This window comes from Nelumbo nucifera, chromosome 1, assembly GCF_055504915.1.
Source record: "Nelumbo nucifera cultivar China Antique chromosome 1, China Antique-T2T, whole genome shotgun sequence".
Taxonomy (NCBI): domain Eukaryota; kingdom Viridiplantae; phylum Streptophyta; class Magnoliopsida; order Proteales; family Nelumbonaceae; genus Nelumbo; species Nelumbo nucifera.
The window spans coordinates 66,071,840-66,143,928 of NC_142649.1; the positions used below are offsets into that span (position 1 = coordinate 66,071,840).

At 38.1% G+C, this 72,089-nt stretch overlaps 3 protein-coding genes and 2 non-coding genes across 5 annotated transcripts in view; 3 read left to right on the top strand and 2 right to left on the bottom strand.

Annotated features, from left to right (window-relative positions):
* Positions 1–22,430: 22,430 nt before the first annotated feature.
* Positions 22,431–24,928, bottom strand: LOC104594185 (pirin-like protein). Its single transcript, XM_010254369.3, has 6 exons — positions 24,764–24,928; positions 24,611–24,660; positions 24,430–24,468; positions 24,256–24,284; positions 23,257–23,423; positions 22,431–23,150 (listed from the first exon to the last, which is right to left on the bottom strand). Exons 1-6 carry the CDS (start codon positions 24,877–24,879, stop codon positions 22,646–22,648), a joined length of 906 nt encoding a protein of 301 aa, XP_010252671.1. The 5' UTR covers positions 24,880–24,928; the 3' UTR covers positions 22,431–22,645.
* Positions 24,929–46,712: 21,784 nt separating this feature from the next.
* LOC104594184 (uncharacterized) lies at positions 46,713–47,532 on the top strand. The gene has a single exon (XM_010254368.3). It carries the CDS (start codon positions 46,910–46,912, stop codon positions 47,231–47,233), a length of 324 nt encoding a protein of 107 aa, XP_010252670.1. The 5' UTR covers positions 46,713–46,909; the 3' UTR covers positions 47,234–47,532.
* Positions 47,533–67,815: 20,283 nt separating this feature from the next.
* Positions 67,816–67,900, top strand: LOC148803362 (small nucleolar RNA R11/Z151). The gene has a single exon (XR_016081778.1). It is a non-coding gene; the product is annotated as a small nucleolar RNA R11/Z151 (small nucleolar RNA).
* A 259-nt stretch (positions 67,901–68,159) lies between these two features.
* On the top strand, positions 68,160–68,269 carry LOC148803363 (small nucleolar RNA Z152/R70/R12). The gene has a single exon (XR_016081769.1). It is a non-coding gene; the product is annotated as a small nucleolar RNA Z152/R70/R12 (small nucleolar RNA).
* A 1,407-nt stretch (positions 68,270–69,676) lies between these two features.
* LOC104594183 (PTB domain engulfment adapter) overlaps positions 69,677–72,089 on the bottom strand; it is a 4,507-nt gene continuing 2,094 nt past the window's right edge. Inside the window, exons 3-4 of the mRNA XM_010254367.2 lie at positions 70,043–70,201; positions 69,677–69,922 (exon numbers count right to left, since the gene is read on the bottom strand). Of these exons, the coding sequence (XP_010252669.1) occupies positions 69,855–69,922; positions 70,043–70,201 (227 nt within the window). The 3' untranslated portion in view covers positions 69,677–69,854. The remainder of the gene's footprint in view (positions 69,923–70,042; positions 70,202–72,089) is intronic.

Below are 72,089 nucleotides of genomic sequence, written 5' to 3' on the forward strand. Positions count from 1 at the left end.
CTATCATAATATAATTCAAACTTATCATTATAATTTAAATTTTGTAAATATTACCTTTTGCATTATTTATTATGCACATTCAAATATTAAATTGAAGAAAAATAATAATAGGGGTGTTCACATTAAATGTCAAACCGACCAAACCGGCCTGACCTAAGCCAAGTTGGTCGGTTTTTCAAAACCACTAATCGGTTCGGTTTGTATGAGAAAATAAACCGATAACTCGGTTCAGTTTCGATTTTCATACATGAAAACCAAAACCAAATCGATCCTATATGTTTAAGTAATTATTAATTAGTCCCTACCCTATATGTTAAATGTTGACATATTTTATTTGTGTTTTGTTTGAACTTTGAAAAAAATTGGTTATATATGATAAAAACTAGAAACGTAGAACCAATACAAATATGATACAATGGTAAAATATTTAATTCATTTTTGTATAAATTTAAATATATATTGACAAAAAAATCAGTTTTGCATAAAAAATTAATCGATTTAAATATATATTTTGATTTTGCACAAAAACTAAAAGGAAATAAACTTAAATATAAATAGATATTTTAGTTTAAAATATATATAAAAACTGACTAAACTGATAAACCAACCCAAACCGACCCTTCATGTTTGGGTTGTGATGATGCGCAATCCGGCCGGTCTTAGCTGTCAACGACCTTGCCTCTGAATCGAGTAGCGGGGGACCTGAAACGGGGGAGATGAAGAAGCTCCGGGGAGAACCCGGTGTAGAGGCTCCGAAGCTTAAATTAGAATCTTTCAAAGGCAAGATAAACTAGATAGCGCAAAGTTTGCATACCTCCTCTTTGGGGGTGGAGAGCCTTTTATAACCACCTTGCGCACTCACTCCTAGACTCCTGTCAGATCGGGAATGAGTATTTCCGTGCTTCTGCCAGTTCGGGCATCATCGCCTCTGCTGGGACAGAACCGTCACTGCTCCTTTTGTCGGAGCCGTCTTTGTAACTGGAGGCAGTGGTGGCAGGTGACGGTGGCAGGTGGCCGTTGGAAATGCGACCGTCAAGCGTCAGATCCCAAGTCAGTCAGGTGCGTCGCCCCTGGATACGGACTCCTTCGGTGTCAGGTACGGCGTGGTTAGTCCAGTTCAATGCTCCGGCAGCGAAGTGCCTAGAGCGGTGCGTAAGTCTCGAGTTCGGATAAGGGGAGGCCCCGAACTGTCATAAGGCGGGCCAGTTCGGGTTCCTGCTTTGTGTGACTCGGGGTCAAAAGGGGAGAGTTCGGGCTCCTTGCAGGGAGTCCGATCGCTAAGTAGGGAGTTCGGGCCTCTTGCTGGGGAGTTCGAACTCTAAGTAGGGAGCTCGGGCACTAAGTAGGGAGCTCGGGCGTCTTGCTAGGGAGTTCGAGCTTTAAGTAGGGAGCTCAAGCCTTTTGCTAGGGAGTTCGAGCTCTAAGTAGGGAGTTCGGGCACTAAGTAGGGAGCTCGAGCCTCTTGCTAGGGAGCTTGAGCTCTAAGTAGGGAGCTCGGGCCTTTTGCTAGGGAGTTCGAGCTCTAAGTAGGGAGCTCGGGCACTAAGTAGGGAGCTTGGGCCTCTAAGTAGGGAGCTCGGGCACTAAGTAGGGAGCTCGGGCCTGCTGGTCCCTTCCCTTCGGCGTTTGTACCCTCGGTATGCTGTCTTGAGTGCCGAGCTGCTTGCCTTTTTTGCCACGTGCCGTGATTTGCGAGGTCAGGCCAAATCTTCCTTCATCAGGTTGGTTTTGCTTCAAGGTCGATCGGTTTCGGTTTAGTCAATAAGTAAACCGACTAGGTAGGTCGGTTGAAGAAAATGACCCAACCCAACCCATGAACACCCCTAAATAATAAAATCTCTGAAGTGACACCATGGTTTTTGTAACCATGAATGCATGAATTCAAATCTTCACAACCTCAAAAGTATTTTTAAGATTTATTTTAAGGCCGATTCTTCAGGTAGAGTAAACCCCTAGGCCTTGGAATCGACTTAAATGGGATCGATGTTTGAGTTCAAATGTTGACATCCTCAAAAATATTTTGTAATAAGGCAAGTTCAGTTCCATATCGGTTTCCATCCAGATTGTTCATATAACATAAACTCCTAAACCTTGAATCGGTTAGGGTGGGATTACTTTCAAGAATTAGAAAACCAGACCCTATCCAAAATAGATTGGGTAGGATTGATTCAAGCTGATTCAAAAATCCATTCGATCTAAGGTACAACCTACCTATTTTCTTACACCTAAGTGACTAAATGGTGCTGCATGGTTGTCTCTTCTTGCAGTAGAGGGATGGTAAACATCATTCAGATTAGGCGTGATAATTTTTAAATGATTTTGGGCTTTGTTCAAATATCTGGGTCAATTATATTCACCCCAATTTTCATCTGACGATAGAAAACAGGAATGGTGGACATTTGACATTTTGACTTGAGACGTTGCGTATACTACAAATAATTTCATGCACACCTGCCACTGGAACTAATACCAGCTAGAATCCTAGTCCAATTTGGTTTTTGACATTTTAAGTTTTACACTTAAAATAGTCCAAAGGACTTCAGTTGTGGATCACCACGGAACTTGATAACCCAGAGATGAGAGGGGATTATGTCATATGTATATATAGACAGAGAGAATGAGATAAAAAGCCAGTTGTTAATGAATTTGAATCCTGTAAACCAATCACTACAACTTACCAATTCTCTTCACTAATCATTACCTTTGTCTCAAAATTTCTTGATATGCACTCCTTTTCCAATTCCAAATATATATACTTGGACCAGCCAATTATGTAATCACAGCACGGCATCACCCGCTTTGCATATAGTTGGATCCTGATCCAAACACAAACACAAATCAACCATTACCAGTTACTTAATTTGCTCTGGAATTGGGCATGAGGACTCTGCCCTGTCATTGACCGTATTGTGGTAGTGATCCAAATTCAATCCGATTTTCAATGGAGTTACGGATTATGATCCAGTCCATTTTTACCCCTTCCTATTCATAATCCTCCCTCCACGGTTTCCTTTTCAATTGAAACCTTATTATTGTGTAACAAAAATAACTCTAACTGAAGACATTTTTTCTTGGATATAGATAAAACAATAATCTAACCTAATAATAACTCTAACTCTAATTTAGGACTTTGTTTTATTAATTAATTAGAATAATGAAATATTATCAATTTATGGGGTGATTTTCAACGTGAATTGTTTTTCTTGTAACAAAACCAGGTGATTTGAAAAAAAAAAATTCTCAAAACAAAACGCAGAAAATGAAAAAAAATATGTATGTGTGTTTTATTTCAAAACATGAAAAAAATGTGTTATTAATTTCTGGACTAAAAAGCATATGTTCATCTGCTTATTTAATACCATGAACCGTAAATCATTCAAGGAGAGTTCTACATCACGAATATTTTTGTTTTGAAAATTTCAAAAAAATAACAAAAAACAGAAACATAACCCCCTACATTATTGTAAAATTTCAAAATCATGTCTTTCAGCTAAATATTTTTATTGTAAATCTCAATGTTTTAAAAACTGACCTGCAGGCCAAACCTCCGAGTTGTGGGTCACCAGTTCGACCATATGGGTCAAACGGGCCAGAGAATGCCACATCAGCATATATATATATATATATATATATATATATATGTGTGTGTGTGTGTGTGTGTTTGTGCATGTATATATATATATATATATATATATATATATATATATATATATATATATATATATATATATATATATATATATATATGGGTGAACACTATTCAGTTAAAACTGAAAATCGAACAAAAAATTCCTGTTTTGGTGTTTTAGTTAATTCGTTTTTGGTTTCAATTTTTAAAATTAGAAATTCAGTTAACCAAATTAATCGAACTTTCTATTATTATATATAACATATAATATATTTATATATTAATATATAATAAAATTAAAGTTGATTTCATAATATATAGTATATAATATATATTATCATATATATATATAATAGTATATATTATTAAAATTAGGTTTTAACCAAAATAACTGAAAACCAAACAAAAAATTTTGGTTTCGATTATTTCAGTTTTTCTATTATTCGGTTTTGGTTTTTATGTTTTAGTCCGGTTTCTAAAATTTTGGTTTATTTGGTTAAATCGAACTGAATAAACCAAATGTTCACCCCTATTGTTTTACTTTTAATTTATGTTTTAATTCAGTTTTTTATTTTTTTTATTTATAAAAATATTCAAAATTGTGATTTGAGGCCAAAAGGGGGTTTTCTCTAAAATGGCAAGGCAAGACACCTATGGCCCCTAGGGACGCATAGATCTTGAAGAGTTACCTAAAATAAAATAAAAAGACCACCCTAATTAGACATCGGAGTGCAAAGTTATGCCCTCCGAAAGTTTGCATGCGTTGAGTGTGTAACCCATGACCCAGTGACTAGGTCAAACGGATTGACAGTTGAACTTGTCGGGTTGGATGGATTTTTACCAAATCAACGATTTTTGGCCAGTTGATGGGTTTTAACATAACTGGACCCAAAATCCTGGCGGGGTGACGGTTTGGACGATTCAACCAACTAGGTTAACGATGAGTTGAAAACATTAGTAATCCTAGTTGATTAACCAACATTCTATTTAAGGTTTTCTATTAACCGACATTCTATTTAAAGTTTGGTTACATGTTTTCCATTGAAGTAGACTGCTCAGAGGAGAGCTATAAAGTGGGTTGTGCCATGACCTAGCCCATATCCTTGGATCATGTCAGGCTTGGGATTTGAGGCCCATAGGCTAGTGCAATAGGATACGAAAAAGTGGATCATGCTAGCACAGGCCCATGGCTTGGCTCTAAAATATAGCCATTGGGATCCCCAACGATTATTTATTTATTTTTGAGGTTTTACATAAATACCCCTAATAGCTATAAACAACTAGTTAGGAGGGCATTTGTGTATTTTGACTTTAAGGGAGAGGAAAATTGACAATAATGTTCATAATAGCTATATAACAACTAGTTTGGGAGGCATCTTGGTAGAGTGATAATTAACTTTATGAAAGACTAAAATACCCTTGCAACAACTATAAAATGGATAGTTTTTAATAGTATTTGGTCAATTGAATTAATTCCAACTCCTATAAATATCCATACCCTCCATAATTCTCATCACATCATTTCTCATACTCTCTTATACACACTCCCATACTCTCTTTCATACTCTCTTAATCTCTTCCTCCTTCCTGATGTAGCACAATCCGGTCACTCCTATCTGGTGCTCGCATGGCTCCTGAGAGGTACCTGAAATGAGAGGAAAGAGGAAGAACTCCCGGGGGTTTCCCGGCAGGAACACTCCGATGCTTAAGTTAGTATTGTGTGCAAGAAGCTGAAGGAGAACGAAAACTAAGAGTGCAGGTTGCGCTAGTGATTCAAGATACCTTGTTCCTTGAGAATAAGCTCCTTATATCTGAATTCCGTTGCTTCAGGCCCTCTGACTTTTGACAGGGCAGGTATAACCGCCACTGTCAGTCTGCCACAGCCGTTACAGGCAGGGCTGAGGTGGCACGTGCGGGGCCGTCGTGCAGGGTACGTGTCTGTAAGGTGTGGGACGCTTTTCTAAAGGTGGCAGGCGCGGCGAGGGGACACGCCTGTTGTTCGTAGGTTTGTCGGGTACGGTGGTCGGGCAGAAAGTCCTCCTGTGGTATACCGAGCTGTTCTCTTGCAAATTACCCTGAGCTGGGCTGTCCTTTGAGTGACGGGCTGCCTGTAGCCAGTTATCCCAAGCTAGCCGACCCGAGGTCTTTGTGCCTCGGGGCGTCCGAAGAAGAATCAGTGCGTTCTTGCTTGGGAGTGGCCCGAGGTCCATTGGGAGGAGCTCGGGTCTCAAAAGGGGTCAGGGTGCCCCGAACTCGGGACCCCCCGAAGTGCCTTAACCTCGGGGAGGAGGTACGGGCAAGGCGGTTTTCGGTGAGTAGTTTACTTGCTGAATTGTCGTGCTGAACTCGGTGGGACTTCCCCTCCGAGTCGTGCTCACGTCCGTTGCGCTGTCATGCTAAGTCACTGTTTGAGCAAGGTCACGCCCACATGTACCTAAGCTACGAGGTCGGGCCAAATCATCCCCCATCAATTGCCCCCCACTCCCTGCGCTGGCGGCAGTGACCCAGCGCGGGGAGGTCATGACGCGCCGGGTGGATTTGGCGTTGGTGTTTATGATGCGTTGTCGCGCATTCTATCTAGCTGTACCGGTCTAGTGCCCGGCTCGACCGAAAAGAGATTTGAGTTGCGTCCAGATTACGCGCGGACTTCACGCGACTTGGACTTCGCGGACGTCAAAAACTCGCTAAATCATTTTCGCCTCGAAGAACCCGCGGTCGCGGCTATAAATAGGGGGTCCCTTGGCCATTTTCTTCACCACAAAGCTTTCGTCGTTAGCGTTTGAGCTCACGTAGGGGTCTCTTAGCTCGGGTCCTCCAGGTCGTTCCGTTCTTCCAGTCCGGTTGCGTTTCTTTGGTGAGTCCTCCCGAGCTTCCTTTTCCCTTCTAGCTCATTTCTTTCTTTTAGTTCGGTATGTTGTCTAGTGTAGACAGTCTCATCGACAAGACCGAGGTAGGTACCTTGGCTCGGGATGTCCCCTCCGCTGCCCAGCTGTCCGAAGTACGGGTGGCTTCGGGTCATCTAGCGTCCACCTCCCACCGAGGTCGGGAACCAGATCAGTTCGGGCCTTCCATAATGACCTCGGAGAGGCTTCAGGACCTCATATAGAGGTTCCGCCTCCCTAGCGAGTACTCATATAGTCTTCCCACTGACAACTTACCATGGGAGCACGGTCCCAATGAGATCGTGATCTTTAGGGAGCAACTGATAGTCGGGCTTAGACTTCCACTTCACCCTTTGATCGTTGAGGTGTTGGTACACTTTAACATCACCCTGGACCAACTCCACCCGAACTCCATACGGAATGTAGTGGGGTTCATTTCTCTTTGTTTTGACCGTTCCCTCTCCATAGATTTAAATGTTCTTAGTACGATTTTGGCTATAAAGAAGAGCGCTTCGGGCACTCTCCCCGGGCATAGGCGGTCCTACTACCTGTCCCCCCGCCCGGGTTTTAAACTCATGCACAAGCTCTCGAGCAAAGTCTCAGCTTGGAAGCGGGACTACTTCGTAGTCCGGAGTAGTACGGGGTGGCCCTTCCCCACCGATTGGAAGATAGCCGTTCAAGACCCTGGTGTCATCCTGGACGGGAAGACCAAGAAGGAGCTCCAGTCATTGGCTCAGGTCGGGTTGCATTACAAAGACTTCACTTTTGAGGAGAAGCTCGTCCGAGCAAGCTTGAGTCTGGGTAGGTTTTCCCCATTTCGGCCTTTCGCTCATATATTTGCTTCGGGTTACTGATGTTGTGTTTCACCGCAGGTCCCATGGAGGCGGAAAAAATAGACAACCAGAAGCTCTTCCACCAGATGAAGAGGAAGAAACGCGTGGCAAAGAAGGCGCGCGTTGGGTCCCCACAAGCTTCAGCCGAGCCTCGACTTCCGCAGACTTCTGCCTTGGGGCCCGAGGTGGCAGCCGCTCCCCTCATCGACTTGGAAGAGGGGGGTGTGCCTAAGGGGCCCAAGGTGATGGCGGAACCTGCCACTAAACCCGCCGAGCCTGCTGCCGAGACCGCCAGACTTGCCAGAGAAAGCGTTGCCGAGGCCAACGCTGCCGCTGCCGGGGCTCATCCTGCCGAAGCTGCTGCCGAGATCTCCGAGAGCTCTACTAATGATGTGGAGATGACGGCTTCCAGCTCAGAGGGTCAGGGGAGCCAAACCGTCCAGAACCCCCAGTGTTGCCTGAGGAAGAGTAAGCTAGCTACATACTCAGGGGAGGTCGGCGAGTAGGCCGAACTCACTCCTGGTCAGCTCGGCGCCCGAGCCGTCACCCATACTATGGTGGTGAGTCCCCCTTCTTTTTTCTCTTCTCTCTTTTTTCTTTTTTTTTTGGTGGTCTCCCTCTTAAATGGTTCTCCTTTTTGTAGGTGAACTCCACCATCCGCGCCTTGACCCTCCAATCGGATCGACATTTGAGGCGAGCTCTAGAGGGTGAGGAATTGTCTCGCGCAGCCCATACTGAGTTGAGGGCAGCTCGTTGTTGAAGGGATGAGAGATCCATCCTATGGACTTCCAAAGATTGCGGAATAAGGGGCGAATTTCAAAAATTTTATCTCTCCCTTCAACTGGGAATCGTATTCCCCATTTAGAAAATCATATTTTCAAGGATCAATCTTGAACCATAAACTGAACCAGATCTAAACCAAAAGGAGTGGGAGAGGATTATACCTGATACGGAGAAATACTATCTCCCAATGGAGGTGTTCACGCCCAAGGAAGGATCCAAAATCTGCTCCCACTGAAGATGGCGCAGTGCAGGGTGGAGCAGAATCAGCAACGTTCTTCAAAAGAACTTGATCCTTCGTAAGGATCAACTGGACGACTTGAGTACAGCTCCAACCAATCTTTTCCCTAAAAGATTGAAATCAAGATCCAATCTTGATTGCTCCCAAGAACTGGAGATGGAACTGAAGGAATGGCAAAAGCAGGAAGGTGGCGGTAGGAGAGAATTCGCAGTATGCAGGAAATCTCTCAATCTCTCTTTCTTTAAGAGAAGAATGCTGTTGATGATGTTGTGTAGAAGGCTGCCGCCCCCTTCCCATTTTATAATCTCAAAAGGGATCAGCTCCTAATCAGATTAGGAGCTGCTAATCCAAATCATATTTGGGTTAGAAGTCCCTTAGTGATAAGGGATAACCCTTATCTTATCTGTAGATAAGATCAGCTGTCTCCTAATCTAATTAGGAGGTTTCCAGATCTAAATCCCATTTAGATCTTGGACTCTCTGAGTGGATAGGGTCTAAGCCCAATCCTTTCAGCTGACCCTCTTTAGAATTCGCCCCCTTTAAATGACTGATCAAATCAGCCCAGTTCGAAATGGGCTTAAGGCCCATTTAAGGTTATGTACTCAAAAGGCTTCCAAATTGCTGCCCAGTTGGGCTTCCTTGTATGGCGTGGGACCCAAGCATTGATCTACACATCAGCCACATGGGTTCGGCCCAGCCTTTGTTACAAGGCCTGGCCGAATACACTGTTAATGACAGTGCACCCCCTGAAACCCATTAAATGGGCTCTATGGGCCCAACACTTACACTAAGTGGTCCCTGGGCCAAGCCACCTTGTAACACCCAGGGACTGTGGGCAGATGCAAGATTAGCCCATCAGGTATTATCCTCAATGGTCTTACACTTAACCTCTCAGCCCATAATGATCATACACTGCCCGACAAGAGAGGACCTCTCCCTTGGCTGCAAGGAACAGTGTTGCACTCTCCACTTACATGGATCCCGGGAATTAAAACCTTCTTGCAAACAATTTAGAAACCATACATATATACTTTTATATCTTATATAAAATATATTTTGCAAAACAAATCTCAACTGTTGAAATTGGCTGCCGGCAGTCTTGGTTTCCATCAGTGAGAGTGCATCCCCGATCATTACCTTTGTCCGACAAAGGGGCTGATCCTGTCACTATGATCACCCACTCAGATGAATTCTCGGACTGTCCCAACATACCCAGGTTTTGACCCCCGCTAAGGATCTCACTGATTGGTACATCAAAGACAGTCCAATCCGACACCTAGTGTAGTATCATAATCGAGTCTAGGGGTCGGGTGTAACTTTCCAGTTTTGCCCATCAATCTCCAAGGTCCAGGGCAATACTGGAAATCTGGTCCAGTTCAAAGATTCAATTAATCCTACACTGTATGTGCCTAGGGTCTCACCCTGGCAGCTGAGACAGGCAACCCCAACCGACTTGGTGGCACCACAGTGTCAGCCTTGTCAGGATAGGTCTCCCCAGACCGACCCACTGGCTGTGAACATTCTAAACTAACACGAGTCTCATTAAGTGTCCAGTTTAAGGGTATTACACAGAAACATACCAAGGGAACATGAATCAAATATGTATCTTTATTCATTTACAATAAACTCATAAAGTACATCATTCTGATTGAAGCTAAGGGCACACAAAACTGTCTAACAGTTGTCAGGTTCACCGCTTGGAGAGCGACACCTCGACTCAAAAGAGTTTCATCAAGGTGTTAATGTCAGAGAAGGGAGAGCTGGCTCGAGATAAAGACAAGTTGAGGGCCAAAGTGAACGGTCTCAAGGTCGGTTAGGAGGCCTTAGGGCTCGAGGTGAGTAGCCTCAAGGCTAAGCGGGATGCCCTGAGGCTTGAGGTACAAGGCCTCAAGGAGGCGAAGGGGAGACTGGAGCATGAAGTGGGGTACCTCCAGAAGGACATAAGGGAGAAGACTGCAATCTTCGAAGGTGCTCTCGAGGAGGCCAAGACCCAGGCCGTTGGCTCGTGGCCCTTAGGCTGGAGGAGTTGGCTCGTGGCCCACTCTTGGGGTCTGCTCATGCCATAGAGGTGGCTGGGTCCTGTTGTGCCGAGGTCATGTTAGCTCGGTATTCTGGCCCATAGGCTTAGGGAGTGGCTCGTGGCCTACTTGATTTTTATAGATAATATTGCCTCAGGTTGACAATATTCCATGCTCGAGGTACTTGTTTCCCTTCGAGGGTCTCGAGCTCATTTTTTCCTTCCCCGAGCACTCATTTCACTCGGTAAGGACCTTCCCAGTTGGACTGAAGCTTGCCAGCGCCGGGCTCAGGTACCATAACTTTACGAAGGGCCAGGTCGCCAACGCGGAGGTTCCGCTTCTTGACCCTGGTGTTATAGTACCGAGCTACTCTCTGCTGGTAGGCTGCGGTCCTAATGTACGTGAGGTCCCTTACTTCGTCGAGTAGATCGAGGTTGGTATGTAGCTCATCTTCGTTTGTCTGATCACTGTATGTTTCTAGCCGCAACGTAGGTACTTCGATCTCTGCGGGGCTCACTGCTTCGGTGCCGTAGGTGAGGTTGAAGGGTGTTTCTCCCGTGGCGATCTTCTCCGTGGTCCGGTAGGCCCATAAGACACTGGGTAGTTCATCTGCCCACAATCCTTTAGCTCGGTCCAGCTGTGCCTTTAGTCCGGGGAGGATGGCTCTGTTCATGACTTCTGCCTGGCCGTTTGCTTGAGGGTGCGCGACTGAAGTGAAATTCTGTTGGATTCCCATGTCTCGACACCAGTCTTGAAACTTGATGTCCTCGAACTGCTTGCCGTTGTTGGAGATCAATACCTGAGGTAATCCGAAGCGGCACACGATGTTCTTCCAAAAGAAGTTTTGGACATTTCGGGCTGTGATCGTCACGAGGGGTTCGGCTTCTACCCACTTGGTAAAATAGTCCACTACCACTACTAAGAACTTCCTTCCACCCATTGCTGGCGGGAATAGCCTGAGTAGATCGATACCCCACTGCGCAAAGGGCCACGGGCTGGTGAGATACTTGAGGTCGGCAGCGGGTTGGTGGTGAATATTGGCATGTCTCTGGCATTTGTCACATTTTCTGACGAGCTCAATAGCGTCTGCCTTCCTTGTTGGCCAATAATACCCTTGCCGGACTGCCTTTTGGGCGAGGGCCCTACCCCCCAAGTGCCCACCGCACAAACCCTCATGGGTGTCACGGAGTACGAGCTTGGCTTCGGTAGGTCGCAAGCAACGCAAGTAGGGGAGCGTGTAAGATCTTCGGTATAGTTGTTCGTCTATCATGACATATTTGGTTGCCTGGCGCTATACCCTTCTACCTGCATTGCGGTCTGCAGGGAGGGTCCCGTGTAGCAAGAAGCTCGCGAGTGGGTCAATCCAGCTCGACTTTGCTTGAACGACGGGAGCGACCTCCTCTGCCCACCTGAGAATGCTAGAACGAGACAGGTCCTCTTTGTTTACAGTTCTCATGGTGATGTCGCTAGTGCTGGCTAACCTAGACAGGGCATCGGCCTCTGCGTTCTCTGACCTAGGGATTTGTCTGATAAAGTGTGACTGGAAGTTGAGCAGGGCCTTTCTGACGTTGGCTAAGTAGGCGATCATGGTTGGCTCGCGAGCTTCGTACTCGTCGGTGACCTGGTTGACCACAAGTTGGGAGTTGTTGTAGATAACGATGTGCTTGGCTTTTACTTCTCTGGCTAGAGCTAGTTCAGCTATCAATGCCTCGTACTCCGCTTCATTGTTAGATGCCGCGAACTCGAAGCGTAGCGCATACTCCAGTTTCGTGCCACTTGGGCCGTGCAGAACTATTCCGGCTCCGGTGCCCTGCTGGTTTGAGGAGCCATCTACGTGACGGATCCAGGGCTCCTCATCCCAGCTCGGGCTTGGCCGAACTAGGAGAGATGCCACACTGGTTACTACCTCACGGGGCTCGGACTCGACCGACCTGGGAGCTTCGGGCTCACCCGAGTTGGGAGCCTCGTGCTCAACCGACCAGGGGGCTTCAGAGCCGAATGTGCACTCGGCGATGAAATTTGCCAAGGCTTGGGCCTTAATGGCAGTTCGCGGCTTGTATTGGAGATTGTACTCGCTGAGCTCAATGGCCCATTTCGTCAACCAACCAGAGACCTCGGGCTTAAGTAAGACTTGCCTCAGAGGTTTGTCAGTGAGAACGATAACAGTGTGAGCCTGGGAGTACGGGTGGAGCTTTCGAGCTACAATTACCAGTGCGTACGCTAGCTTTTCTATCTCTGGGTATCTCGTCTCTGCTCCCTGCAATACTTTACTAACGTAATAGATGGGTCGTTGGACCTGATCTACTTCCTTTATTAGTATCGAATTGACCACTTCGTCGCTGGCCAAGAGGTATAGTTCTAAAACATCGCCCTCCTCGGGCCTGGTTAAGATCGGCACACTAGCGAGGTATTTCTTGAGCTCGTCAAACGCGAGCTGACAGTCTTGGGTCCACTCGAACCCTTTGCTCTTGATTGCCTTAAAGAACAGCAGACAGCGGTCCACCGATTTGGACATGAAGCGGCTCAGGGCGGCTATGCGGCCATTCAACCTCTGAACCTCCTTCAACTTACGAGGTGGTCTCATGTCCAAGATGTCCTTAACCTTATCCGGGTTGGCTTCAATGCCGCGCCGGTTAACGATGTATCCTAGGAACTTACCCGAGGTCACAACGAACACACACTTGTTTGGGTTCAATCTCATATTAAACTTACGCAAAATTTCAAAAACAGAATGCAAGTCTTTTATTAATTCATGTGAGAATTGAGTTTTGACGACCATGTCGTCTACATAGCATTCTACTTTTCTACCGATTAACGGCGCAAACAATTTATTTACGAGCTTTTGAAAGGTTGCCCCTGCGTTTTTCAAACCGAAGGGCATAACCTTTTAACAGTAAAGGCCGAATTCCGTGATGAAGGCAGTCTTTTCTTCGTTCGTCGGGTCCATCTTGATTTGGTTATAGCCCAAATAGGCGTCCAAGAAACTTAGCAACTCATGCCCTGAGGTCGCATCCACCAAACGATCGATTTTGGGGAGCGGGAAGCATTCTTTCGGGCAAGCCTGGTTCAGGTCGGTGTAGTCGACGCACATGCGCCACTTGCTGTTGGCCTTCTTTACCAGGACGGGCTTGGCTACCCAGCTCGGGTAGTGGACTTCTCTTATGAATTCCACTGCGAGGAGCTTCTCGACTTCCTCGTCAACCGCTTTCCACCGTCCGGGGCTAGGTTGCGTTTCTTCTGTCTAATGGGCCTAACTACAGGATTAGTATTCAGCTTGTGAGTTATAAGTTCGGGGTCTATACCGGGCATCTCTGCCGTGGACCATGCAAAAATATCTAAATTTTGAAGTAAAAAGCTTACCGGTTCAGATTGTAGGGGCTCCTGGACGGAAGCACCGATCTGAAGCATCCGAGCTGGGTCTGCTATTGAGGTCGGGACCACGACTGTTTCTTCCGTGGGCGCGGCTCGCTCTTCGCCTTGCTCCGTGGGTCGTTCCAGTTCGAGGTCATTGGCCACCTTGGTTTTCCCCTTTCAGGGCGTCAACGTAGCACTTGCGGGACTCGAGCTGGTCGCCCCGCGCTACTCCCACACCGAAGTCTGTTGGGAAAGTCATGGCCAAGTGGTAAGTAGAGACCACCGCCCGCAGGACATGGGTGATCGGTCGACCTATTATGGTATTGTAGGGGGAGGGGGTCGCTACCACCAGGAAGTTGTGTTCGAATCTAACCACACAAGGCCATGTGTCGATCTCTACAGGTACTCTCCTTCTCTCTTTCTTTTTTCGGGTGCGCCCTCGCCCTTCTAGTTGATCTCCTCTTCGGTGGCTATGAACGTATCCGCAAGCTTCAGAAACTCGGTTATAGTCACGGGTTGGTTGACGACCATGTGCCACTTGAACTCTTTGTGCGTCACGCCCTTCTTAGCTGCTGCAAGGTGTACGGCGGGGTCCAGGCGCGGTATCTGCATACAAGCGTCGTTGAACCACTTGATATAGCTCCGGATGGACTCTCCCTCTCTTTGTGCTATGTTGAGGAGGCTTTCTTCAGTTCGCGGGCATCGTTTGCTGGTGACGAAGTGGGACGTGAAGGCTTGTGCGAACTACGCCCAACTTCTTATCGACCCGGGTGCCAAGTTCCGAAGGCCATGCACATGCACGACTCACTGGCTCGCGCTAGGTGCATCTGTGATTGAAAGGCATCTACATGATCATTCGGGTCGAACGACCCGTCATACTTGTCAAGAGGGGGGAGCTTGAAGTCCTTAGGCATTGGGACTGTCAAGAGTTTGGAAGACAGGGGGGACAGAACTGAGAGGAGGGGAGCTTTGGCTTCGGCCAAACTTACCTCTTCTTTGCCCTTGAGCTCGGGCAAATCGCGGGTGACAGATCAGCGAGCTCGGCGGCGGAGCCTTTGCTTCTTGGTGGGCTCGACGTTCATGCTGCTCACCTCTGCGCTGTCCGAAATGGTTTGCGCAGGGAGTAGCCCGGTCCGCTGGTGATGGCTGTGGATAGAGGGGTCTTGCTTGGAGTCTGTTGCCAGGATCTCGAATCGGTTTTCAAGGATCGGGGTTCCAAACTTTGACTGTCGAGGCGACGTGGACCTGCCGAGCCGGGGTCCTCCTGACCTGTTCGCCCGCGGTGAGATCGGGGTAGCCGGTCTCTCCCGTCTGTCGTGGGGGGAGGCCTGATTTTTTGGGAGATTTTGGGGAGCCTCTCCTCGGCCGGAGGGGTGCTTGCTCTAGCGGCGAGACTTGGCTTGCTGCAAGGCTGGGCGTTGAGGCGGGAGCTGAGGCTGCTGAAGCTAAGGTGGGGCAGCTGGGGGAACTGCTGCAGATACTGATACTAGGAGACCTGGTGCAGTATGTGTTGTTGATAGAGCTGATGTTGTTGGAACTGTTGCATTTGAGCTTGCATGGCCCTCATGCACTGCATCGGATCCTCCAGCTGGTTCGGGCTGGCCGCTGGGGGCATGACCGAAGGTTCGGTGAACGTCATTCCGACTGTAGCAGGGAGTGGGGCGATGACAAGTGGCATTGTGAGGGGCACGTTCAAGATGGGGATTCCGTCCGCTGAGAGGGGGACGGTGAACTGTCCGATACAGATAGTAGGAAGCTGGGGTTGTTCCCTGGAGTTATCCATTTCCGTGCTTCGTCCAACGTTGTTAGAGGAAGCCATGAGCGTTGGATTGTTTCAAGGAGTAAAAAGAACTAAAAGCGTTTAGAGAGAAAGGCCTTTTGAAGCGTTTCCCACAGACGGCGCCAAATGATGTAGCACAATCCGGTTACTCCTACCTGGCGCTCGCGTGGCTCCTGAGAGGTACCTGAAATGAGAGGAAAGAGGAAGAACTCCTGGGGGGTTTCCCGACAGGAATGCTCCAATGCTTAAGTTAGTATTGTGTGCAAGAAGCTGAAGGAGAACGAAAACTAAGAGTGCAGGTTGCGCTAGTGATTCAAGATACCTTGTTCCTTGAGAATAAGCTCCTTATAATTGAATTCTGTTGCTTCAGGCCCTCTGACTTCTGACAGGGCAGGTATAACCGCCACTGTCAGTCTGCCACAGCCGTTACAGGCAGGGCTGAGGTGGCACGAGCGGGGCCGTCATGCAGGGTACGTGTCTGTTAGGTGTGGGACGCCTTTCTAAAGGTGGCAGGCGCGACGAGGGGACACGCCTGCTGTTCGCAGGTTTGTCGGGTACGGTGGTCGGGCAGGAAGCCCTCCTGTGGTATACCGAGTTGTTCTCCTGCGAATTACCCTGAGCTGGGCTGTCCTTTGAGTGACGGGCTACCTGTAGCCGGTTATCCCGAGCTAGCCGACCTGAGGTCTTTGTGCCTCGGGGCATCCGAAGAAGAATCAGTGCGTTCTTGCTTGGGAGTGGCCCGAGGTCCATTGAGAGGAGCTCGGGTCTCAAAAGGGGTCAGGGTGCCCCGAACTCGGGACCCCCCGAAGTGCCTTAACCCCGGGTAGGAGGTGCGGGCAAGGTGGCTTTCGGCGAGTAGTTTACTTGCCGAGTTGCCGTGCTGAACTCGGTGGGACTTCCCCTCCGAGTTGTGCTCACGTTCGTTGCGCTGTCATGCTGAGTCACTGTTTGAGCAAGGTCACGCCCACGTGTACCTGAGCTATGAGGTCGGGCCAAATCACCCTCCATCAGTTCCTAATTCTCAACTTTATTCAAGTTCAAGAAGAAGAAGGCTTGTTCAAGTATCTCATATTAGAAATTTAGGAAGCTTAGAAGCTTCATCAATTGAAATCAAGTTTGGATTCCAGACTAGCAGAACAAGTAAGTTGCAATGAATTTTCATTTTTTAGGGTTTTAATACTATAACTTTTTAAAAATGGCTAGTTCCTCTCAAAATCAATTTCCCGACATGTTCGGCTTCAATGGTGTATAGTTACAGTACGACAACACTGATACTGGTGCTAGTGCTTCAACGGCTGATGTTGTCAGAGCTGCCACCCCTAGTACTAGTACTAGTACTAGGGGAGTACTAGGGGAAAGAAAAAATCTAAGCTATCTAGCCTAATCTTGGAAAGGCTAGGGGAAAGAAAAAATCTAAGCTATCTAGCCTAATTAGAGTAGATGATTCAAAAAATTTTTATTCATATAAACAAAATTTAATTTCTACTTTTTCAACTCTTAATTCTAAAATTACATTTTCATCCGATATTTGGATTTTCAAATATAATATATATTTGTGTTACTAGGCATTTCATTGATGAACATTGAATTTTACAAAAAGAAAAAGAATTTTAAGTTTTACAAGATTTGAATGGCCATATGTTGGCCGTTGCAAGTATATTAAATACTTTATATACTTATAGAATTGAAAATAAAGTTTTTTTATACTAGTTTTAATAGTGCCAGTTCATGAGGGATGATCCTTCCTTCCAATTATATCCTGCCACATGGCGACAAAAACGCTTTATGGTGCCTCGACAACACATGTGGTAGGACCTCACTTAAAGGCACCTCGCCTAATTGGCTTATGAAGCTCGAGTGAATTCCAACCTCTCTTAAAGGCACCCTGCTAGATTGGCTAACTGGTCTGGACATATATTCTATTTGACCACACCGCGCTCTTGACCTATCTATCTGACCTGGGCAACCTGCAACCTGCGGAACCTTTCCCACCTAAGTGGCTAGCACTCTCTCTTTCCCATTCGCACAAAACATTTGACCCAAACGGTGTGCAAGCATGAAGCCCACCTAGCACTAATAAGCCCATTCATCTCCACTTTGCAAGGAGGTGGATAAAGACGCCTACAGTGTTATATGGGTGTGTCTTGAGAATAGCGGAAACAAAGCTATCAACCGCCCAAATGTGTTGGATACGTTACAATCGGTCTTCGAGCAGGTCTATATAAGGGTAAACCACCACCCTCTAAAGATATGTTTACATATATACATACTTACTCTCTGATTCCTGTTCACACATTTTCTACCACCTCGGAGAACTTAACAATTTACTAACTTAAGCGTCAAAGTTACATGCCCAAGTCATCCCCCCAGACCCTCTAATATTGTTTTTTGCAGACCTATCACCAATGTTTTCACCCTAGTAGGTATTGTGACTTTTGATCTCCATCACTAGCAATAATGATTCAACAATAAATATTTTAAAATCTCAATTAAAACCATGCTTAAATGGCAAATTATTTCATATTAGATGTGCATGTCACATCTTAATTTTATGTGTTTAAGATGTTTTAAATATTATTTCGCATCATATTTCTAGAATTAGAAATTATATTATGTATATTAAAAGTTTTGGTACAAGAAAACAAGACATTACATATTTATATCAAAAATATAGTCTAAAATATAAAAATTTTGTATTATATGTTCAACATATGTGAAATTCTACCTATTCTATGTTAGAGAATTGTATTTTATACAAAGATATTCTTACTAATTTTTATAATGAGAAAATGCCCTATGATTTTATAACTAGTGATGATTGGAAAATTGCAATTTTTATAAAAGATTTTTTATAATTTTTTTATGATACAACTCGTGAATTCAAGTATTTATTATCCAACTTCTTATATTTTAGTTAATTATTTATTGATTGATGGGGTCGATTTACCCTTCAACCATATCTCGACACATGGTGGTGTGAAAAGCGCTTTATTGCACTTTGTCTCAACACGTGGCAGCATAGTGCTTAAGTAGTAGCATAGACCACCAATGATAGCTTGATTCCAGCTGTCTTGATAATTGGACCTCTAGAACAGGCTCAAGCCGTGCTACTCACCCAAGGCATGCTTCCAACCTGGTCCATCCAACCTAGGCTACCTTTGACCTATATGAACGTACTCTGACCTCGAACCACCTTCGACCTAGAGGCCATGCTCACTATCTGACTCATCTCTGATGTCAAAGATGATGGACCGACCTGTGCCACGCATGATCATGGATTGCCACCTGGTGGTACCAGTACTCCACTCCCCACTTTGTGGGGAAGTAGGCCCCAAGCATCCTCCAAGAATTGCAAACGTTCTACCACTAACCACCTAGACATGCCCACTATGGCCTCCCGCCTTGATCACCCTTCACCCCACTTGAGACCACCTATTACATTTTGATTCCTGCTCTAGCATTTTTACCTCATCGGACAATTCGACATCTACTGACTTGACCATTGGAATTCATAGCTTGGGAAACCTATCCAAGCCCTCTCACTTATTTTTTTTTTATAGACTCTATTACTAGAACCTGCATCTGAGTTCAAGGCCACCAGTTAAATTAGGGATCAAAGTTTTACTATTGATCTTCATCATCTATGATTAGTGAATATTTTTCAAAATTTAGAAGAAAATTTAAATTTTCATAATATTGTTGATATAATAGAAGTTAAATTAAAAAAAATATTGGGAAAATATTTCTTAGTTATAATATTAGATCCTATGATTAGAAAAGATGGTTTAGATGTTTTACTTGAATCTTATTATGAAGATATGATACTTGAAATTAGAACAAAAAATATGAAATTAATAATTTATTATTTGAAATGTACATTTTATATGAATCTCAATTATTAGGACATAAGAGAACTTGTATAGATACAACTTCCACTTCTGAAACATCTAGTCCTGGTAATGAAAGAGAAAAATTTGGGTCTTTTATAAATAAAAAGAAAAAATCAATTGCCATTTCGTCATCAAGTTAACTTACTGAACTTAATTTTTTTATACGCCATTTTTTCTTATTAATTGATTCCCTCAACTCGAATGAATTAAATAATTTTGATATTTTAGCTTAGTGGAGTGAACATGGAAAAGATAATCCAATTCTTGTTGCCATGGCACATTATCTACTAGACTTGTTCATGGGCCGGGCTTCAGGCCCAATTTTACATTGTCTTGAGCTCGAGCTTTGAGTTGGCCCATTAGAATTTTGACAAAAAACAAGTCTGAGCTCAGCCCATGAACAAGTCTATTATCTACTAACCCCTCTAGTGTTTACAGTTCCATTGAAATCTTGTTATAGTGCGGGTACTAGAGTATAGGAAGACAAGCAAAGCTACATAAATGTTGAAAGCCTAGAGATGTGTATATGGTCGAAGGATTGGCTGGATGCTGGACATAGACTATAAGATTATCGATACAAATTTTGTGTATTTGATTAATACAAAATATGGAGACAAATTACAAAAAGAAATGTAATAAAGAAAATACGAGGAAACTGAACTCTCTTTGATTTCTGCTAGATGACATGAGCAAACTCTAATTAATGGTCAAATGTTGTGAAGACAAGAGTCGTTGTCATTTTCTCGTACTTCTTAAAGTGTTGATGTAAATTTTCTTGATTTTGGTGTTTCTGAAGAGTTGATGTAGATTTCTTCACTCTGGGCTTCACGCTTGATTGGTTGTGAATGATGTTTTTCTAAGAAGGGCCTTTTTGTAGTGGCTTGATCTTCTTTGGAGAGCTTGAATCCAAGTGTGTTGTAGAGACTAAGAAGTTTTTCCCTTCTTTCCTCTCTCTTGATCTTGAAGTTGTTGGAGTTCGCAAGAGCTTGTGGTTATTTGCAATACTCAAGTATTTGTGTGAGAGCTTCTTTTAATGTGATTGTTGAAAAAAAAAGAGGCTCTTTCTTCCTAAGAAAGGCTATTTATAGCCAAAGATTAGGACTGACACCTCAGCCCATTTTGCTAATCAATCCCATGTGAGGGGTGTTGGGTTAGGGTTAACTCCCATACATGCACCATTATGTAAGCGTTAGCGGTCTTGCCAATGAGACTACCCTATTACAATAAGACATGCGCCATACTAGACTTAGTACACTAGGATCCTTGGGCCACTAAGTCATATTTATATAGACTTGGGCCTTGGGCCCATGGAGGCCCATACTAACTTGAGATGGCTACCATGTAAGTTAAACCTATTTATTTGGCTTACAAATCCACATGTCTACAAAGATCAAGAAGGGCATGACACTTCATCTAATGGTTCACTAGAAGCAAATGATGTAGATCAAGGTCAAGGAGATAGAGGGTGGAATTTGAAGAAAATAATGAAGTCAACATTTTTTTTTGTATACTCAATAATTGTATAGCATTTCTAAATTATTGCAAATTTTGTTTTTGATTTTATTTAAAAGTTGTTACTTATTTGTTATTTTTCAATACCATTGTAAATTTTTATTTTCAATTTTATTATATTATTTTTATATTTTATTCCAATTCCAATACTCCATTGTATTTTTTTCAATTTATATTTTTAGTTTGTATTCATTAAATTCAAATGAAATAAAATTTCTATTTTTTTTTTTAACTTATTGTCTATTTTGTATTTTGTTAAATACTGAAAACCATCCGCCACAGACTCACAGAGCCTCAGGCCCTTAGCCGGGGAGTTATTATTGCCTATTGGTTACACAGCCCCTAATACAACAAGTACAGAGCTCAGACAGCCGAGTTCTTTACTAGTTTGGGGAAAAGGCGATCGACTACTTATTTTTCATCTTTATTCTTTTCTTTACTCGGTTATTTGTAAATTAGAAGATCAGATGATGGGATAGGCTATTAGCAAGTTCCTACTTCTCATGGACCTCTCTCCCCAAACAACAACGGCAAATAGGTGGGAGATGCTTATTAGGTTCTAATTATGTTTATTTACATTTTCTCTAACTTCACCATGAAATAATATGGGATGGGGCAATTCAGAGAGAAAAAATAAGATGGGTTCCCAGAATCAATCTTCATAATATTTGGCTTTATATGGTCAACAGTAAGCTTAAGCTTGCATGTGTTCGCTGTTGCACAAGTTCGGGGCAATGACCATGTTGTTTCCGATGTTCATCCAGTTTCACCAATTTCACCCTAACTCTGCCTTTTTTTTTTTTATCTTTTGACTGTATGGACAGATCCAGCTACTGAGTCAAATACCTACTGGATAAACCAAACTCATCCGATTCATCTGATTCCCAGGCTAAGTCAGCAATTTCCATGTGGTTGTAAGAGAGAGAGATCACGTTAATGCCCAGTCTGTGTACCGCTTTTTTTATGACTCACGGATCATCTTCCAGTGTCAATGAACCATAGTTGTAAAGCTAGTTCTCAGACTTGGTGAACTCACTTTGGTCAAGAGTCATGCTTTCCTAGTTTTTGTTGATTTATATATTTGAAAAATCAAGACTCGCCACTCTGCTCGGGCACTCGGCTGATCTAAATTTTTACAATGCACATCAATTGTTGATATTTAGTAGGGTGATCGTGGGCCGGGCCGGGCCTTTAATACAAGTCGGACCTGGCTGGGCTTTGGCCTATGTCGTTTGAGGGCTAGAAAATGGTAACCATAGTTATAACTATATGTCTATATTAACTAATAAGCGTATTCGTAGTGGAGTCTTTCATCAAACTTTTGCTCATTTGAGCCAGGGAACAATTTTAGGGACTCTGTAGTAGGCTTCAAATTCATTTCCCATCCGTCCTGTACAGAATTTTAAAATCAAGGCATACTTAAAATTGCACATTATTTGATTATATTAGATTATTAATTTTGTATTGGAAGTCAGGAGTTATCATTGTTAATTAGCTTAGTTTTGATAACTTGATACTCCTTATTTTCTTTTTCTGGACGGAAAGGTCCCTATTATTTCAACAAATTTCAAGATTCATATAATCATTTTACCAGTAATAAAGTAAAAGACATTGTGTACTGTAATCTTCAGAGACTTACAATAGCGACCCTATGCTATCCGCTGTTTATTTTCTTCTCCTGAAAACAAGCAGGAGCAAGAAATTATAAATTATAAATCTGAAGCAAATTACAAATCAAGTTCAAGCATGGATTGTGATCTCCAATTCTTGGCTTTCTCGAATCCATTGGTGTATTGCTGATAATCATCAATTGTTTTGTCAATCTCTTCTTGAGTGTTCATGACAAAAGGCCCAAACTGTGCCACAGGTTCGCCCAACGGTTGCCCTCCAACCAAGATGAATCTCAGAGGCTTGGAAGACTTGTTCCATGCTTCAACACCATCCCCGGAACCCAAAAGAAGAAGATGATGGGGTGTAGTCGATGGGGATTTCAGACTGCCAAAGATGCCTTCGCTTTCTAAGACGTAGACAAATGAGTTCCAGGTTGGTGGGATCGGTTGTTGGAGATGAGCCCCTGGCTTTAGAGTGAAATCCAAATACATTGTTGGCGTCCTTGTGTAAATGGGTGATTCTACTCCCAAGGCCTCGCCTGCTATCACTCTCACTTTGATGCCATCGTTTTCTGCTTCAGCAACATTTTTGCTTTGTATCTCTTGATATCTTGGTTCAATCCTGAAATCATTCAGCAGCTTAATTAGAACATAACTACAGATATGGGGATGGATGTCCTTCTGTTGATTAAAATTTGAAAATTCATTACTGGTGGTTTTCTCATTACATTTTGTGTTGTGAAGAAAGATTGATCCACAATTGTAGACCCTTTTGAGTTCCTTCGGCTGCCGGCATTTCCGAGTGCACAATCCCTCTTCCGGCGGTCATCCACTGTAAATCGCCGGCTCTTATCGTACCCTTGTGCCCCTCAAAATCTTCGTGGGTAACAGCTCCCTGTTAGCCCAAGATGATATTAATAAAATTTGTTTTGCAAATTGGTTGGAATTAATTAATAAACCTATACTTGAGACTGAAAACTCAGGGGACTGTCATTCAAAAGTTCGACTCCCTATTATATTAAGTCTCTACCCCAAATCCTATCATCCAAGGGCGGAAAATTGTCTTTCTAATACTTGAACATCTCCCGCCATTGACTCTTCCGTAGCTTTCTACAATTCTACCTGAATTTTGAAACCTAATCCTTGGTAGTTGGTATCTTTGGCACCTTTTTGCCGGTCCTAGTCCGGTCAAACACAGAGGATCACACAATCTGGTGTAGGACCATAAGGACAGGACGGTCGGACAGGAAAAACCGGGAACCGGTTACCTGATCAGTTCCGTTTTTCCCTGAAACTGTTTTTTTCCCTAAAACCATTGATTTTGGTTAGCAAACCTCTGAACCGGCTAATTAACCATTCGAATGGTTAACTAGCCGTTTGGGTTGAACAGTGGGACCGTTCGAACCGGTAACCTAACCCCTGACCAGTTCGTTTTTAAAAACCATGGTAGGGACTTCCTACTCGACCTGAAATACTAAACCTTTCTCATTTTTGGTGGAAAGAATCAAAGAATATTAACTTTCATATACTGTGCCAACAAATCAGGCAATCAGCTAATGCACAAGAAAAATACCATCGAAAACTAGTTTATTTTTTAAATAATCAATCTTAATTATAAATGGCGAAAAAAACTGTTAGGTGGGGGAATAAAATATATAACTATATATATCAGGGATATAAAACGAAAATCCTATTAGATATTAGCTAGCAAGCATCGATGGCTTTACCTGCAACATGTATGTAACCGTCTCGAACCCTGTTCAAGTGAAAAACACAAAGGAAAAGAGAATTGATCAAAATAAATATCAGATTGAGCTGGATTTCAATTTCTTTATTCAAGTCCGAATCAGTTCATCTCATTATGAAGTGAGAGAGAAGGAGCTGGAAAGTGGAATATAAACCTCTGTGTGGATGGTCGGGAAATCCGGCAGGAGCAGAAACTGCAAGATTCGGAAGAAAAGGGAGAGAAATATCATAAGAGAGCTCGTTCATTAATCAATCAATTAGAACTTAATAAGCAGGAAAAAGAAAAAAGAATTGAGAGAAAGAGAGAAGAGATAAAAGATACACGCACACACACACCTGAGAATTCATCTAAGGCGAGAAAAGGATCGAAGTATTTCAACTCAAACCTAAGGAAATGAAGGATGCATTCAGACGAAGAGATCAAATTTCACAATAATTTTGGAAGAAGAAAGGAAGGGGGGAGAATAATCTGTCATCTGTGTATGTTACCGTCCGATGCTTCGACGAACAACGGCTCCAACACCTTCATGTTGAGGCCTGGCCTGAAATTTTCGATTGACGAGACGAGGCTCTCTAAGAAGCTTCGAAATTGCTGTTCCGGACATTCCTTCAATCTGGTTAGTTTAACTCCAATCACAGTGAAGTGAACAAAAAGGGAGGGACGTTGGGATATTTATAGAGGCACGGAAGGGGACCTCGCCGAGTGATTTATACGTTCAGTTAGTTAGCTTTCCATTGCTTTAAAAAAATAAAAAAATAAAAAATAAAAATGAGTTTGAGATTAATTAATTAATTAATTATGGGGTCAAACTGTCAAAAGATGGCTGGATTTAAAAGCCAAAGGTCATTCATCCTTGTCTGTTCTCACGTATATGTAATCATATGAAAATGTGATGGAGGGGGGCTAACTGGCTAAGGTCATTATGGCGTGGTGATGATGTCTTTACTCTTTACACTTTAGTCCCCCCTTCAATTTTCAATTTTAGCCCTTTTAATTTTATATGCCAAATTCTAGTATATAAAAATCATATGATATGGAAATCAATTATGACCTTATAAATCCTGCTTGTTATGTATTATTTTATCACTTCGACCCATATTCGAAACCACTTTGTCCCCTGGTTTTTGGGTTAATGGTTCAAAAATTTGGTCTAAATGGATGATCTGTTGCAATTTAATAAAATAAAATAGTAGTCACAATGAAAAAAAAAAAAAAAAAAAACCAAAGTTTGTTATATGCATCAAATAGATCGACAATTGATTGCCCGTATCAGTGAATTATTGATCAAATCAACAATTTTTGATAAATGAACAATTCTAAGGTGAAATAGAACTAATTATTTGGATGGTTTTGGGGGGAAACTATCTAATTATTCAAATAAAATTTTTAGAAATAATTCCTTATTAGTATCTTGTATTTTGGGCCTAGTGTCACTTTGGTTCATGAATTTTAAAATGCCACAATTTAGTATTTGTACTTTCAAAACGTGACAATCAATCAACAGTTAACCTGCTATTAAGTGACATTTGAAAAGGACATAAATGTCCTTCAAGTATCATTTAATTTTCTTTATCAACCATATAAATATTGACAAAAAATTAATAGCTCCAAATATTTGTTTCTTCCATTCAAGAAAGTTGGAATTACTTTTGAGTAAGCATTTTGGTGACTAGGGATGCAAGCGAATTAGATCGGATTCTAATCATGGTATACTTGAATCCGATCCAACATTGTTCATGTCGGATTCAATCGAATCTGATAGGACTCCATCTGAATTCAAATCCTATCGGATCTTCAGATATGATTTGATCCGACTTGTTTTCTTTAAAAGTTAATAAATTATTAAAAAATAAATAAAATATACCAATTTAAATAAAGAAAAAACAAAAATACTGTATTTTTAATTATTTTCATCATATATATACATATTTTTTATAAAAAAAATAATTAATATAACAAATTTATATAAATACAATATAAATAATATATTTATAAATAAATAAATAATATACGTATTGTAAATATATTTATATTTATAAATATATAATGCATTGGATCGAATGAGATCATGATCCGATCCATTTACACTCTTATTGGTGACCCCAACTTTCTTGAATAGAAGAGACAATGATTTAAAACTATTAATTTTTATTATAATGTTTGAATAATTAATAAAAAAAATTAAATAACACCCAAAGGACATGTATATCTTTTTCAAATATAACATAACAACTGATTATTAGTATGTACTGAATTATCATATTTTAAAATACTAAATTACCATATTTTAAACTTTGGAGCCAAAGTAAAGGGTACTAATCGGAAATTTCCTATGACACCCGTTCCATTGGAACGACAAACGAGAGGATGGAGATTTTCTATACCTTATGAATTATGATTCTCACATGCTACTTACTATAACCAAACCAATTTTAGATTCATGCACAGGGGAAGCCATCTCCTCACTTTTATTTGAATGGTGGGGATCGTCTGGTCAACTCCAAAGTAAAGATCCGACAACACATATTCAACAACATCGAGGGTAGGCATGTTGATGCATGCTGCATGACGGCATTGACGGGAATATGGTGTGATGTCATCCAATTAAACACGATGCACCTTAGTCATATGGTAGCAGATTCCTTCGGCCTCGGGGCATTGGGAGGAGAGAGAGAAGAATGTGACGTCGTTCATACAAAAGCATGACGGAAGAAAGAGGAGAGGTTTAAGTACGTACCATCATCATCATCATCCATCAAAACCAAAAAGGCAGAAAAAAAGGGGGAGTGAACCTACGAATAACGTATTACGTGTTCAACTTTTCAAACCCATCCAGTTGTAGATGGATAGCATCGCATCGCGACCCTGACTGATGATGATGACGGTTCATGATTCTTGATGACGCCTGCATTACACCTTCCTGACTCCCCATCTTAAACGGGCGTACTGCGTATCCTTTTCGCAACCTCGCATCATGATGTTTCAATTTCCAAGTTTTAACAGGGCACTAGGGCAGGGATCCGCTACCAATACAACGTTCCCAACATGTCACTGAAGTCGCACATTGGGAATATCTCCCGGGAGATATTCTCGATGTACAGCTGCAGTGATTTGTTGGGACATGATTTTAAATTGTACATCTTATTATGAAAATGGGGCTAGACCTGTTCATGGGTCGGGCCGGGCCGGACTGGGGCTGGGCTTTTACTCATCATTAATAGAAATACGCTAGGCCCGAGCCTGAGCCCGGCTCGACCAACGGGCTTATAACTTGGGCCTGAGCCCGGCCCTGATAAAAACCTCGAAGCCCTACCTAATAAAAAAATTATTTTCCTATTCAAATTAGAATTAAAAATTCAGATGTTTTTTTTTCCTATTTAAATGAACAATGGGCCTACAAGATGGTTTTTTCCCTTTCTTTTATGTTTTAAAACACAGTTTTACATTCTTAAATCAAAAAATTTATTCAAATGGACATAATCACATAACCCATTTTAAGTCTAATTTTAGGTCGGGTCGGGCCGGGCTATTTTGACAAAACCTGAGCCCGGCTCGAATTTATTGTGGGCCGGGCTTTTTGGCCTGAGTTTAAGCCCACGGGCTTATAAACATGTTCAAGCCCGTCCAAGGGCCGGGTCGGTCCGTCGGGCCACCCGGCCCATGAACAGGTCTAGCTCCAATGGGCTTTCATTAAAGAAAAATCTGTGCCCACAACGTTCCAATCGCCTTTTCCAACCGTTCATTGTGAATATCTCCCATGTAATAGAGTACATATATAGATATATTCTAAAATGCAATACTGTAAAGTTGCTCGAACGGGCTTTGCCTGTGGCCAAAGCCCATTATCTCAATGTAATGCTGGTTGGGTGGCAGGTTTAGTGATTAACCTGGAGGTCATCTATTAACTTAGGTGGCGTTTGGTAGTGTGTATATATTGTTTGGTCCCGTCTACAGTAAGATATGGTATTCTGCTATATGTGGATGGTCCCCATCCACAAAATAGCATGAATAGGGATGGGCCACACTCCAATTTATCATCTACATTATTTTTTCGTGGATGGTCCACACTATGGTGTGAAGATTTTGTGAGAAGGTTTCAATGTAACGCATTGGTCCAATTACTCTCATTTTATTTAGTCTTTTAATGATTTTTAAAATTTAAAATTTTAATATGTTATCAATAAAATAATAAATTTTAATGTTAATTCTAGCACAAGTCCGATGGTTCTCCTTCTCAACTCTTTTTTCATTATTTAAATATTAAATTTTTAATATTTTTATCAATAAAATAATATTTTTTTTAATATTTTTTAATTATTTAAAAAATGAAATTGTTGTCTACATATTGATGCATTTTTTTTCAATTTATTTAACATATAAAATGCAAAAATTAGACATTTATGATCAACTGTGTATATCTCCCATAAATGTATTTGAGATACACAGAATCAAAAAGTATGGTGTAGACCAGTCCACACCACACCTACAGAACGCTACCGTGGGTGTGGACTGGTCTAGTCCACATAATCTATCTGCAGTTCAAAATAATTATGGACTGTGGTATGGTGTGGATTGGTCCCTACCACGAGGTGTGGTGTGGACCAGTCCACACCTACCAATTTCTCATCCACACTACAAAACACCCCCCTAGAGTCCTAGCCCCTATTCATGGGCAAGGTAGCCCAATGGTATGGCCGTTCTTATTGGTCCATTCTTTATTATTTTGGACCAAATTTTAGACCATGGGCTTGCGACCAAATTCTAAGCACCCCATCTAATAATAATAATAATAATAATAATAATAATAAAATTAATAATAATAAAATTAATAATAATAATAATAATAATAATAAAATTAATAAAAGGAGGAGGAGGAGCTTATACAAATCTCGTAGCCTTGAAAGACAGGTGGTGTTGTTCCATATTAAGGTGCCATTTAGGAATCATAAAACTTAAAAGGGATCCAAATGTGAACCGACTACCAACAGAATCGAATCAACTAAATAGGGGAGATTATAGAGTGGAGTGGATGAACATGTTTAAAGCTACAACTCTGATTTGTTTCAAAGTACAACCGAGGCCCATTTGGTAAGTTTTTTTTGACAAGATCTTCTTGTAGCCCTAACAGTCAAAAGATGCATTGAACTTTTGACATAACATCTGGGCAGCCCGAAGACCGTTTGGAAGACTTTCCGTGCGTCTTTCCACACGAGAATAAAACACGAAAGACGTGGAAAGCTTCATTTGAAGCTTCCCGAAATCAGCCCAAAATAGGCTTTTCGCGTCCTTTTGGCATTCGTGCTTTTTGCGGGTAGATCTTCTGTGTGCCAAACAGAAATAGACCAATTTTCAGTCTTCCCAACTTGTAAACAGCCGGAAGACGCGCCAAACACAGACTTGGAAAGCAAAAGCTTTACAATTGAAGGTTAGTTTGGGAAGAGAGCACATTTATTCGTGCATTCATGTTTAAGGTTTTGATAAAACAATTAGCAACTTCTTACTCCCACAGGATTTGATTGAGCTGATGATTCTGTAAATGATAATGTGCATGGTGCATGCACGTGGAACTCTTCTTTCTCCTCCTTCACCATGTAGACTCCTACTTCATCTTGTACTGTAAATACTTATCCTACTGCTGTAAATACTTATCCTATTGTAGATAATCCTTATCTCTGTAGATTATCTTTGTAAAGGATAAACTTATCCTAGTAAGATAAGCTTTATCCTAATTAGGATTTCCTCTAACCTATCCTAATTAGATAAGACTTACTTATTCTTGTACTCTATAAATATCAGTAATGAAAGTCGAATAATTGAATTCGACCATTATTCACAATCGTCTCTCTCTCCCTTTATTATTTTCATATGGTATCAGAGCCATAAACATTTTTTTTTTCAAGTTTTCATCATGTCTTACAGCATGTCTACCAGTTCGATCAATCAAATAAACATTTGAGCATCGGGGAATCACATTCCTCAGTTGATTTCGGTTTGGTTGGATGGTTCCAACTATATTGTATGGCGTTTTCAGGTTGAAAATGCCCTTCTGAACCATGAGCTCCTCGGATATGTCGATGGGACAACCCCTTGTCCATCTCGCTCGATGACAGAACCCTATACACAATGGGTTAAACAAGATCATTATATCTTCAACTGGCTTTTATCCTCTCTGACGAAAACAGCACTAGCGCAAGTCGTGGGAAGCAAAATCAACAAAGATGTATGAGAAACTCTTGAGAATCTTTATTCTCCTCGAGGAATAGCTAGTGGCGTTGGTCTCAGAAACGAACTCGGAGCACTGCGGAAAAATGACCTCTCCATGACCGACTATTTGCAAAAACTCAAGGTATTTAGTGACAAACTAGCTACAATTGGAGAGCCTCTAACAAATTCGCAGCTAATTCATCATGCCCTCAATGGCCTCGGTCCAGACTATAGTGCTTTATCTACAGTTATCATTACTCGAACAGATGAATTATCATTTGCTAGTTTATAAGGTTTGCTTCTCACTCATGAAAATCGTTTGCTTCATTCAGTAACTCCATCCACACAGGCTACCTCCCCTTCTGTGAATCTTGCCTCTAAAGGGAATGATCTAAGAAATATAATAAAGTTGATATACCTCAAAGGGTAATGGATCCACTAAGCCCTCCAAATATAGCAATAATCCCTGCCAAATTTGTGGGGGATGAAATCATTCTGCTATGTACTGTCGGAAACTCCTTGCACATATTGATAGTCTGAAGAATCCTAAACGACCATAACCCCTGGCGTTTACGGCTGCATCCGAATGTGACAAGTAGAATGCATATATCCGGTTTCCTAATTCTAGAGCAACACATCACTTCACTTCAGATCTCAATAAACTGCAAATACACTCTGACTATGATGGATCTGATCGAGTCTCTATTGGCGATGGTTCAAGTTTGCAGATTGCTCATTCTGGTTCTTCTACTATTTCTACTTTATCTTTCAGATCGTTGATTATGAATAATATTCTACATGTTCCCCGGATCTCCTTCAATCTCTTATATGTGGCTCGTTTTTTGTTGATAACAATGTCTACTTTGATTTTCATCCTCATGAATTTTTTGTGAAGGATCGACGCACCGGTATGATAATTCTTCAAGGGTCGAATAAAGATGATTTGTATCAACTTCATCTCCCAATCAAGATACCAGCTTCGTCCCCCTCTGTGTTTGTAGGTACTTGTGCCAACCCTACAATTTGGCACCATCGACTAGGTCACCCTGCTCTTAGAGTGACTCAAGATATTATTTCTTCTCAGCATTTACCAATAATTTCTAGTATTGAATTTAATTTTCGTTCAGCTTGCTCAATAGGCAAAATTCATGTACTCCCCTTTTCGAGAAACCATACCATTAGTAAATCTCCTTTGGAATTAATTCATTGTGACTTGTGGGCACCCTCTCTAGTGACATCTGCTTCTGGCTATCGTTACTATATTCTTTTTGTTGATGATTTCAGTCGGTATAGTTGGATTTTTCCTCTCACCTGCAAATCTGAGGCCTTTAATGTGTTCTTGAAATTCAAAACTAATGTTGAATTACTATTTGATGCTAAAATTTAATACTTTCAAATTGATGATGGCTCTGAATTCAAGACTTTTCAAAATTATTTTAATCATATGTGGGTATCTCTCGACATATATCATGTCCATATACACAAGCACAGAATGGGCAAGGTGAACACAAACATCGCCATATTGTTGAGATCGGTCTTGCTTTTATGACTCATGTTGGAGTCTCTCCTAAATATTAGTTCGAGTCCTTCTCTATTGTAGCCTATCTCATTAATCGGCTTCATACTTTGGTTCTTGGATCGTGTTCCCTGTTTGAGAAATTATTTGGTCATCCTTCAAACTACCTCGAACTCCGTGCTTTTGGGTGTGAATGCTTTCCACATGTTCGACCATATAATAAGCACAAGTTACAAACTCGCTCCCTTTCATGTGTATTTCTTGGGTATTCTAATTCTCATAAAGGATATGTTTGTTTGCATCACTCTATGGGACGGATTTTTATCCCTCGCGATGTTATTTTTAATGAGGATTCCTTTCAATTTCTTTGTACCACAGATACTGCATCACCACCATCATTGATTCCACCTCCTCTAGTTGGGGCTCCTCCCCTTGTTGATTCAGACACCACACCGCCAGGTGAAGTTTCATCTTCTCCATCGTCTCCTCAGGATGTTGTGTCCCCACCTTCTCGTGTTGAATCTACTGCTTCTGCCTTACCACCTTCTTCTTCCTTGCATCCAATGTCCACTCGGGCTCAACATGGTATACTCAAGACAAATCCAAGGGCCTTACTTCAAAGTAAAACTTGGACTCTTGTCTCAGCCCCACCTGATAAAAATATTATTGGCAACAAATGAGTTTTTAAAATCAAGCACAAGCCTGATGGTTTGGTTGAACGTTTCAAAGCACGCCTTGTTGCCAAAGGCTTCCCTCGGAAAGCTGGTCTTGATTATGATGAAATATCCAACCCTATTGTCAAATTGGTTACCATTCGCATAGTACTATCTATTGTTGCTTCCTTTAATTGGGATGTTTGCCAATTGGATGTTAACAATGCATTTTTATATGGCCACATTTCAGAAGAAATATATATGAAGCAACCAGTTGAGGTTGTTGATCCCAGATTCCCAACACATGTTTGTCACCTCCATCGATCTCTCTATGGCTTGAAACAAGCACCTCGTGCATGGTTTAAAAGGCTGCGTGGTTTTCTTCTTTCTCTAGGATTTCTTGAATCCCAGGCCGATGCCTCCCTTTTATTTCTCATTCTGGATTTGACATCATTTTAATTCTTATTTATGTGGACGACATCATCATTTAGCATCTTATTTCTCAGTTGGTGCTTTCCATTAACACCCTCATTTAGCATCTCGCTTCTTAGTTTTCTCTTCGTGATTTGAGTTCTGCACATTATTTTCTTGGTGTTGAACTTCATAGGTCATCCAATGGTTTTCATATCTCTCAGCACAAGTATATTGATGACCTTCTGCATCGAGCACAACTTCATGATGCCAAACCTCTCTCCACTCCTATGTCTGTCTCCACTCACCTCACTAAATCAGAGGGTGAACCTCTCACTGATCCAACTTTCTTCCTTAACATTGTTGGTGCTCTCCAGTATGTCACTATTACTCGTTCAGAAATTGCCTTTGTTGTAAATAAGGTATGTTAATTCATGCAATCTCCCACTACGGTCCACTAGGCTACTCCAAAGAGGATTCTTCGATACCTAAAAGGAACAATCACTTATGGCTTGCTTCTTCAACCATGTTGCACATTCTCTCTTATTGCTTACTCTGATGTTGATTGGGGTAGCTGTCTTATGGATTGATGTTCCCAGAGTGGTTATTGTGTGTTTCTTGGTTCTAACTTAATTTCTTGGAGTTCTAAAAAGCAACCTATAGTGTGTCGATCAAGCACTGAATCAGAATATCGTAGCTTAGCCTCCGCGATTGCTGAGGTTTTGTAGCTTCATATGCTCCTCCAAGAACTTGGTATCTCCCTCTCTGCCACTCCTTTGATATGGTCCGACAACATGGGGGCTAAATTTCTTTCTAATAATCCTGCACTTCATTCTCGCTCCAAACACATCGAGTTGGATATTCACTTCATTCGAGAAAAAGTTGCAACTTAGCTTCTTGATGCCTGGTACATACCCCCGATGGATCAGATCACAGATATTCTCACCAAGCCCCTTGGTCTTCCATTGTTTGAGGTACTTTGTCACAAGCTCACCGTGTCTCCCCCAGTTGTGCTTGAGGTGGGGTGTAAACGATAACGTGCATGGTGCATGCACATGGAACTCCTCCTCCTCCTTCACCATGTAGACTCCCACTTCATCTTGTACTGTAAATACTTATCCTACTGTACTTCTCCCTCTTATAAGATAATCCTTATCTCTGTATATTATCTTTGTAAAGGATAAACTTATCCTAATTAGGATTTCATCTAACCTATCCTAATTAGATAAGGCTTACTTATTCTTGTATTCCATAAATATCAGTAATGAAAGTCGAATAATTAAATTCGACCATGATTCACAATGTCTCTCTCTCTCCCTTTATTATTTTCATAGACTCAAAGTGGCTGAAGCGGATAGCCCTTCAAAATGACAGACTGATAGCTGATTTCGGCTCTTCGCAATTTTCACCAAACAAACATATAAGCTGTTTGTATGGAGTTCATTAGAAAGGAAAAAGCCACTATGCTTCGGACCTCCAAAACGGGTACTACATTCACTGCCTACCGGAGCTTAATATACTGTAGTCTGTAAGGACAGTTCAGATCTCTACCCACATTGAGAACATCTCCCATGAATGCTAACTTACAAGTAGGGAGATGTTTCATGCATAAGCCCCTAGCAAATTCAAAAATTTATCAAGTTTATGGGCGGCTTAGGCTTTATATTAGAGGCTAGGGTGTGGGCTGGGCTCGAGCCTAGTAGGTAAGCCCCTTATCCTCGGTTGTAATTCCAACCAAGATCTGGCCCACTAAAAAATATCACATGTTCACCGTATCGCCCAAATTACCCTATGCAGGAAAGTTGTGGTTACCAGAATTTCTTTTTTTTGTTGGAAAGGGAAACAAAATCAATTACACACCTTCAAAGTTACTTAGCTTAATTATATGTGAGTTAAATTATGGTGGTGAATACAAGAACCGAGTCCGGATCACCTGTCCACGCCTACCCACAATACACTACCCCTGTGAATTGGGAACATCTCCCCCTGCATAATACTATACAGGGGTGAGATGTTCTCCACGTGTGGCTCCGATAAACGTGGGCAGAGTTCTCGTGAGTAGGAGATCCGGACTCACAAGAACCACCACCACCACCTAGTCGCCATGAATAACCCCTCTGTTACTTGATTCTTATATCAGTAATAAATTACAGTGGAATTATTAAAAAAATTGAATTTATAATATACAATATTTTTTACTAAGAAATATGTAAAATTTTTTATTTTTATGTATTAAAAAATTATATTTAAGTTATAATATATATATATATATATGTCGGGTTGATTCAATTTTGTTCAATTTATAAATGGCCAAACTGAAACTGACTTGACATGATCGAATTGGAAAATTGCTGAACTGAAGCCAAACAGAAATACTAGAAACACTACAACAAAAAACTACTATACCAGGATTTTTTGCGCTGCTATAAATCAATCTGGTCGGTTTCATAGGTTTGATAGACAACTCTAGTTGAAATTAAATTTTGTATTGTACAAAATTATTAAAAATAGTATATAAAATATAAATAATTATTAATTATTTAAATATTTTAAATATAAAATAATTGTCTAACCTTTTCTGTTTTTATTGTTTAGCCTTTACTTAACAAAGTTCGTGCATCACACGGATCCCCACTACCCTCTATTATTTGACTCTTTTACCGGCAAACCTAGGGGAGAAAGAGGAATTCTACTACTTGCTTGGAGTTGATTTTATCTTCCCATTCCAGAGATATTGAGAAGTATATAAAGGCATGCGCCAAATGATGTTGGTTCAATTCGTAGTGGGATCTCTGATTTATTGTAGCAGAGACTTGGGGTCAAACCGATGCCACCAGGGTGGGTGGGTGGGTGGATCGGGTGGTTTAGTCGTTAAGAGGATGAAGATGGGTTACCCACGTTGTAGGGGTGCCAATGGATTGGTTTTAGGGTGGACTCTGTCCAAATCGAAATCAATTTGGATGGATTGGATCGACTAATAAGATATAATTGAATAGGACCAGTCCAAACTTAATAATCAAAGTATTTATTGAATGGATTGGATCTGGATCTGGTCCATCCGTAATAGATTTATATTGGATTGGGCTGGACTGAATTGATAAAAGATAAGAGTACAGGTGTCAATTGGCCATGTTTGGATTGGAACCAATTTAAATTAAAAATAATTTGAACAGATTGGATGGCCCAATGGTCCAGATATTGAATTGGACCTCCAAAATGGTCCAAAGCATGATTTTAAAACCATACCAGAAGTTTTGACCTCCAAAATGGTCAAGCAATCTGACTGTCTGGTCTGGATGCTGGTCAGATGGTTTTGGAGTCCAAAACTGGACCTAGAGCCATGATCAGTTCCCATGTCAACCAGTCCGACCATCTGGTCCGGATGCCAGTCAGATGGTTTTGGAGTCCAAAACTGGACCTAGAGCCATGATCGGTAATCTGACCATCTGATCTGATCTGGTTTTCAAAACCATAGTCCAAAGTATTCATGTTGAACCTGATACATTATAAATGGACTCATATTGGACTGGATCGGATTGGACAAAATCCAGTCCAATTGACACCTTTACAAATTAGGATTAGATGTCTGCTTTGGCATTAAGGATCAGTTTGAGAAAATGCAAAGTACAAGGTTTAGAAATACTGTAAACAAGATTTTGCAATGGCTGAATACAATGGTTGTTTAGTAGGCAGTGGAACCAATGATAAGGTTCCACACCAGTATTTAAATACATAGGGCTGGCATCTCTTACAGTGGGGCCAATGAATTTATTACTGGTATGGAACTTCATCATTGATTCCACAGCCCGCTGAACAACCATTGCGTTCAGCCAAACCTTGTTCCTTCATGTCTTAATTTATTTCATTTGTACTGCAATCAAATAAAATAAGTTAAAATTTGAAACAAAAATAGGTTAGAATTTATATTCGAATCATTTGCACTGTCATAATTTTGCATCAATTCAAATTTATTTGCATTGCAACCAAACATAACCTTAAGCTCAATTTGAAAGGAATACAAATACAAATATGTGCAGTGCGAATACATACAAAATTATACAAAATACAAGGTTTTACACTCTACAAATTTGCATTACAAAGAGGAATATCGGATGCAAACTCAAATGAGGGTGTCAATGGATCGGTTTTGGATTGGACCCCATCCAGTCCAAAATCAATTTGGACGGATGGGACAGACCAACAAGACATATTGAATTGGACCAATCCGGTTCAAAATATTTATTAGATTGGATTGGACCTGATCCGTTCGTAATAAATTTATATTGGATTGGGCTAAACTAAGCCAATATCTGGTCCATTGATATAAGATAAGAATATAGGTATCAATGGACTTAGTTTGGGTTGAAACCAATCTAAATTAAAACAAATTTGAACAGATTAGATGGTCCACACGTTGAATTGTACTAATCCAAAATGGTCAAAAATATTTATTGGATTCGATTGAACCTGGTCCATTTGTAATAGACTCACATTGGACCGGATCGGATTGGACCAAATCCAATCCAATTGACACCCTTACCCACAAGACGGTGAAGTAGATTTATGTGCTTCTTGAGATGATACGTTACCAGAGGTCTGGGGTAAAAGAGTAAATTCCTTCAATATTCTTTCGACCAAAAAGACAACACAAGCAGTAAGGTTATGTTTGGTTTGAAGGAAAAGGTAGGAAAAGGAAGAGAAAGGTAGGAAAACCTATACAAGGTTTGTAAAGATTTCCCTACCTTTCCCTTCCTTTTCCTATTTTTTCCTTCAAACCAAACACAGCATAAGGGATTGAATGGGTTGACGTGTCATGCGAAAAAAGCTCCCCAACAACCCAGTTTGTCGGACCCCCTACAGCCAAAGTTTTCTTTTCTTTTTGTCATTTTTTTTGGTAGAACAATGCATTCCTTTTTATAAATTTGAATCACATGATATTGATACTTGGTTTTAATTCTTTCAAAGTTTCTTTTGAATGACTATGCATGCTTTAATACATACACCGGTGGGAGAGCCTTAGATATGCATGCACAGGTATGACTAGCAAAAGAATCAGAGATGGAGAAAATTCGAGAGGGAATTGAAGAGTGGTTTTGGATGATTAGAGAAAAGGAAAGAGTAGAGTTGAGATATAATTTTTGGGGAAGGAAAAACCTTATGGAGTGGAAGAGAGAGAGAGAGAGAGCGAGCGAGCTACAAGCTACGGTGTGAATTGGCTTTAATTTACAAACCACCCTATGTAGTTCATAGGGAGAGAGCTATATATGTAATAATCCTCTCCCTCCTATGCTACAATATACAATAAATATAGATGAGGAGATCTAATTTCTAGATGGATAGATGCAATTAAAAAGACAAACCACTTGAGGGCTTGATGGAACATCGATCTACTCTTGATTTTTGAAAATTATTTGTGATGGAGCAATAGTGATAGAACTCTGAGCAATTCTTTTCGCCATAGGTTTTACTAATTAAGAGCAGAGTTGTGATGCAAACCCCAGTTTGATGAATAAACTCAAGACCTTGCCTTGTTCAAAATTCAAATACACGTCTCTTAAGACCTTGATCTCATACTTGAGAAAGCCGGTTCTGATCTGTTCGAGAATACTCGGAGTGCAAGATTCCATGATCGGCTGGAGTATACCTAGATTTGGATTCTATCTAGTTAATGAGTCCTATCTTGTCTTGTTGTGTTCTCTATCTGTTAGTCTTTCATTGTAATCCTACTTCCCCAAGAAACTAAGTGTAATGTAAAATCTTCAACTATAAATAAGATCTAGGACTGAACCAGATTATCATCGGTTCCTACTATTCTTTAAGTTTGTTGTTCTCTATCTTGGTATCAGAGCCATCACCCTCATGGCATCAATCAGCAATTTCGTTCTTGCTTCAAACCAGCCCAGTGTTGCAATTGACAGTTCTAATCAACTGCCACAACTTCCCAATGTTACTCATTACATACGAGTGAAATTGACCAACGAAAATTATCTGCTTTGGAAGGCTCAGTTCCTTCCCATTCTTTATACCCACAAGCTGATGGGTATCGTCGATGGATCCATCCCAGCACCGACCAGAGGAGTTGCTGATCCCAATGATCCGACGAAGAGAGTACCAAATCCGGCGTATAAACAATGGTTTCAGCTAGATCAACTGGTTCTCGATTGGATTATATCATCCTTGACAGAGAGTATTATGGCACAAGTTGTTGGTCTACGGTCTTCTTGTGAAGTTTGGAATGCAGTCTTCAAATCCTACTCCACTCTCTCTCATTCCAGAATCTACTAGTTTCGGCGCCAATTGCAGTCACTAAAGAAAGGTACGCTTACAATTAGTGAATATATTCATAAAGTAAAATCAATTACAAATAATCTTGCTCCTGTTGCTAAACCTATATCACATGGAGATCTTGCAATGTACATTCTATGCAGTTTAGGACCTGAGTATGAATCTGTGGTAATCACTATGACCAATCGGTCTGATATGGATCAATTGGACATGGATGATATACTTGGAATTTTACTAAACCATGAAGCTATTCTTGAGCAACGCGATACTAATAATGCCACAAATACAACTCAACCAGCGGCCAATGTAGCAAATTTCAAAGGTAAAACTCAATAGAACCGAAATTATACCTCAAATAACAACAATTCGGGATGTGGCCATGGAAGAGGAAGGGGTTCCAATCAGGATACTTGTTCTTACAATAATAATGGTCGTGGACGAGGGAATTCTAATGTGATCTGCCAATTATGCAACAAACCTGGTCGGTCATGTTGTAGCTGAGTGCAGACACAAATTTGACATTTCTTACAATAATGATGAGTATGATCCTTTAGCTTTCTAGAGTGGGGTGTCATCTACCTTTGATCCTACATGGTACCCAGATACCGGTGCTACTCACCAGATGACTCTAGATGCTGATTATTTCCATAATCGTTTAGAGTATGATGGAAACGATCAAGTCAGAGTTGGTAATGGGTCAGGTTTGAAAATTACTCATGTTGGAACTTCTACCTTATCTACCCCTCATTCTCAGTTTCATTTAAATGATGTGCTTCATGTCCCTGCCATTACCAAGAATTTACTATCTGTCAGCAAATTCACAAAAGATAATGAACTGTTTTTTTAGTTTCACCAAAATTATTTTCTCTTGAAGGATTACATGGGGGGAACAGTACTACGAGGACCTAGTAGAAACGGCTTATGTTGCTTTCCAAATGATGTTGCTTTATACAAATCTCCTACAACACTAGTTGGTGAAAGAGTTTCTATTGATGATTGGCATCGACGACTTGGACATCTAGCTTTTCGGGTGGTGAGGCAAGTTCTGTCCAAATATGGTTTACCATACATTAGTTCAGTCAAGCGTCAAGTAGTGTGTGAGTCATGTTAGCTAGGAAAAAGTCATAGGTTATCTTTATCCTTGTCTAATACAGAGTCTAAAAGTCCTTTAGAGATGGTTTTTTCAGATGTTTGGGACCAACTCCAGTTGAGTCTCACAATGGTTTCAAATACTATGTAGTGTTTGTGGACAATTTTAGTATATTTTCTTGGATTTTTCCCATGCGCAATAAATCAGATGTCTTTGACATTTTTGTCAAATTCAAAAGACATGTTGAAGTGTTGTTTGATGCAAAAATCAAAAGTTTTCACTTTGATTGGGGTGGAGAGTACAAGAAGCTTGCAAAACTACTTGACAAATGTGATATTAACCATAATCTCGCTAGCCCTCACACCCATTAGCAAAATGGCACTGTTGAGAGAAAACACCGACACATCATAGAGTCAACATTATCTCTACTGGCCACTTCTTCTCTTCCCTTCAATTTTTGGGCCAATGCTGCTATAATAGCTATTTTATTGATTAACAGGCTTCCTAGTTCAGTTCTGGGTGGAAAGTCACCATATGAAAAATTATTTGGAGTACCCCCAAATTACAACATGCTAAAGGTCTTTGGGTGTGCTTGCTACCCATTTCTTCAACCATACAATACCAACAAGTTCAGATATCTTTCTGTGAAATGCATTTTTTTGGGGATACAGTGATCGCCATAAAGGTTTCAAATGCTATCATCATTCCTCGGGGCATGAATATATCTGCAAACATGTGTCCGATGAAACAAACTTTCCCGGTGTTCCTGATCGTAGTCCGGCCTCTTCGTCCTCTACAGATAGCAGTCTATTTATATAAGGTCCCTTACCTACTCCAAGCCCTAATACCACTACAAATGCAACTGATTCCACATCACCACTATTATAGAATTCTGGAGGGTTCAACTCCAATGATGACGATCATGAATTCAGCAACACCACACTTCAGCCCCTTGAGCGCAACAACAACTCTCATGATAATTTGTCATCGACTGGGCCTACCAGCATCACTGAGTCACCACCTAGATGCACACGGCTAGTGCAAGAGCTATTGGACACAATTGAACCAGTTCCTCCCCCAAGACAAAATTGTTCACTCCAAATGGTGACTCGATCAATGGATGGTACATTACCCTAACGGGCCAGTACTGAAGCCAGGTACACACTACCTAATGCTCTCATTACCCAGTTGCATTCTAATTCTGTTGAGCCCACTAACTTCTTGGAAGCCTCTAAGCATCATCATTGGCAAGAAGCAATAAGAAAAGAATATACAACTTTAATGAATAATAAAATATGAACCCTAGTTCCTAAACGGCCCAATATGAACACTATAGGAACCAAATGGGTCTATAAAATAAAGAGGAAGGCAGATGGGTCAATAGAACAGTACAAGGCCCGTTTAGTAGCCCAAGGATTCTCCCAAGTTGCTAGAGTAGATTTTTGTGACACTTTCAGCCCAGTTGCAAAACCAGTAACCATTCGTACTTTGCTTTCTCTTGCCGTCTCTCAACAGTGGTGTTCTCGTCAACTAGATTTTGATAATGCCTTCTTGAATGGATACATTGAAAAAGAAATTTTTGTCTGGCAACCCGAGGTGTTTGAACACCCAGAATATCGTTTCCATGTTTGCAAGCTTACCAAAGTCTTGTATGGGCTTCAACAAGCACCACGGGCCTGGTATGCATGTCTTACTTCTCATTTACTTACTCTTGGTTTTTGAGGCTCCAAATCATATCCATTTTTATTTATTTATTCTAAGGGAAAGGTAAGAATTTACATGCTCATATATGTGAATGACATACTCATAACTGGAAATGTGTCTCAAGTTGTGAACAGTATTATCTCCACCCTTCTTGCAACTTTTTCACTAAAGGATTTGGGACCAGCTTGTTACTTTTTAGGCATGGAGTTCATTCAACAAAAAGGTGGGCCAATCTTGTCCCAAAGAAGTTATATTATGAATTTGTTATAAAGAGCCCACATGCTTCATGCCAAGCCCATCTCTTCCCCAATGGCCCCAAGCTGCAAGCTATCAAAGATAGGTGGCACATCTCTTACAGACCCCACTGAGTATCGAAGCGTTGTAGGGGCGCTACAATATGTGACCATCATTAGACCCGACATTGCATTTTCAGTAACAGAGTATGTCAATTTCTTCATTCACCATCCACAGAACATTGGACTGCAGTTAAGCGTATTTTGCGCTATTTAAAAAGGACTATTGATCATGGGCTCTTCTTTGCTTCCACACAAGGCCCACTTTCCCTACAAGCATTTTCAGACGCTAATTGGGCTGGGTGCCCAGATGATAGAAGGTCCACCAAAGGATATACAATATTCTTAGATCACACAATCTTATTGTGTGGAGATCTAAGAAACAAGCAATTGTGGCACACTCAAGTACCGATCCATGTTTCGGGCATGTGCCAATACAGCCACTGAAATTCTATGGCTTAAGGCTTTACTTGATGACCTGGGAATTCAGTTATCTCAGCCACCGGTAATCTGGTGTGACAACATTGGTGCAACATTTTTGGCCTCCAATCCCATCTTTCATGCCAGAACATGACATGTAGAGATTGATTTTCACTTTCTAAGGGACCTAGTAACTGGCAAGAAAATTGAAGTGCAGTTTGTATCTTCTGGTGATCAAATAGCTGATGTTCTTACCAAGCCGTTGAGTGGTTCACAGTTTCAATAGTTCGAGCTCAAGCTTCACGTTCTGAACAACCGCTCACTTGAAGGGGGCGTGATAGAAAATACACGGAGTGCAAGACTCCATGATCAGCTGGAGTCTACCTAGATCTGGATTCTATCCAGTTCATGAGTTTTATCTTATCTTGTCTTCTTGTGTTCTCTATCTGTTAGTCTTTCATTGTAATCCTACTTCCCCAAGAATCTGAGTGTAATATAAACTCTTCAACTATAAATAAGATTCAGGACCGAACCCAATTAAATTATCATCGGTTCCTACTATTCTTTAAGTCTCTTGTTCTCAATCGTGATCTAACCCGTTCCAAAGATGAACTATATATCTTGTGGAACAAAAACCAAAGAAACCAGTTCCTATATCTATTTCAGAAAGGTTATTTCTGTTCGATTAAGTGAATTCAAGGAATGCTCTGCTTATCCCATCAAATTACAGTACTAGTCGTTGTGTATATATTTTTATATAGATAATGCTACTACCAGACAATACGAGAAGCTTCCTATGGACCAGTTAATAACTTGAGAATTCGACGTCTTAACTCTTAAGTTTGTGCCAATTTGGTTTTCATCTGGAAATTGATAAATTAACATAAGGAGATAAAATTAATGAGAGGCTGTGCGGGGAATTGTAGACCAACTCCAATTAATGATTGTTGGTACAAATATGATCCATAAGCAAGAAGGGTAGATGGAGAAAACTAGAAGAAACCCCTTACTTTGTTCCTCTGAGTTGTTTGCTTACATTCTTCATGGATTGGAGCTCTCTCCTCCAATGGGTCTGCTGGAATCTGGATCTCGTATGTCCCCATCAAGCTAATTATTCATTCATTTGCCATCAAGAAGGGGAAAAAAATTTTATTGATTCTATGGCCTGAGTTTCAGACTGGAATAATTTCTATATATGTTTTGCATTGGGGTGTTATAGTAGAGGGTGTGTATTTGGTGAATTCACTATATGGATGAGATGGTATTGAGAATTGACATAACAGATATAAGGAAATAAGGAATCAAGGACTAAATTGTTAAGGGGTCTTGGTTAATGGAATTCACTATCAATACCAGTTGATTATCTTCGGGGACAAAGTGGAGGATTAATTCAAACTTTCAGACATCACAACAATGGTGGAATTTTCTTATATATTATTATTACTTTACAGTGGTTTCATATATATGACCCCAGAAAGGCCAGAACCACAATAATATCACTAAACAAATGATGTAACATTTGGCCAATCCAGATCTCTCTCTCTCTGTGTGTGTGTGATATAATGGGTGAATGATGACAACGTCACCACTGGAGGATTAAGTGGAGGTGGAGAATTGACTTGCAATAGCTTCACTGCGCTGACTTGTTGGGACTGTGAGATTTGCGGGTCATAAACGCATAATGTGAAGCCCATATAGCTTGCCAAGATTGTGTTCCACGCACTGACTCATATATATACTTATCCTGTTCCTTTAGTGGGACTAATTAATACACTACCAAGTACCAACTATCATTCTATCAAGCCTCTGTCTACACCATCTCCACTCCACATTCATATTGCCAAGTAATTCTAATTCCCTTACTACATATATTCGATCGCTTTAGTGCTTTTTGAGTTTGTGTTTGGATCACATTGACTTAATTTGACCCTCTACGCTTGTCCACTCTCTCCAATCCCATATGTTTAGGCCTCTCCAATGGTCGCTGACTCTCTGTTGCCTTTTTTAACACTATTGAGCAAGGAGATAGGGTAATAGCAACATTGATTGATTGACTCACTGACTCACTGACTCAAACTTAACTTTCATTAGCGAGCTGTGTAGTGTCTGTTGTCTTTTTACTCTCTAGGTGCTGCACTAACATGTTTAAGTTGTTGAATATAATAAATAGTAACGCATATATATTCACCAGGTACTTCCATTCCATTCCCTTCAAAGGAAATTAATATGATTTATTAGTTTAAACAGGACAAATACATTCTTCTTTTTTGGGTATTATTAATATCATGAGGACGGAGAAACAGGCTACACAAGGCTGGGGGGTAGCCCTCCTCCAGTAACTGTGTGCAAGTACAAAAGCTATTGGCTTCAAAAGTGAAAACCCAGTTTGGTTTGGCTGTTTCCACTATTGATTGAATACTGATTCGGCCTGTTTCATGGAAAACAAGAAGCATGAATTAGTTGGGTGCGGGACTTATATTTGATGCAGTGTCTTTTCTGGGCACACATGACCCAGAATCAGAATCGTTCTGACTACTGGTTTTTGGGTTGTTGATTCCACTATCTGGTTTGAATGAATGGCCCGTCTTAATAATAAAATTAAAAAATAATAAAAATAAAATAGTTAAAATCCATTGAACGGATCAACAGTTCAACCACTCAGGTTAATAAATTATTGACCAATTTAACGGTTTTTTGTTAAAAACCAACTTTGAAGTAAAACAAAACCTGTTGCTTCAATGATTTTTAGGCGAAACGGTCTAACCATCTGAATCAACAGCGGTTAAAGAACATTGATTACAGATTCTGCTCAATGTATCACCTCATTCTTCCAACTGGATCTTACAACCAGCCCATTGAATAATGAATCCAATTATTAAACGGAATACTCAAACCCACAACAAAGTGTATTACTAGAGATCTACAAAAAGAACTCTGCCAGCTGCCAATATGTATGATTTTTTTCCTTTAAAAACAAAGAGTTGGCACATCAACAAAGTAAAAATTTAAACAATTGCCCAATATAACAATTGCTTCTGTTTTTCAAAAACCACTGACGAACGCCCTCTAAATAGGTGGATACATATTCGGGCATATCCCCCCCCCCCCTCGCCTTTTTTTTTTATTATTTATGTACTGGATTTAGGACGGGCACCAGAACATAATCTCTAATTACGAGATAGAAAGCATGTGTGTTAAAAAGATGGAAACGCCCCAAGTTTTCTCTTTTACCATAAGCCATAACAAATATATATCAAACATGACTAGCTTGGGGAAATAATTGACTGCACTCTGGACGTGATCAAGATTCAAGAGATGATGAGAGAGGTAGACGGCCCATCTAGTAGCTGGGCTGGTGGCTCGAAATCACTCAAGAAGATCCATGGTTTTAAAAATTGGAAGGACTGGATGGTCAGACCGGAAAAACTAGGAATCGGTTTCTCAAAATCAAATTTTTGTCAAAAAAATGTTGATTCAGTAAACCGTTGATTTGGGTGTTTAAATCGTTCAACGGTTTTAACCATTTTTAATTTTTTTATTATTTTGTTAGAACGGATTGATCATTCGGTTCAAATGATCAGATGGACTGTTTGACCCGGGAACCGGACCCTGAACGATTCGTTGTTCGGGTCGGTTTTAAAAACCTTGAGAAGACCCATTCCTCGGTGTACGCCCAAAGGAGTCGATGATAAGATAAACTGCAGAGAAGAGCTGGTTCAAGTAATTGTGCAAAATTAGGCCGGTTTGTCGGCGAGTGGCTTTTAAAAGAGACCCCACAAGCATAGAAAACAAACGCCAGGCCACTGAAAAAGTGAGCGATGACGACCTTTGTGTGATAAACACCAACACCAGCACCAGCACCAGCACCCAGCACCCAGCACCCAGCACCCAGCAATACGCCATTATCAAAAGCCCCCCCACCTTATAGCTAGAAAGGTGGGATAGCGAGGCCCTAACCTTCATCTCTCCGCTACCAGAACCAGTTGCGCGCCCTTGTTCAATTTCCTCAACCTCATCAAGACCCTCCACCCTTCCATTCTATAAGACCAGCCAGCAAGATGTGGCGCTTGTTGGCCGCCATGAAGCAGAACCTTCAGAATATCAGGACCAGCGCACGAGTCGCCGATGAGAGCGTGCTCGGAGGTGGAGACGGAGCTCAGTTCCCCATGTTTGCTCACGATGTGGAGCGCAGACGGCGTGGATGGAACGGGTTGTCCGTTCTTTGTAACATTGTTCGAGCACCTCTCTCCTTTCTGTCTTGCATCTCTAACCCTCATGTAAATGGCGCTGATGGTGTCTGGGTTTCCGGTGAGTTTGCTCGTATATCCGAGCTGAATCATCTCATGGTAAGCGACAGCATGCGCTACGCAATTTTAATGTAGAGAAAACCTATATCTGCTCTAGGTATATGTGACTACGATGGTCGATGCATGGTTTTCCCATTTCGATAGTCGATCGTTTTTCTCTCTTTCTGTCTTTCTCTCTTTAATCTCAATACAGAGCGGAGTCGGCAATTTATGTCCTGGCCGGAGGAGACAAAGAAGCATCCATGTTGAGTTGATTTGACGATCATCTATGTTGTTACGTGATGTTGGTATCTGTAACTTGGTGTTTATATCATATGTACCTAGAAATTAATTAATAATATTATACAAACACACACCGTGAGAGTTAGAGATCAGAGTTTTGTCCCTTTATGTTTATTTGACTTATTAATTACACTTACAGCTGATGACCCTCAATCCCTGATTCATACATAAATCTCCATGAATTGGTCATCAGAAGACTAGTTTTTCGACCGGTTAAAGACCTTCCGGTGGTTTAATTAACGCATCTTTAATTAATCTCTTTTCTTATATAACTTAGCTTAAAAGATGGCAATATATAAATTATAAAAGTGGCTTCAACCTTACAGGTCAGTTTTAGAATGGAAGGTGACAGGGATGTGATGTCAGCTTCTTATCCTTCTGTTGAAAAGAAAAAAAGAAAAATCATTTGGAATCTGTGTGTGCATGCGGATCAGGATTCAAGCAAGACCCACATTATGATTTTCTTTCGTATTTTTCTTTCTTATATATTTTTGGGTTTTAGCTTTTAACGTGAAGAAACGCGGTTTATGCATATATATATATATATATACGATTAATAGAAGATGAAAAGATGAGGAGCCATGAACTCTCATCTCGTGAAGCAGAAGGTGCAAGAAAGGAAGGTTGGGTAATTGAAGGTAGATGATGCATGGAGAGTATGACTGATAAATTATTACTTGATGAGCTAATTCTTTCTCTAGTAATCTGCAATCCAATGTAGAATTCTGAATGACAGCTTCCCATAATTTATTAATAGCTTCCCCTATAAATAGTATCCTGCTCGTGAATTTGACATTAATTCATGGTCAAGATTCATCCCCTTGTGTGGGGCGACAAAACTCTGATCTGGACTGATCAATCATTCTCCCTAAAAAATTACAGTCGTCACGTGTAGTTTCCACTAACGCCTCATATTGAGGAGTTCAAATCAGCCCCTACAACGTCTCACAGCAGATCCCTGTCGTGTATTGGAAATATCTATCGATAATAATATCAGAAATGATGATGTAATCATCGGGAGATGTTACTAATATACGGCAGGGATGTGTTGTGGGATGCTGTGGGGGACAATCTTGTGGGGGGCTGATTTGATCTCCATATTAAAGTAGGAACAGAAAGGAAAGGTGCGAGTAGGAATCTGCTGCCCACGAATTTGATATCAATCCATGGGTAGGATTCAGTCCACTCATAAAAATCTTAACTCCATCCTAGGAGTGAATTAAACTATAAAAAACCCAATTATATATTGGTCCCATATATCTAGCTCGTGGACACGTGTAGATTCCACAAATCTCCCCACCGGCAACGTTTAAACGTTACCAAGACATTATACCTGCAACCCAAAGCTTGTAGATCTAGACTCATTGATATCCTTAAACATTGCTGATAGCAGGGATTTTTGTAAATTCTAGAATCTAGACCCTACCCATATCTGACTCCCGCCGGATCTCCTACCTCCTTGAATTGGGAACATCTCCAATGCATAATATAACATGTCAGAGCATGGGATGTTTCCCATGTTTGGCTAAGATGTTATTTGGGTAGAATTGTAGTGGATTGGAAATGCAGACTCCTCACATCTCTAGACTTCTTAATACTTTTCTCATCATTGTCCTAGCATATGTTGGATTTTCTAAATTCTTCTTCCACACGAAAATGCAAAGTCTACTTCAGTCCTATTCTCTCTATATTTGAGTTTGAGGGTGAGTCAAGTTGGGTTGACAGGTTGACTTAGAAAGTAGAAACCATGTCTAATTTACTATTAGGTCAGTTCATTTTTTTTCGGTAAATAAGTTGGTCAGCAGAGCTTGTTTAAGTATTAATGTGTCCCACCAAAAAGAATGATTCCCAAACAACTTAGGGGGCGTTCTTTTTCTGGATTTTGAGAGGGGGGAAAGTTGGTCAACGAGATTTTGATTCTCATTGACCAAGAATCCCATCTTCTTTTTCATATTTATGTGGAGACCAAGGAAAATTTATTTTCTTGGGTATCACTTACGTGATACCCATCTCCTAGGTGGGTAAATAACTTTCCCACTTTGGGGAAAAGTTGCCAACACTTGAATGGGACAAAAATGCCCCTTGTAATAGTGGATTTTTATGGCTAAAATGGTCATTGTCTTGTTTGCATGGGAAATAAAAAAAAACATGGGTAAATGCACTTACCCAAGTAAGTCTTTCCTGGTAAACACTTACCTGGGTAAGTGCATTTACCAGGGTAAGTAACTTACCAAAAAGTGAACGGGGCCTTAATCACTTGGGTAATTATTATCCTTCACCCATTTATGGGGAAATTAATAACACATGATGAGACAACATTGACCCTTAAATAATGACACTTTTTATGGATAAAGTAGTTATTGTTTAATTTTACCTAGGAAACAAAAAAAATAGTATTAAGGCATTTATCCAAGTGTTTCTCAATAAATATTGCCAAGATAAATGCATTTGACCAAGTAAATGATTTCGTGAAAAATGAATTAGGTCTTATTTCTTATTATATCTAAGCAATAAACAAGTAAAGTAAAATAAACCAACATCTAATTTTCTAATTAATTGATTAGAACATATAGAAAACAAATATATTATCAATTATCCTTTGCATAAAATTCAAAATATTATTAAATTTGACACCAATACATAAGTTTATGACTTCCAACAATATGTGGGTCAAGGAGGGTTGGGTTTAGAATAATACCAGTCCCCATCCATACCTGTCCCATTCACTTTTTTTTTCTATAATAATTATTTGGCATTCTAACCTTTTTAGCATGGTTTTCAAAACCAGGTCGGACTAGATGGTCGGACTAGACGGTCGGACCGAAAAAATTGGGAACTGGTCACCTCATCGGTTCGTTTTTCCCCAAAATCGCTTTTTTCCCCAAAACCGTTGATTTTGGTCAGCAAACCGCTGAACCGGCCAATTAACTGTTCGAACTGTCCGAACGGTTTTGACCGTTTTCCAATTTATTTAATTTTTTTATTTTTTTATCAAAACGGGTCGGCCGTTCAGGTCGAATGGTCGGACTGTTTGAACCAGTAACCGGACCCCTAACTGATTCGGTCCATGGTTCATTTTTAAAAACCATGCTTTTTAGTTCGAGTTCTAGATCACTAGCTGGAATTACAATGAACTCAAAGATGAGAAGGAATCACTTTTTGGCATTTAGTTTGCATCGGGATCATTCGCTTTTTGGAAAGTTACTTATTCCCATAAGTTTATTACCCATGTGAAAATAAATTTTTCATGAACCTCACAGATCTTAAAAAAGAAATAGATATCTTGATAAATGGAAACCAAAATCCCCCTCAAGATCAAAAAGAAAACAAAAAAGGGGTGATGATATCTAACCAACTTTGAATTTGTAATTCTAACCAACTGAAGTTGGGAATCCTTGACCTTCAGTTACAGAACGTTTTCCCTGCTGCTCCTCATGCATCCATTTGACTTTTAGTGTCAATAATTTTTTTGTTATAATCAATCCATTCATCATCACCATGGTTTTTGAACCGCCATTGGCCCAGACAGGAAAACCGTTCGGCCTTGGAACCGTCCAAATAACTGATTCAATAGTTTTAGGGCAATTTTCATTTTAATTTTTTATCAAAATGGGTTGTCCATTTGAATCGGATAGTCAAACTGTCGACCCGTTCCAGTTCTGGTTCCGCTTCGTTTTTTGAAACATTGATAACCATTGCTTCGGTGCTTCCTGACTCTTGTACTCATGATTTCCTACCAAGCTCAGCTCTCCTTAAGTCCCCAACAATCATTCTATGGTAGATTGATTGTCAGGCATGTCTCTTCATCTTTGTGAAATTGTGTGTGTGAGAGAGAGAGAGAAGTTCACTAGAGAAGTTATTAGTGGGAATTGTGAATTCGAGATATATAAAGGTTTCGTTCGCTTTTCGGTAAATTACTTGAGTAAATACAATTGTTTGGGCAAGTTTTTTCTAGGAAATACTTACTTGAGTAAGTACATTTACCCAAGGTTTTTGAAAACAAACCGTTCAGGGGTCTGGTTCCTGGGTCAAACAATTCAACCGTTCGAATCGAGTGGATGGCCCATTCTAAAAAAAAATAAAAATAAAAATGGCCAATAACCGTTGGACAGTTCGAATGGTTTGACTGCCTGAGTCAGCGGTTTGCTGACCAAATTAGTAGTTTTTAGCCAAAAGATGGTTCTGGGGTAAAATGGACCGGTTCCTAGTTTTTCCAGTCTGACCATCTGGTCCGGTCCAGTTTTGAAAACATTACATTTACCCATATTCATTATTAAAAGGGGCATTTTTGTCCCCTTCAAGTGTTGAAAATTTTCCCCCAAGTGAGAAAGTTATTTACCCACCTAAGACTTGGGTACCGGGGTAAGTGATACCAAAGAAAATAAATTTTTCCTGATCCCCACATAAATCTGAAAAAATAATATAGGATTCTTGATTAATGGAAACTAAAATAAGATATACCAATTTTTCCCCCTCTCAAAATCAAAAAAAAAACGCCCCAAAATGTAATTTCCTTTTTTATCATATTTTGTCATTTTTTTCTGTTTTGAGAAAATTAATTGATAACGTCGTGGGTTTGCGAAAGGGGATGTTGGTGAAATGATGACGTCGTGGGTTTGTGAATCTGGTTGGGATATGGATCAATGGAAGCACCAATTTTGCTATAAAACATGGCCCAGCAGATCGGAGTGGAAAAAGTCAACTGCTCCAATTAGTGATGCTTACGTAGAGGAGAACCATTATTACCAAGTCCCGGTGTGCCGTGTACTATTACAGTAGTAGGGGTGCATCAACGTTTAGTTGGAGATTAATAAAGGAGTCAACTGTTAAGCAAATCTTGCATAAATAATATGTTGAAATGTTCAAATAAAAGCTTAATTAAAACCAACCCTCTATGGCTCTATCTCTATGGACTATGGCTGCCCACACAAAAGAAACAAAAGAAAATTGTAGAACCGGACTGTCTGACCGGTTGATCTGTGAATTGGTTAAGAAATCGGTTGCATTTACCTTAAAACCGTTTTTAGGCCAAAAGCCATTAATTTGAGCATCCATTCGAGCTGGACAATCGAACCGTTCAACTCGAAAACCGACCTCCACAAAAATATGGAATATGTTTAAAAGACCCCAATTCAAGTAGCATATGTATATTAATCAATTGTTTTGATTGATATCGTGTGATAATTAGTGAGAAGTGAGAAGTTTGTTGGTCATTGGATTTGGACCCACCCATCATCATTTTATATATATTTTAAAATATCTGGGGGGTACCTAATGATGATCATGTAATGCAAATAGATAATTTATCTTTCCTAATTGGGGGAGGTGTGTATGTGAGAGTCCTTCCTACAACTTGATTAATTAAAACTAGAAAAAGAGCTTCTGGAAAAGGCTTGAACAGTGTAATATTGATGTGGTCCACCCACCCACAGAATAGAAAAGGGAAAGAATAAAGAAGTAAAACATGGGACACATGATCCTCATAAAATAAAACATATGGGGTTTCAACTTTCCACTACTTTAGAGTTAATACCCCCAAAACAAAGACATTAGACTGTAGAAGGGGGGAAGATTGCCTACTTAAAAGGCCGGCCAACTAGCCAAGGCCCAAGTCAATCGAGCCTCTTTACTCATGCTTTTGGGGGAATAACATTAAGGTTTGCTTAGTTTACAGTCGGAATCAAAATCAAAATCCTCTAGAATTGAAATCGGAATTATCTATTTTCATAGTCTATTTGGTTTATAGAAGAATTGGAATAGGACCTAAAATAAGTTGAGATGGAATTTCATTCCCATGGAAAGGGAAGAGAATGACCATTCCCTTAAATGGAAAAATTAATATTTATTCCATTAGGAATGGGAATGGAATTCCAATTCCGTCCAATTAAACAATTGTAACCCGAATGACCCATTCTGATTCCAATTCCAAACCACTATCTCTACAAACCAAATGGCCCTTTAATTTGTTGGGTTGTATCAAATCAATTGAGTGGAGCTCTAGCCATCAGTTTAGCCAGATGGATACTCAATTATCATGTAGGAGCTAGGAAGATCACAGCGCTCGACACTCAAAAACTTTTCTCTCTCTCTATATATATATATGCAATTTAATTACTTACACAGAGACTTCTTTGAGGGGCAAGTATTTTGAAAGTATGAACTAAAGAAATATAACCCAATGGTTTTTTGACAAAGAATATGTATGAACTAAAGTAGGACCAATCGAATCATCATAAATTATTACAGGTTAGGAACACACTAAACCTCCTTTTGAATGCGGCCTTATCATCACCTTATCTTTATAAGATAATAACTATTAAATAAGATGGTTTAATTGACAAGCTCTTATCTACTCCACATCTTTTAATTTGGTATAAATCATATATAAGCAGAAGATGACCAAAAAGCTTAAAGAAGATTATGATGGGTAATGGAAAGTTGGAAATAATTCATAATCGAGTGTTGATATTGATTAGTCTATCACTTTGGAGAGAGTGAGAGAGAACATATAATAATAAAAAGTTTGGCAGTGATTCCTAAAGATGATATGAAACTTTGAAGGTCCTGTAGCATCAAATATCACTTTCAATTGCTTGGTCTCAAGAAAGAAAAATAGGAAGCATGGACCCCTCAAGCACTGTACACATTGACCATTATCTAGATATACTCTGGCCAATATTTACCTCTCTATGTGCAATGCACAAGGCCAAATGGGTGGAGTAATCTCATTCTCACAACCTCAACATCTCTACACTAAGTACGTGGTACCATGTTGTGTCACAAGTCATGACCTAATCCCAGGTCTGACCACCTTTATGGTGGAGCTAGGTGAGCTCAATTTTAACCATCCTTATATTACCAAAAATGAAACTTTAAAGTATTCTTTGAGCATAAAATAATGAAGGGTTTATGTAATTTCCTCCTTTTATTTCTCTTATTAACTGCTTTGTTATTTCATATGCCATTGCCAGGGCATGACTCTGTGCTAAAATTAATTCAGATGATGATATTGGGCATCTTGAGTAACGTATCAGAAAAAGACCCACAAGTTTTGCTCATCGTGGCATGATGGTTTACAGTAGATAATCAATTTTTCTAAATAAAGGGTAAAAAGCAAGAAGCAAAAAATAAAGAAGAAAAAAAAAAAACAGATTTCCTGAAGTTGCTGTGTAAAATTATGAAATAGGTTCTTTGTTTTTTTGGGTACATATAAATGGCGGCATCGGTTCCATGTGTATGAATAACATTTTCAGCTCTGGAGGTGTTAAGGACTGTTAATTTTTTTTCTGATTTTGGTGATACAGAGATAAAACTTTTGGGGGGAGGGTGGAGTGGACATGGACCTAATTAACTTTAGGCACTTTCTATCTAACTTTGAGCACGAGGTCAGTGTATACCCACTATAGGGGATCGATTTGTGAAGAAATTAAGATCTAAAGCAGTACTTTTTAGTACTTTTCATTGACATTCTTGAATGGAACTGTAATGGAGTGATTAGTTTCTCATTCAAGCTTATGTAGCCTCACCGACGAGCCCAAGAGCTCTCAGCTCTCACTGATTGCTGGAAATATGGCGTCTGAACTCTATCTGAATCCACGCCACTAGTTTTCATCATACACCAGGATTCTGCAGACCGAAATTAAAACTCAGGGAGTCAGGGGGCTTAGGTCTTCGTTCAGCTGAGGCCATGAATAAGGCACTCTTCACAAAGCAACTTTGGAAACTTCTCAATAGTACAGACGAGCTTTGGGCAAATCAACTAAAAGCAAAATACTTGGACAACAGAAGTTTTTTTTGAATGCAAAGCAAAGCTGCCCAACTCTCGTTGGTGGAAATGCATTCTGAAAGTAAGAGACCAAATATCCTCTCACCTCTGTTGGAAAATAGGAAATGGAGAAAAAATAAATGCCCTCACTGATCCATGGATGACTAATAATAGACCCCTTCTTATAGAAGCATCCGAATTGCTTGAGCACAGAAAGTGGACTGTCAAGAACTTAATTACACCTCAGAATGAGTGGAACGTGCAACTCCTGCAACAACTTTTTGAAGAAGCATCAGTCAATGCAATCCTAGGTGAAGATGTTATACTTTGCAAGGACACAAAAATGGGGTGTTGGGTTTCCCTCTTATGTGAAGAATGGCCCAAGAAGCCCATGTGGTATTTTTGAGCCCATGATGGATGAGGGTATTTTTGCCCAAATGAAAATAGTCAAAGAAAATAACCTTTTAGTAGTGTTGGCTGCTGGAATATTTAAAAAGAAAAAAAAAAGAGAGAGAGGAAGAGAATCCCGTGTAAAATCAGAGAGAGAAAAGGAGCAGATTTTTCAAATTCCAGCCTGCACAGTTTTCATCTTATGCTTTGATCGAAGGTTGTTTGTAGTCCGATTGAGCTGAAATTTTGCAGGCATGTTCGCGACTTAAGGTTCTTCAATCCGAACAGTGGAGATCTGGTTTGGCTCACTGGTTTGTGAGATCTGAGTCCGTGAACAGTACCTCTATTTTGGGTGAGATTTCTCCATTATCTTGAGATATTTGTTAGTTTCCAAGGAATGTATTTTCTTGATGATTTGCTGATTGTATGCCTCTAGTTTTATCTAGAGAGAACCCTTGTACAATTACTTTCTTGATAGTGGATGTTTTTTGTGACCGTGGTTTTTTATCTTCCCACACCAGGAAGGTTTTTCTACATAAATTTGGTTGTGTTCTTGTGTGCTTGTTTTTTTGGTTTTAAGCTCTACTAAATTGTTTCCTAATAGATTCACACAAAGAGGGAGAAAAATATTATTTCCGTTGTTTTTAGAACTTGGTTAGAGTTTGCTTGATTTCGTGATTCTCCCAATAATATGTCTGAGGAACAATTTCATATATTGGTGTCTGCCACTAAGAAGCCAGATAATATGTCTGAGGAACAATGGACATTGTTACATCGACAGATTTGTGGGTATATAAGGTAGTAGGTAGATGATAATGTTTTGAATCATATTAGTGGAGAAACACATGCATGGACACTCTGGAATAAACTTGAAGAGTTGTATGCTCGGAAAACGGGAAATAATGAAATGATTCTCATCAAGTAGTTGATGGCTTTGAGGTATTGAGATGGAACTTCGTTGATAAATCACTTGAATACGTTCCAAGGTATAATTAATCAGATAGCTGGAATGGGTATCAAGTTTGATGATGAGATTCAGGAATTGTGTCTACTAAGTACATTTCCAGACTCTTAGGAGACATTCAGAATATCATTGAGTAACTTAGCTCCGAATGGTATAATCAATATGGATCTGGCTAAAAGCAATATTTTAAATGAAGAAACGAGAAGAAAGTCACATGGATTTTCTCAGCAGTCAAGGATTTTGGTTACAGAAAGAAGAGGGTGGAGTAAGAGCAAAGATTCCAGGAACAAAGATAAAGGAAAAAGTAAATCCAATAGGTTTGCTAATGTTAAGTGTCATCACTGAGGCATGAAAGGACACATCAAGAAATATTGTAGACAGTTTAAACAGGAGAACAAGAAGAAAGGCAAAGAACAAGAGGGTGGTGATAACAAGGAAAATGATAGATTTGCTACCACTTCTACTGAAGACTTTCTTGTTGTTTATGATAATGATGTTGTCAACGTTGCATGTCATGAGAACAGTTGGGTTATTGATAGTGGAACTTCCATTCATGCCACATCTCGAAATGACTTCTTTGCATCCTACACGGCATGTGACTTTGGCACAATAAAGATGGGCAATGATGGTTTGGCCAAGTCATTGGTATTGGAGATGTGTGCTTGGAGATGAACAATGGCACGAAACTACTTCTTAGAGGGGTAAAGCATATTCCTGACATTCGTTTGAATTTGATCTCTACAAGTAAACTTGATGATGAATGATATTGCAATACCTTCAGTAATGGTCAGTGGAAGCTTACTAGAGGTGCTATGATTGTTGCTCGTGGAAACAAGCATTCTAGCTTGTATATACTACAAGCAAGACTCTCACAAGATGCTATCAATGCTGTGAAAGATAAGCTTACATCAAAGTTGTGGCATAAGAGACTTGCTCACATAAGCGAGAAAGGCTTGACAGTATTGGCTAAGAAGAATCTTCTTTCTGGTATAAATGATCAACATCTGGAAAAATGTACTCATTGCTTGGCAGGGAAGCAGAATAGAATTTCTTTCAGCAGTTCCCCTTCTTCAAAAAAACGTAGTATACTTGATCTAGTACATTAAGATGTGTGTGGTCCTATGAAGACAAGAACTCTGGGTGGTGCCTGTTATTTTGTGACCTTCATAGATGATTATTCAAGAAAGTTATGGGTGTACATTTTGAAGAGCAAAGATCAAGTGTTATGCGTGTTTAAGCAGTTTCAGGCTTTAGTTGAGCGACAAACTGGGAAGAAATTGCGATGCATCAGAACAGATAATGGGGGAGAGTATTTAGGTCCTTTTGATGAGTATTGCAGGCATCAAGGCATTCGACATCAAAAGACATCTCCCAAGACTCCTCATTTGAATGGTTTGGCTGAGAGAATGAACATGACTCTAGTTGAAAGAGTAAGATATCTTCTTTCGCAGGCTCAGTTGCCAAGATCTTTCTGGGGTGAGGCTTTGAATATAGTTGTACATGTTCTTAATCTTACACCATGTGTTCATCTTCAGTTTGATGTTCCAAACAGAGTTTGGACTGGCAAAGATGTTTCTTATGATCATCTGCATGTTTTCGGTTGCAAGGCATTTGTGCACATCCCAAAAGACGAGAGGTCTAAGCTTGATGTGAAGACATGACAATGCATCTTTGTTGGTTATGGTCTAGATGAATTTGGGTACAGATTATATGATCCAGTTGAGAAGAAGCTAGTTAGGAAGTCGAGACAGAAAAAGTAGTCCATCAATACAATGATGATTTGATTGACTTGGATCTGATTCCTTTATCAGCACAGACGGAAAATACTCAGGATAATCAACAGGATACTGATGATGTAGATGCTCCTACGCAAGTCGAGACAGATCATCAGACTATTGATCAGTTGCCAAAACCAGAAATTCCACTCAAAAGGTCTACCAGAGATCGACGTCCTTCCACATGGTATGATGCAAATGAGTATGTATTATTGGCAGATGAGGGAGAGCCTCAATTGAAGGGATGGGATATCCATCTCATGGATGCCCAAATCTTGCGGAATGGATAGGGCGAATTTCAAAATTTCTCCAATCTTTGCAGGGAATCGAATTCCCTATTTCAGAAAACATATTTTCTAGGATCAATCTTGAACCATGAACCAAATTAGATCTGAACCAAAAGGGGTAGGAGGGAGGATATACCTTATACGGAGAAATAATATCTCCCAATGGAGGTGTTTACGCCCAAGGAAGGATCCAAAATCTGCTCCCACTGAAGATGGCGCAGTGTAGGATGGAGCAGAATCAGCAATGTTCTTCCAAAAGAACTTGACCCTTCGCAAGAATCAACTGGATGGCTTGTGGGTACAGCTCCAACCAATCTTTTCCCAAAAGATTGGAATCAAGATCAAATCTTGATTTCTCCCAAGAAATAGAGATCGAACTAAAGGGAATCTTGTTGTAGATGCTACACAGAATCGACACCTTTTTCAACTCAACATGAACAATGCATTCCTCCATGGCAATCTTAATGAGGAGGCTTATATGAAGATACCTCCTGGTTTTGCTAAATAGGGAGAGAACAAGGTGTGTCATATTCTCAAATCTCTCTACAACCTAAAATAGGCCTCTTGAAATTGGTTTGCCAACTTCTCCTTGGCTTTGCTTGCACATGGTTTTCATCAATCTTGGGCTGACTATTCACTTTTTACTCAACGTCGTGGTGCCTCCTACACTGTAATTTTAGTTTATGTTGATGATATATTATTGGCTAGTAATGACAATTGCTGTTATTGATGCCATTAAATCCTATCTCCATTCTCATTTCCACCTCAAAGACCATGTGTTTTAAAATACTTTCTAGGCCTAGAGGTTGCCCACTCCTCATCTGGTATATTTCTCTCGCAATGGAAATACGCCCTTGACATTCTACATGATTGTGGTCTCACAAATGCCAAACCCGTTACTTTTCCCATTGAGCAAAACAACCATTTCAATGACACACATGGTGAACTACTGGTTGATGCTTCTTGCTACCTCCATCTTCTTGGACGCCTTCAATGTTTGATGGTCACCCATACAGACATTTTGTATGCTGTGAACATCCTCAGCCAGTTCTCCAGCAAACCAAAGGACATTCATTGGGATGTTGTTCTTCACATCCTCTGCTACATTAAAGCCACGCTTGACCATGGCATCCTCCTCAGCTCTTCTAGTCCACTTCAGCTACATGTTTATTGTGACTTCAGTTGGGCTTCTTGCCCCACCACGCATCTCTCTATCGCTAGTTATTGTTGTCTCCTTGATAGCAGTCCTGTATCATGGAAATCCAAGAGACAATCCGCAATTGCTCGATCATCACTTGAGGCTGAATATCATTCAATGGCCTTTACAGCGTGTGAAGCACAATGGCTCAGTTTTGTCTTCCTCCAACCTGCTCACCTCTACTATGACAATCAAGCCACTCTACACATTGCACGTAATATAGTTTTCCACCATCACACGAAGTATGTAGACCTCGACTGTCATTTTGTTTGAGAAAAGCTTCAATCCGGTCTCCTCCATGCTTCTTACACTCCATCTAGACAGTTGGCAAACATCTTTACAAAATCAATGTTGGGGTTATGTTTAATGGACTAATACTTCCCTTCTCTCTTTTGGCCGATTGAATGTTGGAATGATTATGGATTGGTTTTGACTGTAATAAACCATCTAAACTGATTTGATAATGAGTGGATGGGTCTTTTGAAAAATAAATAAAATTTAAAATATAAATAATATTTAAAATATATTTTGATATATATATATAATATCATATAATATATATTTAATATGAATAATATATTATCAACTAGTGGGGACCCGTGCGGTGCACGGGATTTATTAAGCAAAAGCTAAATAATAGAAAGGGATATTTATTAAAATACCCCTTATAATTTCATGGATTTACTAAAATATACCCTATATTTAGCATTTTACTAAAACACCACTTATAATTTGCAATGAATTTAATCAATCTTCCATTAGATGACAGTGTTCACCCTAATGTTCAATTAAATAAATTTAATCAAAAGAAAATAGAAATAAAAATACCATTTTTTCCCTTAATAAGACATAGGCAACCACTCTATTGGCTATATTAGGTCAATTTTGTTTTTTGTACAAAAAGTGTTAAGGGTATTTTTGGAATATAAAATCATGAAAACAAACACTCCTTAATGAATGGTTGATTAAGCAAATAAGTTGTAAAATATATGGGATGTTTTAGTAAAATGAAAACTATAAGGTGTGTTCTAGTAAATGACTAATAGAAATACATAAGAATATACAATTGTTTTATATTTTCAACTTTTTAAATAATTCATAATTATTCATATTTTATACATTACTTTTAATAAATTTTTTTTATAATATAAAAATAACAATAATTAATTTCAATTAGGTTTATTCATCAAACTGATGCAACCGACCAACCCGATCAACTCGACCCAAGTTGGTCGGTTTTCTAGTATTTGAGGTTGGCTTTGGTTAAAAATTTTCTCAATTCGACCAAGTTGGATCAGTTTCACTTTGACATTTGTAAACTGACCAAAATCGAATGACCTAACCATGGATATATATTTTAATATTTAATATTTCAAATATATTTTAATATTTAATATTTCAAATATAATTTTTAATATGGAAAAGTAGGAAATTTCCCATATGTCTTAGTCTAAAATGTTTTATATCATAAATCTAATTTTTAAATTTATTTTTTAATAATTGCATTGTAATTTTTAAATTTATTTTTTAATAATTGCATTGTAATTTTTAAGTTTAAATCTTTTGAACTGACTGACCAAACCAAAAAATCAACCCAAATTGATACAACTTGAGTGGGTCGGTTTTCACAAAAGGTCAACCGGTTTTAGCTGACCAACTCCCCAACCTGACTGGGTCAATTTGGTTGGCCAAATAGCCTACCGTCGAACCAAACCTACTCATGAACACTCATAATTTTAGCTAAATTAATAGTCTCATCTCCAATAATTATTAAAAATTTATAGCAAAAATACACATTTATTAAAAATATATTGATAATGAAAAAAATACAATAAGTACTAAAAATATATTAACTTAGTCAATAAATAGTATAATCTCAAATAATAGTTTAATCTCTAATAAATATTAATCAATAAGTTATAACAAAAATACAATAAATACAATAAGTACAATAAGTACAATAAACTAAATTTAAAATTTTCAATAATGGTAGTTTAATCTCCAATAATTATTGAAAGTTTTTTGTTAAATAAAAAAACAAAATAATTTTTTACATAATCATTGAAATACATTCATCACAAAAAACAATAAATAACTACTGAAATACAATAAAAGTTAATATTAGTATATATAGTTATATAATAAATACAGATTAAGAGTTTAAAATTATTATTAATAAATATTAATTTTTTGAAAGTTATTTTCTCGAATTATTACTTCATATAAGTGAAATTAGTTATTTACAATATTATGTCAAAATATTAAATTAATATTAATTTCAATATTATGTTATAATTATTTTTCAAATGTTTAGAATTTTTTAAAATTTATTACATAATTTCTTTATTTTAACTATTTAAAATTGAGTTATGTTAAATATTTTGTTATTTAAAATATTTAGTTATTTAAATGCTTAAATAATATGTAAAATATTTAAATTTTAAAATATTAATTATTTATTGAATTTAATTATCCATAAAATCATAATTTATACTATTATTACATAATTTCATTATTAATTTTGTAATATATTAAATTATTATTAATTTCAATATTATGTTATAATTACTTTTCTACTTTGAATAAATTATTTGAATTTATTACATAATTTCCTTATTTTAACTATTCAAAATCTAGTTCTGATAAATATTTAGTTATTTAATAAATAATCTAAAGTATTTAAAATTTTTTGTTATTTGAATTTTATTTATTTAAAGCTATTACATATTATTAAATATTTGGAAAATATCTAAATTGATATTTCAGAAAGCCATAATTTAAATTGTTAGTACATAATTTCATGATATATTTTAAAAAAATATAAAATTATTTTTTGTGTTTTTAATAAATATTTTAAAATTATTGTATAATTTTGTTAAAATATTTAAATAATTCATACATTTTTTAATCCAAACTTTTTTTAGATAGATATAGATAAAAAGTAGGGGAGAGCATAAATAGTAATTAGAGATAATTTAGGAGAGAAACTCTTTACTAAGTTAGAGATAATTTTGGAGATAAATAGGAATTAGAGATAACTTTGGAGAAAGCGGAGGATAGTGGGTGAGGTAGTTAATTTTGTGATATATTAAATTATTATTAATTTCAATATTATGTTATAATTATTTTTCTACTTCGAATAAACTTATTAAATAATTTCATTATTTTAACTATTTAAAATCTAGTTATGATAAATATTTAGTTATTTAAATATTTAAATAATCTATAAAATATTTAAATTTTTTTGTTATTTGAATTTTATTTATTTAAAGCTTTTACATATTATTAAATATTTGAAAAACATTTAAATTTGTTAGTACATAAATGTTGTGATATATTTTGTAAAAATATAAAATTATTTTGTGTTTTTAATAAATATTTTAAAGCTTTTATATAATTTTGTTAGAATATTTAAATAATTCATAATTTTTTTAATCCAAACTTTCTTTATATAGAGATAGATAAAAAGTAGGGAAGAGGATAAATAGGAATTAGAGATAATTTAGGAGAGAAACTCTATACTAAATAATTTTGGAGAATGTGGGGGATAGTGGGGGAGGTAGTTTAGGAGATTATCTAGGTTATTAGAAAAGTGCATCTCATTGGTTGTTTCTAAAATGACATGAAATTAAAAAAATAAAAAATTCAAAAAAAGAAGAAAATTTCTAGACTTCCTTGTTTTGATATGTATAGATAGATAGATATGGATATAGAAATAGATATAGCAAAATCCACATCACTATCCCTCATTTCCCTTTTTTGAATTTTTATTTTTTTTAATTCCACATAATTACCCATTAAACCAATAAGGAAATAACATAAAGAAATAGGGATTTGCTTTTTTAATGTGGCACCACTTTCTCCTAAATTGTCTCTAATTCCTATTTATCTACTAAATTATCTCTAACTCCTATTTATCTCTTAAATTATCTCTAATTTAGAAGAGATATTCTCTCCTAAACTATCTCTAATTCCTATTTATCAACTCTCGCACTTTTTATCTACATCAGAAAGTTTCAATTAAAACATTTTAGAATTATTTAAATATTATTATAAAATTATAAAATAACTTTAAAATATTTATTCAAAACACGAAAATTAATTATAATAGATTTAATAATATTCATATTATTAATAATTTTATATAAATTATAATTTAATGAATTATTAAATTCAAATGTTATTCAACTAATAAAAATTTAACATTAAAAAATAAAACATTATTCAAATATTTCAATAACTAAATATCTTAAATAACAAAACATTAAAAATAGATAAATAATTATATAACAAAATATATAATATTACGTAAAAACAATATAATAAATAAAATTCAAATAATGAAAATTTTTAAATATTTTACATATTATTTAAATATTTAAATAATGAAATATTTAACATGAATAAATTTTAAATAGTTAAAATAAAAAATTTATGTAATAAATTTAAAAAAATTATTAAAAGTAGAAAATAATTATAATAGATTTGTAATGTTCATATTAATAATAAGTTAATATTTTACAAAATTAATAACTAATTATGTAATAACAGTACTAAATATAATTTTATGGATTATTAAATTCAATAAATGATTAATATTTTAAAATTTTAAATAAAAATATTATTTAAATAACTAAATCATATTGTAAATAACTAGTTTAACTTATATCAATTAATAAATATAGAAAATAACTTTCAAAAAAGTAAATATTTATTACTAATAATTTTACAATAATAGTTTATATTCATTATATATTTATATATATACTAAAATTATTATTTATTGTATTTTTAGAAATGTTTTATTGTATTTTTTGATAAATATGTTTTCAATAATTATTTATAAATCTATTTTTGTTTTTTTTTATTTAACAAAAAATTATGAATAATTATTGGAGATTAAACAACTATTATTTAACTTTTGAAATTTAATTTATTGTATTTTTTGTTATAAATTTACTTTTACTAATTATGTATTTCTTATAATTTATTGATTGATATTTATTAGAGATTAAACTATTATTTGATATTAAACTATTTATTAACTACTTTAATATATTTTTAGTATTTATTGTATTTTTGCAATTATTGTATTTTTATTAGATATCTACTATATTTTCCTTAGAACTTTATTTTCAATAATCGTGTATTGTTTGTATAAATATTCAATAATTATTGGAGATTAAACTATTGTTATTTATTAGAGATTAGACTATTAATTTAGCTGAAATTATCAGTGTTTAATGATTAGTTCATTTTGGTTGCAAGTTGTTTCGCCAACCAAATCGACTTGGTGAGGTTGGGAGTTTGTCAGCCAAAACCGACTAACCATAAGTGAAAACCCAGCCGCCAACTCGTGTTGTATTAGTTTGGGTCTATTTTTGGTTTGGTTTGTTTGTTCAAAAGATTTAAACTTAAAAATTTAATTTAATTTTAATAAATTACAGTGGTATTATTAAAAAATTTAATTTATGATATAAAATATTTTAAATTAAGAAATATGGGAATTTTCCCACTTTCCTATATTAAAAAATTATTTTTAAAATATAAAATGTTAATATATATCTATGGTTGGGTTGGTTCAATTTTGGTCGGTTTACAAATGGCCAAACCGAAACTGACCTAACTTGGTTGAATTGGAAAATTGTTGAACCAAAGCCGATCGAAAATACTAGAAAATCGACAAACTTGGGTCAAGTTCGATTGGATTGATTATTAAAAAGTTAAAATATAAAATTTATATACTCTTATGTATTTCTATTCTTTAGCTTTCGCTTAACAAATCTCGTGCATCGCACAGGTCCCCACTAGTGTATACGCACACACACACACACATTACCCCTAAACTTTAGTTGTTGGGGGCCAATAGCCTATACTGTTGAGGGAATTTCTGAAAATGTCATGTTACCCTAAGAATGGGCAAATTAGTAAATACATCTTAATTTTTTTTTACTAAAAACCAAAATATGGCCATTAATAGGTGAGTTGCACAGAACGTGTCCAGAAACTGTCTCAATAGCCTATGTTGTTGGGCCCCACAGAACGTGTCCAGAAACTGTCTCAATACCCAATAGCCATAGTTAACCCCCCCTCTTCTTCCCTATGCAGCCCACCCATTAAGCCACGTGGTAAGGGAGTTATTTATCAAGGAAAGAAAGAGATATTTGGTTTTATAATATCTAGCCAAGTGGCAGCACTATCCCCCACCTTCCCCTAAATTATCTCTAATTCCTATTTATCCTCTCCCACTTTTGATCTTTATCTTTATCTATCTAAAGAAAGTTTGAATTAAAAACTTTAACAATTATTCGTATATTATAATGAAATTATGTAATAACTTTAAAATATATTTATTATATATAAAAAATCATTTTTAAACGTTATTCACATAATAGCAATTTAAAACTAAAAAATAATATTTCAATATTTCAATAACTAAATACTTTAAATAAAAATATAAAAAAATGCTAAATAATTATATAACATAATATTGAATATTACATAACAACTTTAAAATAAATAAAATTGAAATAAAAAATTTTAAATATTTTACATATTATTTAAATATTTAAATAACTAAATATTTTAATTAATGAAATATTTAACATAACTAAATTTTAAATAGTTAAAACAAAGAAATTATGTATTAAATTTAAAAAAATTCCTACAAGTATAAAAGTAATTACAATAGATTTCATAATATTTGAATTAATAATATAACGAAATTATATAATTATAGTATAAACTATAATTTTACAAAATATTAAATTCAATAAATATTTAATATTTTAAAAATATAAATAATGACATTATTTGAATAACTAAATAATATTGTAAATAACTAATTTTTAAATATGTTAAATATAAAAAAATTAATAGCTAAATCATATTTGAATATTAATTAAAAATAGATTAAATAATTAAATTATGTATTAAATTTCAAAAAAATAATATTTATTAATAGTAATTTTAAAATATTTATCTATATTTATTATATGTGTGTATATACTAAAACTAATATTTAGTGTATTTTCAGAAATTAGTTATTGTATTTGTGATAAATATTATTTAACAATTATGTATAAATATATTTTTGTTTTTTATTTAACAAAAAGTTTTCAATAATTATTGGAGATTAAAATATCATTATTTAGCTTTTAAATTTAATTTATTATATTTATTGGATTTATTGTATTTTTGTTATAATTTATTGATTAATATTTGTTAGAGATTAAACTATTATTGGATATTACACTATTTATTGACTAATTTAATGTATTTTTGGTATTTGTTGTATTTTCATAATTATTGTATTCATTGTTTATTTATTAGTTATTTTTTGTATTTTCATTATAAATTTATTTTCAATAATTGTGTATTTTCACTATAAATTCTCTATAATTATTGGAGATTAAACTATGGTTATTTATTAGAGACTAGACTATTAATTTAGTTAAAATTAGGAATTTATCTCTTACCTCGATCTTTGCTGAAAGGACTGACATCAAATCCTACTAATGAAACAAAGACGTGATATCCTGCAAACAAAGACGTAGCATCTGACCGTGCATTGAGAATATCCAAAGGAAATCCTCTCCATCGCGCATCTGCTCTTCTCTTCGTCTTCGACTCTTCGTCAAGAGAGCGGGGCTAATTTCGGAATGTTAAGTCATAGCAATTACGCTTTCTCCTGCTCATAACCCTAACCCTAGTTTCTCCGTTTATAAATATGGATAGTGCCTTTATCGGAGAAATAGGTCACACCGAACACAGCTAGGGAACTAGTGTTAAGAGTTGCGACGGTGTTTTCCTGTGTACTTTGTCGTCGTCCTCGTCCTCTGTCCCAAGTTCTTAATTCTCATTCTGTCTTCTATCATTCTATATTTAGGTTGATTTTGTACATTTTTTCTGTTTTAATCTTTTTTGGTTCTCAGTTTTGCATTCTCATTTTGGTCTGTTAAAAAATTTTATACAAGGGCGGAAGGTTAGATGGAAGGGGCTTATGATGAAATCTCATTATCTTAGCGGATTTCAGTGAGATAAATTTGTCAATGATCTGATTGTTACACACGCTGAAGCCTAATCTACCATTTTTCCCGTCATCTCTTCGATCCTTATTACTTATTCCACTTTCTCTTGCATTAGGTTTTATGCTTTCATCGATTAATCGTTGTTTAACTTTCTTTTTTTTTGTGCTTTGTACTACATGCCACGTTTTATTCGTCTATCTTATCATATTCAAGTGCTATTTATAGCAGATTGTGCTTCTTTTAGTTGGTTTTCTGGATCTGTGATGGGGTGATTTAATGGTGCGCGAAGAGTATACAGAAAAAAGGATTTGGTGCGATGATGAGGTTAAGACACAGGGTGTTATGGGCAGTGGACGAGACCTGAAAAATCTCGCCGTGAGCCTTTCGCCAATCAAACGACTTCTCCTTCCACTGAGCCCAAATCCCCCTTCATCTGATTTTTTCTATTCTCTTTTTTAAAGATAGTATCTCTCGTTAGGTAGCATTTGTTTTTATTGTCTTCTTTGATTTGTTCTTTTTCCGAACTATATTTTCATTGATAAATTATTCGCTCTGTTGCAACTTTCCAATGAGTCGAAACAATGTGGTTTTTCTGCATTTGCATTACCTGGTTACACGAGAAATTGTATTAAAAATATTCATTTGGAATGGGGAAATATGGAGTGAAGTGAAAAACAATTATTCATAAAAGAGGAACTAAGGCGCCAAACTCATTTTATTCGTTAAATATGGAGAGATAAAATTCAATACTGACATCAAATCCTACTAATGAAACAACTAATATCCCTTTTGAGCCATCCTCTATTCTTCTCTGTGCCATTCGAAGCGGAAATCTAATTTAAGTTTTTTTAGGATCAATACATTTGCTGGAAAATTGAGTCCCAATTATCAAAAAAGAAAAAAAATTTGAGGTGAAAAATCTCACAACTGCTAAAGATAAAATAACTTCGGTTTACGTTGAATGGGTGCCAATCTAATCTCTTAATTAGCTATTATATAGCTTAACTTCTCAGAGTATTATTTTTTCTGTGAGCCACCATAAAATCATCTCTATGGGGGAACACCAAAAATCAGCATTACTAATTGGTCACAACCATCTCATCAATTAAATTCAATACTAGATATGGCAAAACCGCAAGAGTATTACGCTTTTGTCATGATCACTGTCTATACTGTTCGTAGCGCCTCTGTTTGCTTCTCATTTTACTCCTAACATTGGATCGTGATCCTCTGATAATAACGACGGAGAGATAAAAGACGGAACAGAGAGGAGTGAGACCACTTAATGGAACACCTGAGCAGATACTTCTTTGCATGCTCAATCTTCTCCATGTATTTAAACAAATGCGTCTTCTTATATGAACTCTAGTCATAAAACAACCTAACTGAGAAAACTCTTAGACAAATTAATACTGCATCTTTCATACAAACGTACTTAGCAAACAGAATCTCTTACCTTCATTAGGCTAAAAGACTATTCTTTGAACCAAAGAACAAGCTGAAGGAGATCAAAAAGAACCATAGTATATGTACTGTTTACTTTTTGCAGTGTACATTGCCGGTTGGATACACATCCATATCCACTGCCACTTAAGCTTTACCATAGCCTTTTATTCTACTGCTGAGTTTAAAAAGGGATTTGTTTGATCTTGTTCTTGAATGGACTAGATTTCCACCACAAAAAACTATACACTAGGGCCCATTTGTTTTTAGGATTTTGAGAGAGAAAAGTTGGTGAATGGGATTTTGGTTTCTATTGACCAATATACCTGTCTTTTTTCTCAGATTAATGTAGGTTCATGGAAAATTTATTTTGGATAGGCATCATTTACTCAAACAAATGATATTCATCTCTGAGGTGTACAAGTAACTTTTCATGATAGCTAAATATACATATACATATGTATCCATTGATATACACAACACATTGAGAGGGGTACTGGATACATATGTTTGCAGCTGGCGGCATCAATTACAAAATAGTTTCTAGTAAACAATAGCAAAATCAACCATCTGAACTTGTTCTTAGACGATCCAAAACGTGTTTCTCACCAGTGAGATGTTCAACCAACCCTTCAAGTGAAAACAAAAGTTAGAAACACAAACATTGAATCCATTGAAGCCTTCCACTGATTAGTTCCAACTTGTTCTTTTTACAATATCAAATTGAGACTTGAAAAGGATCTTAGTTACCATTGGTGTAATCACGACAATCATGTTGGCCAATGCTCAACTCCGTTTGCCAGCTTTCATTGAATTTATTGGCTTTCTCTATGCTGTCTCCACGGGAAAACCCAACGAACCAGCACTTTCTTTTAGGCAGCTTTCTTAGCTTTCTAACAAGAACAACTCCTATCAAAGTTATTCAAGTTAAATCAAGGACAGAATGAGGACCTTCTAGTGCGACTGGATAGTCAAGTAAACAGCATATATAATAATAGATCTTATAGTTCTTTTCTGCTCTTTACAAATATCAGAATCTGAACGCAACTTGAATGTGAAGCTTCAGCTTGCAAATAAAAACTTTAAATTAACACTGGTATCTACAAGCAAGAAAGAAAACGATATTACCTGGATTCAATAAACCATTCTGAGAAATAAAGAAATAATAATCAAACATGATGCATAAATCTCTTGAAATCATCAAAACTTTTAGATATGCATAAAACTTCAGTCTTAAAAGAATAAATACACACAAATGGAAAATACAAGAGGAAAAACATCATATTACTATGGACTTCAATTTACCATATGCATTAAATAATGAAGCTAAACCTCCAATAATGTCACAAGTTGGGAACAAATGGTGTGAAAATCTGACAGGATGTCATGGATCAGTATTACCGGGAAAAAGTCATGAAACAAATATCATTAGCAGAAAAAGGTCCATTTCTTGATCTAGATGGAACTAGCATTTGCTAAGAAAGTGAAAAATACTTCATTCATTCGAACATTAAAAAAGGAGGGTATTTCAGTTTTAGATGGATAAAAATTTGACATAATACTAAGGTCATCTGTCTCTTTTATGGAAAATAGTCATGAGCAAAGGCCAATCACTGGAAAGTTCCATTTACTTCCATTATTCCATACTTCTTTCACTAGTGTCCAGAACAATCTATACTTTTTTTTCCCTATTATAAAGAAAGTGATACAAAAGACAGGGGTTGAACAACCTCAAATATCCACAAGAATCTTATGACTAAGAGGCCCACAATATTCCTAATTAACTTGGGTATCTTCCTGGGCTTCCTGACATCTGTTGGCAATCATATTAGCTGCTTGATTTCTTTCAGTATACCTGTAAGAAATCTTGTCCTGTGTAACTATTGCAACCAGTCCTCCAAGTATCCTCGAAGATTGGGTGGATTTTTCATGAAATTGAATTCTTCTCAATTAGATTTTCAACAGTCTCCTAACCAGATGGTATTGATCCTCAAAAAAGCATTCATAACTTGTCCTAGAAATCTTGCTTGCAATCCACAAACTGCAGCACTGACATTCTTACTATGACTTCTGTAGCAACATCTCCATTACCCCCTATCAAAGCATTGAAGTTGATCTTTATGCTGGGGAAGATAAGAGGTGCCTACCTAACCATTTGGATTCTCTTCCCTTTTAGAGTTGAGAGGATCATCAATGTTAAGTTGTTAACGTGAAAGTTTTGAACTTTGAAGGAACTCTAATAGTCTAATGGCTTTATGGACCTTCTAAAGGATATTCCTGGGCTTGGGGGATCTATTCCTTGCAATTCCAAACCTGGGAATGACTTGTTTTTCCAAGTTCATACTAGGGCATTCATTGAGATATGACACTAAACATAATATAACAAGAAGAATGTTTCATATAGCCAATCCCAAAAAGTTGGGATAAAGCTTAACTAAGATGTGTTGATTAGTATGAGAGCCAGATAGTTGAATCGATTTGCATGATAATGCAAATCGAGACAACCAAGGTCTAAATGTGCTGCCGCTGCTGCTGCATGTTCATCAATTTGGTGATTTCTTACCCTGTTTCATGTCCATGTATTGCACAAATCTTGATACTTACCTATATTCCAGAAATTCAATTTCAGAAGTCACCATGTGAAGCACCTATATCATGTCAGCTTCCTTGTTTCATGGTTTTTGGTAGCAAAATGTTAGAGCAATAAATAGATGTAGCATATAGGACCCAACTATGGACAATTTTTTTTTTTTTTTTTTTACCTTAGACATCTCACGAGAGGTATCTCATTTTTTTT

Bases quoted from the DNA above. Each gene is read 5' to 3' on its own strand.
- LOC104594185 (XM_010254369.3), bottom strand. From the start codon at position 24,879: ATGTCCGGAACAGCAATTTCGAAGCTTCTTAGAGAGCCTCGTCTCGTC. The intron at 24,661-24,763 runs GTAACATACACA...TCATTTCCTTAG, and splicing joins GTTCGTCGAAGCATCGGACG to GTTTGAGTTGAAATACTTCG. The intron at 24,285-24,429 runs GTTTATATTCCA...TCACTTGAACAG, and splicing joins TCCCGACCATCCACACAGAG to GGTTCGAGACGGTTACATAC.
- LOC104594184 (XM_010254368.3), top strand. From the start codon at position 46,910: ATGTGGCGCTTGTTGGCCGCCATGAAGCAGAACCTTCAGAATATCAGG.